Genomic DNA, 72089 nt, shown 5'->3' with positions numbered 1-72089 from the left:
CTATTAACATGTTCAGTGAAAGCATGACATTTCATTCTGAATATAATAATACATTTAGATTTGGTCCTCCGTATAAGCACATACACCCAGGGTTGGAGGTCAGGGGATGGGGGCTCTTGATAACGAGCCATGCAAATAGACTCATAGAAATGACCACTAGCCATTGTTGCAGAGTTCTCTGTAGTCACCCTCATTCTTCTGAGCAAATTCAACTCACCTGTCAAGTCTTGAGTACTTTGCCATTGTTGGAGATAGAATCAAAAATGCGACATTTATGCCTTGATTTGAAGCATTTTTGACTTTGCGGGGGAAAACCGAGACTGTCTTGGCTTCTCTCCTGTCCTCATTCTTTATCTCCTGAGGTCTTGTGTTGGTGTACAGACTAACTGCCATTTTATAGATTATAGAACATTCCAGGTTTGCTTTTGTTGTTGTTAGGATGTGATAAGGAGATCAATCGAGCCCCTTCTCCCTTTAAAAAACATTGTTTCTGATCACCTCTGAAAAGTCACGAGTTCATTCAAATCACGATGCCATCTAATCGCAAAGATGACGCTGTTTGTCAAAATGTACATTTTAAGCACAACCAGTGTGAAAGACCCCGAACATTTTCTCGACGTGATGAAAATGTTGGAAATCTCACACTCAATCACCATTTTCAATCATACTGTGTATCCCTTTGTAAGAAATGCCTTTTTAGTACCTCTCCTCCCAGACTTACAGTATGTTTGTCTCTTATAAATATGTTTCGGAGGGTGTTATGCATGTCACAAAGTATGTATGTACATTTATGAAAACTGAGAGTACAACGTGTGAGAAGCATTTGTGGACATCGATTACTCTGGCTTAAGTCACCGTGATATTTCAACAACAGAGAGTGCTTTTAATCTGCTTTTAATAGCAGTGATACCCTGAATAAGGTTGATGAACCTTACAACACTCTTCTTAGAGCACACTCCACAGGATCCTCCATTGACTTAAATCATACTTACATGTGAAAGAAAAGCAGGTAGTCAAAAAAAAAAAAAAAAAAAGTACACAAAAAGCCTACACTTTTAGTTTTGATGGTTTCTGTGCAGGCACAAACTGTGTTAAGTGTGTAAGAGGTGACAGATAAACTATAATCTACTTATTTGTGTGAACTGAATGTTTATATTAATGTGAGCGTGCTTCTTAGTGCAATATTGAACCTCTGTGCAATATTGAGATTAATTCTTTCTTTCTTTTTTTCACCATTTCACATTTGGCAAACACTTTTCTGATATGTGAAAGGTTGTTGGGTAGCTGTCTTATGTTGATAACTGGACATGGTGTGATAACATAGTGGACCTGTTTTTTTTTTTTTTTTGCGCTTGGATAAAGACAGCCTGAAGAGTTTAGCATCAATATTGTTGGAAAATACTAGATTACAAGCAAAGTTGTTCTATTTTAATTTTTCCTAATTTGGGGTGTGTATGACTCTGGGGCACATAACATGTCGAACAGTGAGGACTGATTGCAGTTTTAAAAGATTATTCTGCGATTGAGCGAATGGATTTGGAGTGCACTGGGACCTTGTGTTTACTTGTGCTTTATTATACAAATGTAGCTAGATATAACATGAGCTTCACCGTAGAGAACTCACTGCCAAGGGCTGATTGTCATATACCCCACATTGGTAACAGCACAGAGTGTCGGCGAAAATTAAGGCCACATTCCCCCTGAGCTTGAAAAGCAAGGGTGATATGTTCACAATTGCATGGTAAAAAAAACCCAAAACAATCATTAACATGTCGGATTAACAAAAAAAAAAAAAGTTTTCGTCCAAACTGCCATTTTGTAGGATAGCAGCCATACGTAGACTCAAAGACAGTTGAATAAATAGACAACCCATTGCACTAAATGTACACTGTAGTACATGCACAATTGTGAATGCCTTGAGCTCTTCAAGACAAATTCTGATGCAGCCTTGCTAGAGATTTAATGAAGACCAAGGTTTAGCAAGAGCACAAAGACCAAAACCTACCAAATGACAAGATTGTGAACACGAGTGCAGTTGTGAACATAGGTGCTTGGAGCTTTGATGACCTGCCCCTTACGTTTCCCTTCCTCCGTCTCACACCGACTCCAAATTTGACATCTGACCCATGATCTATGAGTGTGCCATCTCTCATTAATTATTGCCAAATATTTTGTATGGCCTGAGTTTACACATTACACCATCAATTCTCTGTTATAGATATGAATATATGTAAATAAAAGTACTTATAATGTATCTAATAAGATAGTTCTTCAAACCTTTTGACCCCTGGAAATTTGCAGTCAGTCGTTGTAGGTTTTCAGCCATCGATCGTGTGAAACCAGAGCAACTGGACTTGTTATGTCAGTGAAGACTTTTTCACAACTCACCTGAGAACCTGTCTTTAAGAGCCCGGGTGCTCTTGTTTAAATCACTGCAAGAAATAATGGCTTCAGAAGCCAAAATGGCCAGCAAGCCAGAAAAGCAAAATTTGCCCAGATTCTCTCATAAAAGCACATTGATAGTATATAAATGCACATTAACTGTACAAATATAAAAGCTAAGCGTCAGCAGTCCTATTCTCTGTATGTTGTCCTGTATCACCCATGAAATTAAGAACAACGATGTCAAGATAACTGTTGTATTTGTCCAACATGGAATGCTGTTAAAGCGCTAACCTGTCTCAGTGACTCAGTTCAGGCTACGTCCAAGTCAAAAGTGTCTCACGTAGATACATATCTATAAGCTTATGTTACAGGGTTTTTTTGTATAAACAAGTTGCCTGAGCAACAGTCAATCGTGAGTGCAAAAAGTTAACAAAGCAATAAGTGTTTGGGTATTTGCCTCTTATTCTCTTCTCTGAAGCTATTGGGAATTGGAGCACATTACTATATGCTGGCCATGTCCACTAAAAATGCTGAGTGTTGGCTTAATAATGACACTGGACTTTTAAACAGCTGACATTCGTGTGTACTCTCTAAAACAACCCTAAGTCTTGAAGCTTTTGTCAATAAGATTGCATTGCCATTAATTAAATGTAACAAAGAATTTATCACCTTTGTCATTGTACTGTGCTGTAGAAACTGTAGTTGATTGTTTGTAAGTATAGCAACTGTTTGTGGAACCATGAATAGAAAACAAAAGTTATTAAAAAAAAGAAAAAAAAAGAAGAAGTGTAAATGAACAATGATGTATGTCGTCTTTGATTTTGTGTATTTTGTAAATGAGAATGAAATATAAGTAAATACATCAATGTTAAATACCGGTTATGAATCATAGTTAGCCTAAATGTGACAACATCAGTTCTGTTTAAAGGTGTGTGAGATTTTTTCTTATATTTTCTCATTGTTGATTTCTGATTGGGTTTGCACCGCACTGTGCAACTGACCCTCCGGAATCACAATGGATAACAAAGAACCATGACGAATAAACAAGTGGAAAAAATACGAAAAGTCACTTTTTGTCATTTATTTCTGTCTATCAATATTGTTTCACGTTTATAAAGGACATGAGAGTCATAAGTTAAAAGAGAAATAAGTTAAAAGCCTGCAGCTGTCAGGGATGCTGCGACAGGACTACAAAACGTCCAAAAACTACAATACCCATGCTCTGCTAGCACTTCCGGTGAGCTTTGCGTAACGGTGACAGGGACGTAACTTCACTTCGTTCGCAAGGTGAGGAGCTAGTTAGCAAAAATCCACTAAACACGTTAGTTTCACCGCCTGTTATTAAGCACAGACTAGTGTTTTATGTTAGCTTTTAGCTTTTCTGTCTAGAAACTCCGTTAAATTGTCTGTTTTTTTACACACTGCGTGACGTTTATTATGAAAGCTAACCGCTAATGCTAGCAAACAAGCAGAGAATTAGCTAAAGTTTAGCTTAAATGTTTAGTTAGCTATGACAGCTATCAACAAAACTGACCCCGTGAAGGCATCACCGTGAGTGGACTTACATGCAGCTGTAATAGTTACTGAAAACGTGAGCATCTCCATGGACCTGCTCCAACTGGGGCCAGTTAGCTACTAGGTTAAATACTTGTGCGTGTGGCAGGTTAAAGTTACAGCTGTAATGTATTTGATAACTTTAGAGGCTTTGCAGTGGCATCAACATCCTTCCACAGACACATCTGTCTCCATCATGGAGGTCCAGTTGTGAACCTCTCAGTGGTGATGTCTTGCTGATACTGTCCCTGATCCACTTAACTAAACATTTTGGTGTGAAGAATCCCTACTAGTACTCTAACTTGCTGACATCATGACATGAAAACTATGCTGTCATACTAAATCGGGATAGGGAGAGATGAACTCATCACTTATTCAAAAGACAAGTTGTACCCAGCTAACATTAGAAATACAACCAGCTGTTAATTGCTGCTGTTGTGTAACAGTTGAGTAACTCCAATATAGTCCTTGGAGACTGTGTTAAAACACCTCAAAGCTTGTTATTAAATAAAAATGCTGACTAGAACATGAATATCTCTTGCATCATTAAATACCACGTCACCTGTATTTTTACCCCTCTGACTTTCATAGGTGGTCTCCTGCCACAACCTCTGATGCTTCCCAGTGTCCTCCGCTGTGCTCGGCCCATCACTACCAGTCTTGCCTTAAGCCGGCCTCTGGCCCACTTCAGACCACACATGGACCCAGACCCGAGCCGGCCCGTTGAGAGGGCTATCAGAACCAAACTGACCGACTCACTTAAGCCGGACCACTTGGAGGTCCACAATGAAAGCCACATGCATGCTGTGCCCCCCGGCTCAGAATCCCATTTCCGTGTCCTGGTTGTCAGCTCCCTGTTTGAGGGTCTGCCGTTGATAAAGCGCCACCGCCTGGTTAATGAGGCTCTGAAGGAGGAGTTGAGTAGCTGTGTTCATGCACTGGCCATCCAGGCAAAGACTCCTGAGCAGTGGGGGAGCAACCCCACCCTGGTTAAGAGTCCACCCTGCATGGGAGGCTCCAAGGGAGATCACACGATGGAGGAGAAACTGAAGGCCGGGCGAGAGTAAAGTGTTGGACTATGAAGCAGTTGTACTTCTACTGTTGGACTGAAATGTGAACAATGCAGGTGAATTCTGGAGATCAATGTTTCCTGTATAATTTTACATAGCTGTGGTGGAGCTATTTTGATTTTTATTTATGCATTCTTGGTTTAATAAAACATTAATTGTAAACATTTAATCAGCAGTGTGTTTTAGAGGTACATTTTGTGCAGTTACACAGATATAATATCCTTTTCAGGACAGGTGGTTGCAGGTATTTTGCACTGGTGCCACACTGCTGTTCAGTGAATACAATACAGAAGAAAAACTGCAATCCCATCAGCTGAAGTAAGGACTTTTGTCAGTTATTGTCGGTAAAACTCCTGTCCTTGTCTCTTGGGTTTGAAATGATCAAGAATTAAATAATCAAAATCAAAACACTCTCTGAGAGTTAATATGAACAGCTGGAATAATCAACCAAGTGACAACATACATAGATTGATGTAGGTATAAAGGAATTCTGTAAACTTTATTTTTCTCAATTGCATTTATAGTAACACTTTAGATGTGATGAGTCTAAAATTGTTGGTTTAGGTGCCTTGAAAGTGCTTAAAAAGTGCTTGAATTTTACTCTTAAAAGCTGTACATTTAGTAAAATCCCTTCTTGGTGTCTTCAAGTAACCCTGAACAAGTCTTGTATGTATTCTACAGGCCTGTCATACTGTTGGTTAAATGTCTCAAATATAATTTCACCAACATCCATCTATAAGGCCCAAATATTCACTTAACATCATTATGCTAGTATAGAATAGCATTTTAAGTTGTGCTTCATGTCAGAATCGATTTTAGTGATGTTCGACAGTGATCTCTAATGTAATTGACAGGAGATGCCTGTGCTAGACAGGATGATGTCAGTTCCTCTGGCTGAACACACGAGGGCAGCATGTGCACAAATTACATGACAAACTGAACTCAGATGTCTTCATTATTCTCCTTTAAGTCCAACATCAAGTTTCCAGTCAGTTTGTATTTTCTCCTCATGATTGTAAATGCAATCTTTCTAAAAAACAAATTAATGGAAAAAATAATGTACATCGGTGCATCTCGGGATTAATTTGAGAGAAATTGAACCAGCCAATATATTTAATCAACTCAAAAATCTAAACATAAATCCAGTATCTAATGTTTTAATTAAAAACACAGAGGACACACAAATAGGTGTACAAGTAGAGTCTGTAATCAACTGTAACAAAAAATCTTTGATACAATTATCCTGTGATTCTGTTATTGCTCAATTATAGTTATTAGATGATAGTAATTTCAGCTTCTCAGTTGAGCAAACCAGAGGACAAAAGTACAAAATGTTCAGTAGTTTGCGCCTGTTCTCAGCGTGACACACTCTTTACTGTGTGTACATGTACGTGTATGTGGGTGGGCGTGTGTCTATTTTTGTCTTGGGGTTGTATGTGTCACTGTGAAGGTCTTCTTGCCCTACCCTCAACCCTGATGACGGCCAAAAATCACTCCTCAAGCCTGTGAGAGCGATAAGACAACATGTATACATCAAAACTGTATGTGGGAGTCTTCACAAACAACGATCCTTTACCCCAATTATCATTCATCTGCCAGATGAATCTGCTCCAGACATTATTTTGCGAGATACGTCCAGATTCGATGCAACAAACCAAACACACACCGCAGAGCCGCAGCAAACTTTTAATGCTGTGCTGCAAAGCTATTCAAAGTTATTGTTAGCTCATAAAGACAGGCCTTCAGCGGAGTGTGGTGTCAGCTCAAGGTAATGCGTTTCGTCTCCTACAACTCTCCTCCGCCTCGAACTGACAGCTTGTCAGGCCTCACAAAAGGCCCCGGTGAGGAGGGTGAACAACTGGTGTCACTGGTTTGGGAAAAGGAAAACAGTAACACAAGCACTTTATGACCCCTGCTCGCCCATTAGAGCCAGGCCTAAGGGGGCAAGCAGCAAGGTCGGGGCTGTGGGAGAAGGCAATAAGCCGGGCTGTTCTGCCCGGGGACCCGCAGACTGTCTCTGCTGATAAGATTTACGTGTCACAATTCCAGGTGCTGTTATGATGGAGAGGGAAAAGACGTCAAAGTCGTCAAGGGTGATGAGGTGGAGTGCAGAGACTTGTCTTGCACTTTAAAGGTTGGACTGTTTTACATGTGTGAGTAGTACATCAACTATTTAGTATGTGGCAGTTATACAGCAAAATAACAGGGTCGGTCAGGTCACCTTAATAGATCGTGACTTGTTTTAGCCAGAGGTGGAATTGCCAGTGCTCTAATTAACCAGATTTTTCTTTTTTAAGATCAGTAATTTTACTTTCACTTAAATATATGTCAACAAAGCAATCTACTCAACTCCTTCTGGCAATAAAAGCAAGAATTCGAATGTAGCCCATAGCTGTGCAATTACAGCCTAATCAGGAGGAGACACCGCTTAAGTTTGGTTTGAACCCTTTGAGAAAAGTTATTATAAACATGGAGTGCACAAACTTGTTTCCCCTGAATTTTAATGGTGGGCCATGGGCCAAAAGCAAACACCCATTTTATTGTTAATGTGCAAAATGGTACAAGGATCACAAGTTCCCATATTTGACACTGTCCCTCTGTCCTCAGATTATAAAAATACTTCATAATAAGGGATCCTACATATTTAAAGAACATCTTACCTCACAAAAATAAAACAGCGTAATCAGCGATATATATTATTTCAACCAATAGAAATGCTTACATGAGTACTCTACAAGTAATCTTCCACTTTTGTAGTACTTATGTCAAACAACAGTACTGCTACAATATGGAATATTGGGAAATTTTAAACAGTTTTAAATGAAACTATCTGAGAAGTTTAGAGGAAGGATCAGTATTTTTTGAAGTCGCTCACAACCTACAGACAACTAACTAAAACATAGCACAGGGCCGCAACCAGAACAATGTATTCTACATCATTATCATATGTTTTTTGTAAAATATTAATCTAAAAAGTAACCAGTACACTATCAGGTAAATATATTGGAGTAAATATGACAATATTTCCTGCTGAATTGTAGTGGAGTAGAGGTATAAAGTAGCATGAAATACTCAGGTGTAGTGAAATACAGTAGAGTACATACATCCTACTTACCAGGCCGCCCTAATGGATGGCCAATCATCCAATGAATAATGCAGTTTGATGTAATAGTTGCAAATGAATATTAGTTTTGGCTTAATATTGACTTACATATAGCAGTTATTATAGGCATTGTGTCCGAAATGTGATGATCCTTCTTGCTGTTAGTGCACTTGTGGTGTTGATGTAATGGATTGCATTTTACTAATTAAAAATTATCATTTTAAAATTAATTATCTCAACTTTAATTACATTTTTCCACCTTTAAAATAATTTGTCCACCTTTAATTTGTCCCCTGTATCAGCTCATTCAGAGTAGATTTACAGTGGATGTCCACCGAGCCTGTTCTACTGTGTCCAGACTCCAGTATGATGGATCTGTCTCCGGTCCCAGGTCTGGCCCATATGGCCCGGAGGGTGCAGCAGGTCAGTGGGAACCCACCTTGGCAGCGCTGCTCCTGCGTCAGAGCCCGGGGACAGATGGTGCCAGGCTGGGCTGAGACCCCGGGCAGGGCAGGGTTCCCGCGATGAAACAGCCGCTGATTTACGCTGCGGCTCCGGACCGAGGGCCTGGGGTGCGGGGGGGCTCCTTCTGCGCAGCTGACCCCTGCTGGTTGCAGGGTCATCCATCGGGAGGGAGGAGGGGGTGGGTACGACAAATGGGTGTCTGAGAAAGGGTGGTTTGGTCATCCCTGGGGACTGGCTTCGTCTTCAGGCCCCCTGGTCAGCTGCAGGATCTGTGCAGCATGTGTGCAGGGAAGGCAGCCTGTTAAACACATTTAATTTTAACCCCCACTAAAACAACAGTCATTACTTTTTACTGTCTTTAATGCTAAAACTGATGTCATTGCACAATAGAAATAAATTGTCATGAAGGGAATTTTCACCCAGTAATATTGGAACTTTATGTTGCAAACTACTACAGAAGCTCAAAATCATCAGTCCTAATTAAAGTTTATTAATCACAGAATGGCTTTTAAAAGCTCCCACGCTGGTCTGGTGATTAATCTTTAGCTGGTTTCATGTTGTTAAAAAAAACAGAGTTGAACTTAAGGTGATGGTAATAGGCTATTAAGGCCTTTTAATTGGAAAGCCCCCCCCCTCCTTCGCCAACTCTCTCACACCACACCGCCAACTAATGAAATCAGTGAATAGCCAGCTTGAAAGGGAAGGACAAAAGCAGAGATAGGGAGAAGACAATATCCTTGTGTGGGAGAATTAGTTACACTCAGTAGTCTAAGTATTCAAAGCGCACAGCTAAAAAAAAAAGAAAGGGGGGGATGCTGGAGGGGGATTAAGAGAAAAGTCCACACAGGTGGGTTGCTGGGAGGGAGGAGGGGTCACATGACAGGACGTTACCTCGTTTGATAAACAACAGCCGGGGCCCACAGGAAGAAGGAAGGGAGTTATTTTATAGGCGGAATTAACTGCTTCACCACATCAGGTATTCATTAGGGTAAATCTCCCAGGTGTGCCGTACATGCAAGTAAAGTCAAAAACATCTTAGGAGGTTGGATTTGATGCAGAGCAACTCGGACTGATTGATATTCGCCGTGGACACTAAAAGGCCTCACAAACTGACTCCAAGTCACAGCTGAAATGTTATTCTGAGAAATGCAATTTTAAGTTAGATTTGTGTGTGTGTGTGTGTGTGAGTGTGTGTGTGTGTGTGTGTGTGTGTGTGTGTGTGGCAGAAACAGGCTGAAAATCTAATGATTTTTTGTGCACTGTCAGGAAACAAGATAGAGAACCAGAGGTAAATCTTAACTGTATTTGAAGCGTAACAGATAACACAACTCTTTGATCAACACACATATAAACATGCCGACAATTTGTTTTAGAGTCGAATTATTTTCACAATCATGAAATTAATTATTTTTTCATTAGTGTACATTCACCTGAAACTACGAGTTGTCGCGTTGCTGTCACCTTAGAATGAGCCTTTTATATCCACAGAGGGAGCGGGTGCTCTTCCAAGGTGGCAGCCATGTTGCACCACCATGTTTCTACAGCAGCCCAGAGAGGACAAACCACACACTGGCTCTGAAGATCTGTAGATGCCACTAAATCTGACACAGTGGACCTTTCAGCGGATCAGTCTGTCAACTACTGAGCGTCAAGAGGTTAATTCCACTCTGGAGAAATAAGTGATAGATGAAATATTAATTCTAACTGATCGGTCAATCATTTTACTCTCCTAAGGAAGGAGGAAGGATTTCCAACAACTGCTGAAAAAGGTGATTTGAAAATGACTTTTAGGAGCTTCAAGTGTCAGCAAAACGTGTCAGCAACTGTAGGTAGCAGGTTGTAATTCCCTTCCCCTCCCTTGCATCTAATGAAGTTCGTAACAAGTGCCTTAAAGTCATACTTGAGTAAAAGTAAAGATATCATGTTAAATATTACTTTGGCAAAAGTGAAAGTCACCCATATGAATTGTATTTCATCTCAAACATCCGTTTGCAAGTCAGAAAAGTCCCTGAACACACACGAGGTCATCAGACTGGCCTGTTGCAGTTCAGCTGACTTTCCTGTGTCTTTCCCCAAAATGACCAAAAAGAAAGGAGACGCTGCTGAAGGTGTGACAAACTCAGCTGACAGCCACGGTGAAAAATTGAATTGTCAAAGAAAGTAACATCTGTATCTTCACTGATGTGTGACAGCCCTTTTTTTGTTAATGTGTTTTTTTGTTCTCCCTGCACCGCTCAGTCAATCACATGATCCCGGCAGTAAGTCATGATGTTTTTCCTGGGGGTGTTAAAGCATGGGGCTGGTTAGGCTGGTTTTTGGGCCAGAGTGCACAGGCCAAGGCCTTAGCCCTAAGCCCTGCGCACTCAGTTACTGACACGCATGCAGCTCCCCTTCCCTTCCCTTCCCTCCCCTCCAGGGCACTAACCAGAGGAGTGTGCATGTCAAGACAGATGGGTCACAGATAAGGCTCTTTCAAGGCCTTCTCTCTGGGCTCCCTCTCTCAACTCCCTCTCAACCCCTTTTTTGCTCAACCTCTGTGATCTTCCCAGTCCTGCTCGCTAGCTTTGAACCTGTTCCTCATTCTTATAGCACCCCCCTCCGTCTCCACTGAGCTGTCAATCACTTCATTTTCTGTGCAAGCTATTACCCAGCTAGTTACCCTTTACCTTGAGCCCCCTTCCCATAAACTTCTTTTGACCTCTTATCAACTTTCATTCAACACTTTAAACAGCCCGTCTGGTGTGTAGCTGAGCTGAACTTGCTCCGTGTTCCCTCTCTTGGCGTAATGATTCCCCCAAATCTCCCATCAGCCTCTCCAGGGCTCCCAGTTGCTCATGGCTGAACCCTGACACATGACTTTCTCTGCCTCCCTTTTCGCTCCTTCTATAGCACTGTGTCTCAATGAGGATTACATTCACTTAACCCCCTATAGCCTGTATGATCATGTTTATATCTCACACACAGCCTGAAGCTATTATCATATCACCATATTATGTTATTGCTTCTCCCCCTGGGTATTACTCAGTGCTGATGTTTTCAGTCAAGAGGTTGTAAGTTATTCAAACACCAGCCTTAAGAATATTTGGTGGGATTTGAATGACAGACAGCACACAGGGGCCGTGCAGCCGACACATGAAGCATATGATATTCACATAGCTGCTTTTATAGTTGCTGCAGAAGAGACCCAGCCCCGCTCGTAAACCTCCACTCCGACATGTTTATCATCATAAAACCGAAGGCAGAGTTAACAGAGATTGAGCACCTTTATGGCCCAGCTTCGAATATCATAAAAAAGAATTGATTGGCACCAGGTTTTCTCCCGCGGCTACGGTGTCACTTTGCACCTGCTGTACCCAGATTCAGATGACACACATAAACGTTTGTGTTAGTTATTGTTTCTCAGTTTTCAGTGATGCCAGCGGCACGTCAGGGTGGCAGTGTCAGTCAGTCCACTACTGTGGTCCAGTCTGAAATATCTCAACAGCTACAAGACGGATCACCATGAAGTTTTGCACAGACATTCATGATCCCCAGAGGATGAATCCTATGAAATCCTACTGACTTTTCTTCCAGCGCCACCATGGAGTTGACATTTTTGGCTTTCAGATTAATTTCTTGAGCACTATTCAATAACTGTGAATCAATTCGGGCCCTGCATTTGAAACAGAATGCGGCGCAACAAGTCCGTCCCATTTCAAATGCGGCCTTCCTGTCCCGTGCCATGAAAGATCCAACTGTTATACTGTATCCTTTGCGGCCCACTATATCCCAAGATTCAATGCACACTGGTGACGGCTGGATTTGTTTGCCCAAAAGACAGTTTTGGTGGATACATGGAGGAAAACAGCAGCTGAATACACTTATAAATGTAAGTATGGGGTTTCAAGTCACTGGAACAGCTAACGATACAAGTATTTAAAAAGCAACTGACCCCAATACTGTCAAGGTTGCGAGGCGATGGTAGTGGCGCCTCGTGGTGCAAGGAAATTTCTCATTTAACAATGCTCAGTTTGAATTTCTGAATAGAGACACAGCTATTGTATGCTGAATATGACATATTTTGATGCTATATGGGACATCATGGACCCGAGGCAACAATGTTGGCTGGTAACGCGTTAGATGACACTGTAAATGTAATAATACTACTGAATTCTTATCAGTAATGCATTAGAGTACTTTATTATTGCTAAAAGTAATACAGAAGAAACGTGAACTTTGAGCTAGCCCTTGTCAAGTATGAACTTAGGCGAATCTTTTGGTCATTGCTAGGGAATTTTAACTATTCACACATGCAGATACATTCAGGGACATTTTCTTTTTTGGGTCTGAAGAAGAAGAAGAAGAAGAAGAAGAAGAAGACTGCCTGTATGAAAGGGGCTTCAGTCTTGTTTCATTTTCTATGAAACAAGACGAATGAAAAAAGTCAGTCGTTTGTAATCTTCCAACAACACGAACCACTTTTGTGTTGATTGTATCCCATGCGTTTCTAAGAGGATGATTCACTGACGTCCCCTCCATAGGGCGTCTTTGAGTCCTATATTAACCCATAAGCGATATTGTTGAAGCTGCAGCTCGGGTCAGAGGGGTCGGCCATACGCGACGCCAGTAAACGCAGGGTTAATCTGGGCTCTTCCAGATGTACCAGCCGACTCAAAGGAGCTGCGAAGGCTCCACTCGGACTTCCACAAAACGTGATCTATTGTTCATCTGTCAGCAGCGCCGTGATATATTCTATCCTATGCTCGTGGACAAAACGTACCCCGGCGATTATACAAGAGGGGCCATTCGCTCTGCAACAACGCCAGCCCGGTGACTGTGGACACCAGGCAGCTTGACCCCGGGGTCTCACGCTCCTTTGTTTCCACTGACCTCTGTTTCTTTTACCCCCCTCTGAACCTAAAACCTCTGTCCTTCCAGCTCCCCCCCTCCTTTCCCTGCCTCCCTCTCCCACACACTCTTCACACACATACAAATAAAGAAATGGGCCCCCTTCAGTTTATTTTATTAGCGCTTTGAAACCCAGGCCTTTTACAGGGGAGTAGAGGGAAAAAATAATAGGAAGGGGCTTTAATTAGGAGAGTTATTAGGGCTCAAATAAAACAACAGGGTCAGGGGGAAGAGCTGGGTCAACTGGGAGTGTGTGGGCTTTGATATGAAGACTTTGTCATCTTTGGGTTCGACCCTCGTATCCTCAGAATAGGGCGAGGCTCGGGGTAACACTGAAGAGCTTAAGAAGGGTCATTAAGGGACGTGCACACTTTCTCTGGAGTGTGTTTGTGACGGCAGGAGCGATGCCCTCATGAATGCTGAGTGTGTCTGATGGTTTACATTGTATGTTCAGGAGGATGCATACGTGAGCACCATGTACATGAGGCTAAAAGGGTTTTTTTCTGGGGAGTTTTTCCTCGCGTGAATTGAGGGTGTAAGGACCGAGGATGTGGTTCACTGTACAGATTGTAAAGGCAATGTTGTGATTTTGCGCCATATAAACATCTTGACTGACTGACTTAGTTCAAGCTGTGTGTCTGTGTATACATATGTGTTTGTTCAGTGCCAGGTGTGCCGCCCCTTTCCTTTGAGATCAGCCTATCTGCGGATTGTGACATGGAAGCCCCTGCAATTTCCTTTACTCCACTCGTTACCGGCTTCCGACTCAGTCATACCTCAGTGTACGGTTCCCTTCTGTCCCCCTTCTCGTGTTCCCTCTCCTCCACTTCCCCTTCCCCTCTTCCTCTCCTCCCGAGTAGCCGCTCCCTGCGGCTCTCTCGCTGTTTACCAAACACACCAACGGCCTCCTCCTCCTCCTCCTCCTCCTCCTCCTCCTCCTGCCTGCCTCTTCCCTCGGTCCTGCACATGCATGTCTTTGTTTGCGCTCATCTGAGTAGAAAATGGTTCCCAACTACCGGCGGGGCTGCAGTGTGAGACAGGAGGCCTTAAGTGGTGCTCGATGGGGGGAGATACAGGGGGATGCTGCTGTGTGCTGCCGGCGCTCCATCCACCTCCTCTGGGAGGGTGAGGGAGGGTGAGAGTGGATGAGGAAGAGGAGGGGAATCCCCAAAGCTTTACAAAAAACGTGAACAGTGGAGTCTCAGCGGCAGAGCACATGTTGAATCATCTATCACACTTTGTGCTTATTTAGTGTAAATGTTCTAGTTGATCATGGCGCCCACCCAGTTATCACCACAGACAAAAGGTCCTTACATTTCAAATGCAGCACTGAATACAGGGACAGCATGTGTTTACAAAGGAAGTCATCCCCATATAAGTTGATGTGAACGTTGCAGCCCTCCGCCCATGTGAAAACAAACCAGAGATCCTGAGAGATTTGGATTTAAAAAACAAACAAAGGGATTGGAGAAGCCACAGCGATGCATTTCCCAGAATTCAAAGAGAGGTCAAATTCAATATTTGACACTAAAGGATTAAACCTTTATCTCTAAACTTTTGCAGCAGTCACAGTCAGAGGCCACCGCCAAAGAGCCGTGCAGAGGGAGAAACCCTCCGACAGATGTGTGAGACAGATGTGTATTTGTGTGTATGAGAGAGAGAGAGAGAGAGAGAGAGAGAGACAGAGCGTGCTACTGGGTGAGATGTAGGTATTATAAGTGGCTTGCTCCGGGATGACCAAGTAGGTCAAGAGAATCAAGGCGGTAGTGAGGGCTCACAAAGCTGTGAGGGGAAGGTCAAGCGTGAAATCCCTCCCTCCTTTGCCTCTGTGACCCCCCAGGGAGGAGCACTGGACAAGCAGTGAGGCGTGCGTGTGTGTAGTTGTAGGCGAGTCGGGTGGAGACGTGGGTATAAAACGTGGCAGTGGTGCCATGCAGCTACAGTATATGAACCTCCATGACCCACAAGTATAAGCACCTGAAAGGCCTTTTTATTAGTACAGCTGCCAGATGAGTGTCACCTGTATAATTATACCAAGCATACTTACCCCACAGGTTGTGTTGAGCTCATCAACCTACAGGAGCTCCGTATGTATTTGTGCATTAATACATTAACAGATACTGTATTGACTCTTTGGAAGTTGTTCCTTGTATTACAGCATTCGTCTGAACATGTGAACGCTAACCTTGGTAATCAGTCTAACCTCCGGCTCAGCGACAAAACTGTCAAATGCTATAGAGAACGGTTCAGTGAACCCGCTGACACCCTGGGGAAGGTTTTGATGTCCAAGCCGAAGCCGTTTCAGCGCTCTCAGTGTCGGCAGGTGGATTCAAACGCAGAAATCAGATGTTTCTGATGAGAAAACGATCACACTGATCTCATGTTGAGGCGGAGGTGTATTTATGTGCAGCAGGTATTTGTAATGGAGCACAGATGCTCCAGGTGGTAGAAATCCAGCTTTATACAGGAGTGTGCATGCTTGTGTCTGTCACTAAAAAAAATGTTGATACTGATACCAAAACCTTGACTTCGATAACGGTTCCTGAACGATACCACTTTTACAAAATCCGTTTTAACAAGAAATTATATTACACATACGTGTGACGAGCTCGGTCTCTGGGTGTATGCTACTGTAGGGTTTTTCCTGCATGCCTCCAGACAGCCAGTCACCAGCACTATTAGATCGTGGCACAACAGGCGTGTTGCATGCTTATTGACTCACTGACACTGATGAGATTAACTCCTTGGGTATTGAAATTGCCATTTTACGATATTCGGTAGTATCGAGGCAATTCGGTTGGTGTAATAAAAGTCTAATAAGTCCAATTGTGCTCAGGTTTGCATGAAAAATGTGTATGTGTTATATCTTTCACTAAACTATTTATGTTAGCTTGTACACATGCCTTCCACTGTATGACATGTAAATCTAGAATGGCGCTCAGTAGAGCGCATACCTCCACCATGGCCCAACCGTCCTTACACACTATAAGCCATTAACAAGACCATCCTTTGTGTTGCCAGGTTGTGACTGATCCCCTTGACTGATTGCTCCATATGACCACTTGCTGTCTGCACAATGGCTTCACATGGTCTGGAGCAAAATCTTAAGCAACACTCATAACTACATGATCTCAAAACAGAAAGGATGGACATCATTAGAGGGGATTATTTGCAACCTTGTAAGCCTGATGGCTGATAACTGATCTATTAACCACGATTAAAGCCAATAAGTTACAGCTTATAAACTCTTTCTAAAGGGCGACTTATGAGAAGGTGGTTCTGACCTCTGATCTGTCTGATTGGTGTATATGTGTGTGTGAGAAAGTGAAAGATTGCTACTTGTGCGCCCTGCAGTCTGATGGCTCATCCTGTCACACCCTGTCGCCTTCACGTCACCGCTGCACAGTGGCTGCTTTTCTCGCCCTCTCTCCAGCTCAGCGCCCGGCAGCAGCGACACTCCCGCCGCCACTCACTCGCCTCTTCTCTCCCTTTAAAGTGTTTCTCTGTCAACAACGACTAAAAGTCTCGGGTTCATTTAGGCTTCGGAGGCAATAATTTAGGTTCTTGATGAGCAGGTTGAACACTCGTTTCTTGGTTTGATGCCTTTTTAAAAAGAGAGGTTTGTTCGACGCATACTGGCGCTATGAGCTGAGATAAACATAAAGAAAAAATGTTCATACTTATTTGTAAGTCCAGTCTTTAGTTAAGTCTTTGTCCAGTCATCTGATGAGTTTCCCTGATCCTGCGGTTGTGATTGCCTGTTACTTGTGTTTCCTTGATCCTGCCGTCTACTGCAGTTGTGTCCACCTTATCTGCTCCAGCGTGACAAGTTAAAATATTCTCGTTCCAAACCTACTTGCAGGTTGTGCTGCCCAGTGCAACTACAGTCCTCACATATTGGCCAGTGAGCACCCATTTCTTTTGAATGAAAGGTTATACTTACTGTATTTATCATCTGACAGTTATTTTATTAACAGCAGCTGTCTCTGTATGGAATCATGATGTATAGTAATCTGCTCCGTACAAATTCACTTTGACATCTACAAGCTCTGCCTATTGTATGTAGGCCCACACATGTTCCCATGAGTAGAGGCTCTGTAATGCTGAACAAAGGAAATAATTACTCAGGATTAAAATGGGGTCATGATTTAAAGTCATGGGACCGGGATGAGTAAGGAAGTATACATCAGGAATGGACTGGACAGGAAGAAAGTTTCCCTCTCGCGTCTCCGTCTAGATTACAGCTGAATGAAAATGACCGACTCCTTCTCGGTCATTAATCCACTACAGAAAGTCCTCTTCCCTGGCTCGAGTAATTAAGCTTCCACACGCTTAATTGCTAGACTAGCCAGTACATGCTGGACTCTTTGACAGTGATATATCATCATCACAAAGAGAGACGTTACATAAGAGCAGAGAGATTGATTTCCCCTGTGTGGAAAGGTGTTGCGCTGCTCCGGGCTGAGATAATGAATGGCCACTAACGTCTTTTACCCTGAGAGTGACAACTTGTAAGTGATGACTTAGAGGTTTCCTTTAACACGCAGTCCGAGAGAATAAAGCAGCTGTCGAGGAGGAATGTCCAACTGAATTTTAAGTGTTTTTACTGACTTGAATTTGGAGTTTGCGAGGCTGTGGATGTGCTGAGTATGTTTCATGAAGCCCTGGGTGTTTGGAAGGCATGGGGTCATTTGAGAAAAACAGGTAGAAGAGAGGAGGTGGTTTTCATCTGTCAGCAGCTATAAGCTGTGTGTGAGGGGGGTTAAATGAGGTGAACAGGCTGCTGTGTGTTCCTATGTGAAACTTCAGCAGACTCACATTGCATCTGTCAAATGGGAAACAACAACCGCTACGTCAGTCTTACAATTGCTGTAATCTGCGGTGTGCGCTTCATGCAGAAATGTGAGTGTGTGGAGTGCACATGCCCCCAAAGATTAAAGGGTTAGTCTGGATTTTAAGTGGGGTTGTATGAGGTCAGACAGGAGTGCTGGCATGCAAGCTAAGTGATGTACTGCTGTGGATGAGGGCAGCAGCAAATCATAATTTAGCCATCTACTGAGCAGGCAGTTAATGGGTTAAATGTACGTTATATTTAGAATACTATCACTTTACCACTTTACCTTGCTATCACAGCCCTTATTTACAGCTGCAGCGCTCTCTTCAAAAACCTTGCTGGAAATGGAAGTTGCTGGTCTTTCTGCTGCCTCGACGGGTTCGTTTGTTTGTGTTATTTTGTGATTTTGGTGTTTTACCCCGACCTGTCGCCAGGAGGAAATGTCTGGAGTTAATGTTTCTGCAAACCACTGATTCATCCACATTTCTACGTGTCATAGGCTACTGCTTGATTTCTATAAAACGTGACATTGTGTTGTTTTGTATTTTATCTATATTTTTTTATGTAAACGTTTATTTATGTAAATTAACCAGTTGCATAAAAATTATGGAGGATAAACTACAATATATACCTCTGAAATGTATAACAAAATGGAAATACTTCAGTAAAATTGTACTTAAGACTACTGTAGTTGAGTAAATGTACTTAGTTACTTGCCATCACTGCTCCTTCCGTGCATACAGTCCGTGTGAGAGAGTGAAAGTGTGTGTATGTGTATTAGTGAGCGGGAGGCGGGCCTGTTGGCGGAGCAGGTCAGCGGGCAGAAAGGCGGTGGGCCGGGCCGGGAGCCGCAGCCCCTCCTGGGGGTCAGGGCAGAGAGGATGAAACCTGTCATTAGGGAGGTGAGGGGAAGAAAGCTCTCAGTGGGGGTGGGCATTGTCCTGGGGGCGGGCGGGTGGGATGGCTCTTTAGTGCCTCAAATAACACGGCCCCCGGCAGCCATTGTCGCGGAGTGAAAGGGCCCAATGGGGGGGTCACAGGGGTGAGGGGGCAATCCTGAACAGTGGTCAGTGGGAGAAAGGAGTCCGTGGGTTCGGGGGGGAGGGGTGCTTTTATACAGTTGTTTCCCTCTTCTTTGTTGACAGCTCATCCAGAACTGGGTTCCTGTCCTGAAATTTCAATGCATTCATGAAGTGTGTGCAGAAGAATCAATCCTCAAATCTATATCTCGTGCATATCATGAGTGTTTCTGTCTCTGTTTCTGTTTTTGTGTGTTTGCAGGTTTCTGTGTGTGTTTGTGCTTCCTCTTCCTACAGTGGGTGGGGGGGTGGGGAGGGGGTGCATGAGCGTGCAGGTTGAATAGCAAAGTTTGACATCTACGGCAGAGCTCAGTGCAGAGTCAGGACCTTTCACTCGTCCAAAGTGTTTTAAGGGGACGGGTCACACAGATAATGGGGAACCGGAGAGAAAAGACCAAAGACCAAAGCTTTCCTCTTTACTGGAGGTCGTGGACGGAGCCTTTGACGGCCTGTCACTCCTCCGAGCACCAGACAACAAATAGGACACAATATATCTCGATGACAGCTTAAGTTGGTGATTTCATTTGCAGGTTTAAGAAAAGTGGCAAAGAGTCGTGTGCACGGACAACAAATTGATTAATAAGGAAAATGATAACTAAAAAAAAACAAGATGTGTCAGGAGTTTTATTTCATGTGATTTTCTGAAATTAAATAGTTGATGTCCGACTGTTTTTATTGGTTCCTGGATTGTTTTATACCTAAACTGAGATGCAACATTTTTAAAAAAGATAAAAACCTTCGAAAAATATTTCTTCACAAACCGTTTTCCCAAACGACATGTTGCTAATTCTGCGTTGCCACTCCTTTGCTAATGATGTATACTTTACTTTATACGTCAAAGCTGTTCCCACAGCCAGAGCACCTAATAAACTGATAAACTGGACCAATTACCGACTCCATTAGAGGGCTTTCATCCAATCCCAATGCACTGATGACTTTAGAGGGCCAATAAAACTGCTAGGTTGTGACCTTAACGTTAAGGGACCTTAACAGAACGAGAGGGGGGACAGACAGGGGTCAACAACATCTCACACTTGTCACACCCCGGTGTGAAAGTGTGTTTACATCTCATTTCTGTATCAACGCTGCTCACGCCGCTGGAGATGAAGCAGATTGAATTGTTGGGATGTTAGAAATAGAAACTAGGTGTATTTTTAATCCACTTAGTTGTGGATTCATTCAGTTGTTTTACATTTGGGGGATTTAAAAGATTAAACTCTTGCTTAATATGATGGCATATCATTTATTATTCATTTTACAATATCATTTATTTGACTCTGATCTAATATTTTACCTTTTAGGACTCATTCAGGTACTTACAGCTTATATTTGTTGGGTTAAATTAATACACATTCAGTGAGGGCATTCTTGAATAACGTATATTAAAATAAAATAAAAAAAAATAATAATAATAATTATGCCCCTATATGCTTTCAATCCTATTGTTTGGATGAAAAAAATAAATCCACTTTATTAGCTACACCTGTACACTCAAATGCCATCCAGTGCAGCTGTTGGATGTCCCTGCAATGCTCTGTTAATGATTAAACTGTTTTTACATTTTTCATTACATTTTAGCTTCATTACTTTCACTGTAATCGTGACAAAATCATTACATGTTCAACACAATACAATTGGCAGAGTTCTTATGCATTTCTAAATCGCCATTAGTACTATGTGTAATATCCTTTATACTTGCAGATTGTGTATGAATCTCAGCTTTTCTGACAGATGTTTTAATGGAAAAATGTAGTCCTATATTACGAGCATGTGTGTTTGCTCAACGAGTTGGACTTATTTCTGTGGTCCTCTGGATAATCAAAGCAGCATCGATGTTTACTGTGTATACTGAGCTGTTGTGATGCTTGTCCATATACCTGATGGAGGTTGAACGGATGGAAATTGTTGTGAGTGTGCAAGTACATTCTGCGATTAATCATGGAAGTGATTTTCTGAATCAAGCAAAACATGTTGATGTAACCCAACAATTAGAAAAGTCAAATCAAACACACATTTAAACATTTTATTTTGGTGGTGACATGACAGGAAGGAGAGAGAGAGGGGTGAGTGGTTTGTTACATTGTGTTTTGCAGGTGTATCAGCTGTGTATTGAGTAAAGAAAGCGTGCATCAGAAGTACATTAGTGAGGTGAAGAAATCAGCTGCTGGCCTCATGGAGAGGCCCAAAACTGTTACAATCTGCATCAGAGGGAAAAATGGAGGGAAGGAGGCTGAGAAGGAGGAGGAGGAGGAGGAGAGAGGCAGGCCTAATCACTTTCCCTGCTGACTTCACAGGAGGGAGGGAGGTAAAGATCACAGCTCCACCAGCACATTGCAGCCGTCCTCCTCTCCTCCCTCCTCTCCTCCCGGCCTTTTGAAGGAGGGCCCGGGGTGCCTGCTGCCCTCCCTCTGCCCACTGGGCTATTGAAGGAGTGATGGATGGCTTCATAAGGAGACAAGATCCATCTCTCATTCACAAAATCTCTCCCTCCTTAAATGACTCTTTCATTTTCTCCACGTCTCCTTTCAAATTCTCTCTGTCAGCGATAACAGCCCTCACTTTTTCCTTTTTCTTTTCTTTTCTTTCTCTTTTTTCTGTTGGTCACCTGCTTCTGTCTGTCTGTCTTTCTTTCTTTCTTTCTTTCTTTCTTTCTTTCTTTCTTTCTTTCTTTCTTTCTTTCTTTCTTTCTTTCTGTTTCTTTCTTTCTTTCTGCTTTCTTGCTTTCTCCCTGTCTTTCTCGCGGATGCAGGAATGTTTCTGTCCGTCTCTTTCCCTCTGTCTCTCTCCCCGAGGCTTTGGACAGATGTGGAGGCCTTCCTTTCCCAGCATTCCCTGGGGAGGGTAGGGACAGGTCTTAACACCCTTCTGGAGCAGGGAGGGAGGGGGGGAGGGAGTGCGGAGGCCAGTTTGTTGTCCGAAGGGTCACGTATTGGGAGTCAAGTGATGCATAAGTAATGCTTTGTTTGGACTGATCTGGGGGAAGGAATTTACTGGATTTGGCTGTAATTGGGTTATTTTCCTTTGAAACGGCTTATGAAACAAAGATTGGGGAGGTGAGAAAGGTCAGCGCATTGTGAGAACCATTATAAAAGTCGGTGAAATTGTCAAAAACATCAGAGTTCATAATGGTGCCTTAATCAAAGCAATACTATAAAATTATGCAAAACTAAAGTCTTTTAATCCTCCACCCACGAGTTAGGGTTTGAAAAAAACAACATCCCTTTGATACTATTCATAGTGTTCTTTTTGAAAATCTATCCGTATTCATCCAGCACTCCAGGTCAGTCATCAGATTTCTCTCTTACCACAGCAGTATTTACTGTAGAAACCATGGCTAAAACCATGGATAATGTAGTGGTGACATAAGCATTTTTATTTTATTTTATTTCTGGACTGAAAGCACAGTAGAAATGGATCTGCAAGCCAGTCGTTGCACTCCAAGGATATGTTGCAACTTTATGTTTTTTAGGTTCAAATTTCAATTTCATGTTGTAACACTGTGCTTATGGTCTGGTTAAGTTCAGGCACAATAACCACTTGATTAGGGCGAGGAAAAGATCTGGTTTTGGCTCAAAGTACCTGGTTTTCTTGCCACAAACACAGTAAGAAATGTCCCATTGTCTTGTAAAAAATATATCCGGTTTTGGCATTTTGTCAGAATTATCAGTTTTTTGGTGCCACAAACATGGCTGCAGACTTTCTAATAGCCAGTGCTGTCACACTTACAAATGTTGAAACACAGTCACACTGATATGGCAGTCAGGTCATAAACATGGCCTTTGACATAAATATGAACGTGTCTGTGTTTTGCAGGCAAACATTTTATTCTGGTGACTGTGGGTCTGAATTTAGAAGCTCCTTGTATACTTACTTACATTGTCAGTTTTTAGTACTAGCTTGTATCGCTATGATCTCTCCTTTCATCCTGTAATCCTGATAATGAAATGTCATCACGCTCCCACCAGAGCGTGAGCTTGATGAGTGGAGTGTAGAGGTGAGAACTTCCTCTCCTTGCTAACGGAGCTGTTTCGTTCCCTCTGCTCCTCTGCAGGCTGCTCGGCTCAGTATCGTGCCGCGCTCACCTCAACTTAAATCGCTCCCTGCTCGCTCTAAAAAAAGAAAAAAGGCTCCATTATATTTTAATTTTAGCTTCAACCCTAACTAATTCAGTGATAAAACATGAGCTCTGCAGATTTGCCTGGTTCCCTCGCAGGCTACTTAAAACACATGAAAAAAGAAAAAAACAACCCAACTCAACTCCAACTTCAGGTATTTGATTCTTTTGAGGCAGTACGGACTCATATTTTGATCTGTTCTGGAGCAAACTTACAGCCACACTTGATTCTGTGGAGAAAACATGTGACCCACAGTCCACACTGCACACAGTCTGAAAATATCTGGACACTAGTATCTAACCATATACCTTCCTCTGTTCAGCTCTGTTCAGCCTGCTGGTGATCTTCTCTTTCCTCCTCAGGCTGTTGGAGTGACAGCACACTGTGGTCGCGCTGTGAGGAGCCATTCAGGCCTCACGGCCTCCACAGCACAGGCGTGAAAATCGGCTACATTTAATCAGCCATGGTGGAGGATTTAAAGAAAGGGATCAAGAGATCTTTGTCTTAATGGATTGGCTACAGTTCAGGGGTCCAGCACACTGAGTTATACCTAGTTAAAAGCACATCACTCGCTAACAATATGACTCAAACCACATGGCGATTTCCTGAGACGTACTCGCCTGGATCTCTCTTCCACATTTAGAAATAGAAAATATGTTAGTTCTAATTTTTTTCTGGATAAATTGAGAGTCGACTGAATTTGTGCAGTTAGACCCAAAGATCATTTTGATTGATTGTCCAGTCAATCATTTCATCCAAGTTCACAAAACAGAAAATTAAAGAATAAGTCAGCTTTTGTGTATTGGAAGTACATCAAATGGCTCACACACACAGTGGGCCGATTCTTTCGGACTGTCTGTACATTAGAATTTCAAGCTTACGGCCATGGCAATTTTTACCAATACAGTAAGGCCATACAAGACGGAGGCGACATTCAGAAAAGGGCCAGTGCAGTCAAACAAAGAAGTAAATCAAGTGGCTTGACACATGCTCACCAGACAGTTTGCCGTTTGTCACAGAGCCTGAATGGAACTAAAAGCAAAGTTGTGGACGCATCGGGGTGATCGGCATTGCTCAGATACTGCACAAGAGGCCTTTTCAGACAGCTGCAACACTGATTACATTGTGTGAAGGCCAATCAAAGGGGAAAATGACGAGAGCAGTCATGCCGGACACACACAATGCACAAATGGCAGCGGTCAGATGGTGGAGGAGAGAGGTGTTTTTTTCCGGGGGATCTTAAAGACGCATTTTGGGATACAGGCTCAGACGTATGGGAAACTCTTCTGCACCCTATATAAAGACTGTATGTCACAAAGAGGCACATTTATAACATCTGACTGAGTCTGATTCCATACGTGAGGGAAAATATCACAACTTTTGCTAAATGGTTCTCAGCTTCCAAGTATGGTTTATATTTCTTAGTCAAGCGGCTAATTTCATGTACAATCTATAGATTATGATAACCTTCTTGACATTATGTAAGATTTTAATGTTCTTACAATCTTAAGTCTCAAGTCTCAGACAAAATATATCCAGATTGTTCTAAACACCAGATTGGAGGTCATTTAAAGGTGCTATTTGTAAGAAAAGTAGATTTTTGAGTCTCATTACATACTCATCAAAAAAGGACGCTTTGGGATTGTATGTCGGCCGCCATCCCAAAGAGTCAGTGTGTTATGTTGTCGACATTTGCACAATTAATTGCGTTTTATAAACCCAATAGCCAGAATAAGTGTTACCAGTACAATATGTTGAAATGTTACGTTTCCTATGTTGAAACTTTACGCGTCTTTATGTCCAATTTTCAAATTCATGTTGTGACAATGCTGTGCTTATGGTCTGGTTAGCTTTTGGCACCAAAACTACTCAGTGAGTGTTATTTGGGAATGATCATGTTTCGGCGTACCTTGTTCTGCCGCCACAAACACAGCTGAAAATGTCCCACGTCTTTGGAAGTAGCCAGTGGTTTGACGAATATTGTCATCTTAAACATTGGCACCACCATCATCTCCTCCTTGTGACACGAAACTCAGCTCATATAAATGTAATCTGAACATGATATGAAATGTATTGTATAAAAATGTTGATGAAACATACAAATTGACCACATCTGTGGTTTGTAGAAAACAAAGAACAGTACCAACATTTTCTGAGCTGGTCTTGATCCTCTTTATAATGGCAGACTTTGCAGCCAGCTTTCAACTTTGGCCTTTTAGAACAGGTATGAGTTTCCATCACCAGTTTTACCGCGCCGAGTTGAGCAGAGCCGCCCGTCTCCCCCTCGAACAAGTGTGTGTTGCAGATCGATAGTCGACTCATGTCTGTGCAGGAAACCTGAGAGCGCTCAGTACTTTTTTTGGCAGCTTCTGACAGAATCTCTTTGGTTTTTCTCATCCTGTTTGCACATTCAAACATCTGCTGTGTTTTACTGTCTCGTCGTGTGCACTTTCATGTGTTTTGGGAGTCATGTTTAGTTCCTGCTGGTGAAAATGCAATGTTTCCTGTAATGCTGCTTCACAATAAAAGCTTTAAATGACTGAATAATGGGGGGGCTTTCATTGTGAAGAAGTTATAGGAAATTAAACATGTTTGTAACTGAATTAGTGGAGCCACTTTGTTAGCTGTGATTCTTCGGGACTAGAGCGTCACTGGTTAAAGACACACCTACAGGCAGGTAGTCCAGCTGTGGTGGGAATGCAAATCCCTGCCACGCCGGGCTGGTTTAGATGAAATGGAAAAAACGGCGACACTTTGTACAATCTTGTTTGTTTCAGGCACGCCCTGACCTGAGATTTCTGCCAACACTCAAATAAAATGAAGAAAAATTAAATTTGAAAGTTTGTGGTGCTCAAAGCGTTAAAACAAATTGAACTGGATTGTGAGGAAAACATCTCTGTGAGTATGGTTGACATTGTGTTCTGTGGATAGATGCAAAAAGTGATTCTGGAGAAAACAGTCATCAAATACTGACGCTTTGGTTGGTAGACGGCCTGATCTACCAACCCAGAGTGTCAGTATTTGATGATGTAGATGAGGCAATGAGATAAACAATAAACTATCTTACATATTACACCTTTAGAATTGCACTCAACTCCATTTTATTTGGGTTAAAGATCTCAAAACCTGGGCAACTAAAACCAAAACTAAATACACAACAAAAGTGAGAAAAGTTAAAGCCTTTCACTTAATCAGTCTCCGTTTTTATCCCAAATCTGGAGGCAGTGATTAAATGTGTAGAGCCCTGAGTCATCATGAAATCTGGGCCAACACTTAATTATAGAAATGTGCATGTGTAGAGCTCACACTGTCACATTTACAGATTAAACAGCCTTCGGTGCCACTAATGAGGAAGTTACATCAGTTTAAACCAGATCAATGGAAAATACTTTTTTTTTTTTTTATCTCAGCCATTTGGGGAGGTAGTCTGGATGAAGACTTTGAGGCAGGTGAGACTCCAAACACACGAGAAATGTTATTTACAGACACACAAAACACACACTGACGCCACATAAACACAGAGTCAGGGGGCAAACGACAGAAACACACGGCTGTGACAAACTGTCTCTTTGAGTCTGTCCTCAGTCTCTTCCACTCTGTTGATGTGGACAATGACGATGATTGTGATGACGATGATTGTGACGACGATGATGATGATGGCAATGATAACAAGTACTGGCTGTTGCGTTGTCCTCTCACTTAAAAGCCTCAAAGCTTCAACAGTGCTGTCGTGTCTTTGCTATGTGAACGATGCACTGAAGGGATTTTAAAAGTCAAAGTTTCTCTCTCATCACACACACACACACACACACACACACACACACACACACACACACACACACACTCGCTCATATCTGCTACCTACACATCAAGAATCATTGTGATCATGTGCCTCACGGGTACCGGGGAGATTGTTTGGCCTCAAGTCGTCCCAAATGGGAATCAGTGTGTGTGTGTGTGTGTGTGTGTCTGCCATGTTTGTGTGTGTGCGTGCCCGTTCATGTGTGGGAGGGCTGCTAGAACAGGGGATTTTTTGTGTTGGGGAAGAGAGAGGCTTGGGCACTTCATCTTCTCTTGTGTGCACTGCCAAAAAGGGCAAAGGTCAAAAGTCAGGGCGATTGGAGAATTCCGCGCTGCATGCCGACAGATCGGGTTTCAAGGGTGGGGGAGGGTCGTGGATCGCCCTAGAGGGATAGGTGCCTGCGTGTATGTGTGAGTACATATATATAAGTATGTGCGTGTGCTGGGATACGTGTTTATGTGTGAGCTTGTTCGGGCAGCCCCCTTTTTTTTTTTTTAAAAAAGCTCTCGTCGTAGCTTTAGTGCTCAGAGCATTTGGAACTTTCTCTTGATGTTTACTGCTTTGTGGGAGTCGTTTGCAGGAGACTCACCCATCATAAGGCAACACCTTAACTCCCTGACCTCGATGTCACATCGTCCGCAGCTGAAAGACATCTATTCCAAAAATGCTTTAGATCCATTTTTGGGTCGTTTGTCAGTCAGGAGCTCAGAAACCTGTCGCGATTTGTAAAAAACAGAATCGTTTTTCTTACCATGTGATGGTCTGAGTTTACTTTCATGCTATGAGTCAACGTATTTGTAATGTTGTTTAATTTTGTTTTATTAACGGATCATTCTTCTTCGGGTGAATTACCTTGGTTGTTCAGATAATACCGTGTATTGTGGCTGAAAACCTCGGCGACAAAGTAAGTTATAACGGAGTGAGTTATAACAGTACTTCAGCATTCTCCTAAATGGCTGAAGTACATGGGGACTTGTTTTAAAACATTAAAACACACCCAATAACAAGCACAAAATCACTCCTTACAGCCCTGAGATCGCAAATTGATTTGAAAGGACGTTATTTACACCCTTTTCAGAGCTGAAACCTTCACTGTAGCTGCTAAGCTATAAGTGTTAGCGTGCATCCTGTCTGACATGGATGCACAAGCTTTACCGCATGTCAAGGGTGTAAATTATGTCTTTACAAATCAATTTGGGATCTCAGGGCTTCCTGAGACTTGGATTACCTCCCACAAACTGTATGGATCCATTTTACAGCTTTCTAGATTATATTGTTTTACATTTTAAAACAAGTCCCCATCTACTTCAGTTGTTCAGGAGAATGCTGCTAGGCTGTTGAAGCATCAGAAATGGTTTGTGGACTGCAAAACTTCACCTGACTTTCCATCAGCATGCGAATGAGTAGATAATGTGTGAATTTGTCCCTTTAAGTCCAATATCCACTCTCTTTCAGCTCTTGTTTTTGGTCTCTACCAACTCCTGAGGGAAATATCTGGCTCTTTAGTTGCTATATGCTTCGCTGTGTTCACCAGCTAACAAAATGACGCTTTGAGATCAGTCAAAATGAACCAGAACAGCAGCTTTCGGAGACTAGAACTGTGCCTGACCTGCAGTATGGAGCCGTTAAAAGTCTTTTTTCAGTTGTTTTTTTAATGTTTTAAAACAAGTCCCCATCTACTTCAGTCTTTTAGGAGAATGCTGCAACACTGTTTTGCTGTGAAGCTCCAGAAATGTTTTGTGGACTATGAAACTTCACCCAACTTTCCATCGGCATGAGGGTAAGTAGATGATTATTGAAGTTTCATTTTTGGGTGAACTGTTTCTTTAACTGAGCATGACAAGGGAAAGCTTTTAACTTTTTAACTTCAGTGGCTGACGAAGTCTCTTTACAAACAAAAAAAAACATTTAACACGTCACTCAGTAAGTTCAAACTGTCGACTCAACCGCAATCAATCCAGGGAGACACATCCTGGGTTTAAACATTTAGCAGAAGGTGCAGTCATTCAAATGGTTTCAGATGCAAAGGAGTACAGACCTCAGCGACTAGCAGCTCCCATTGTGGCCTTTGTAACTGATCATTAACGAACATGTGCTCCGGGCCTCCGGTGGCTCCCGGGGAGCCCGGACTGATCACCACAGCTGTGTTTCTATTGTGCTTACCCGCGGTGCCGAAAAATAACACAACACCCCAGCTCTGGCTACGTGCTGGAATTTATTGTATTTACTTTCCAAAGCGTAAAGAAGCAAAGGTTGAAGAAAAAGCTGCAGTGGTCCAGCACATAGGAAACATTAAGGAAGATAATGAGAGCGCCTTTATGAAACAGAAAAACAAGGAGTGATTTATGTTGGTGTGGAGTGAAAGAGTTTCTTTAGGGATGATAATGTTACATGAAAACTGAAGAGAGGGAGTGAAGGGAAGGAGCGTCAACTCCAGGGAATAACTTCACTAAGTGTTTCACTGTGGAGACACTAAAATCAAAAGACAGATCTTCAATGTTCTTGGGTTAGGACCTCATTGAGACTTTAGAAACATTTATGAATGATGTAAAGGTAAAGACATCATGCTCAGATATTACTTTGGGACCAGTGAAAGTCACCCATCCAAATAAAACCTGAGTAAAAGTCTTAAAGTATCTGATATTAAATGTAATTGAGTATCCAAACTACAAATGACAATTATACATATATGTACAGGTATGTATATACTGTACACTCAGTAAGTAATGGAATGCATGTAATGGGATTACATAACCAGGATACAAAAACAGCTCTTTGCAGGAGATCAGTGAACTGCAAAGCAAGGAAAAAATTCACTGTTTGCTCTGTAATCCAATGTATATCATAAAATGTGTCGGGTGCTCTTGAAAAATTGAGGAAAAAAGTATTTAAAAACAAGAAGACAATCCAGATATAATAAACTGCAACAAACAAGGAAGGAAATGTAAGATAAAGTGTCTAAAGCCCACATGTTTTGACCACTAGGTCTCCATCAAGGCTCCAAAAAACTGCAAAACAGTAAAACATGTCTGACAAATGCGAAACAAGCATCACAATAAAAGCTCTTTGTCAGCTGTTTTAATGTGACAAAGAAAACTGCCCAGCTCCCCTCATGACACTTGCTCTGCCTTATATTCTGCTTCACAATATGTGAATTGTAGATTTATGCCTTTGGCTCTTTGCGGTTTTTCGTGGTTTTTGTGGTGAGCAGAGGAAGTAGCACACTTTGACTGTGCACTGACAGCGGCTCACAGAACAAGTAGTCCTCTCTCTGGCTCGTTCATTGTTTTCAGGGGAGAAACCAGGGTCAGAGAGTCAGCTAAATCACACAGAACAAATATTGTATGCAAGTAGTGTATGTAAATTAATTTAACCCCCTAACAACCCAGCCGGTGGGCACTGGTCAGTACAAACTACCAATACTTCCCAAAGATACCAACTTTATCCGGCTGAAATTAGGGAAAATGTGTAGAAAATGATGCACGAGAGATCAAGAATATTTCCATTTGATTCAATGATGCAGCCTTTAAAAACATAACTTGAGTCTAAACATCTTAAAACCTCAATGAAGAGGTTGTAAAGTGGTACAGAATATATAACACTCTGACAGTATGGACAGAGAGGAATTAAACCCCATTAACTCTTCTCGAAGTTTGTTCATACTTCTGTTGACATGACTTGCACTCAGTTCTACACATATTACAGTCATGTGTGCAGATGTTTGCTCTAGAAAACAAGACGGTGACCTTAACAAGAAGAAGAAGAAGAAGAGCTGCTGATTGTTTTATTTGGCTGCGCAACAAGAAAAAGTCAGAAACAGAAAATGGAGACATCCTGACTGCAAGTCAAGTTTAAAAAAATGTTTGATCCTACTTTTCCCATAATGCAACTCAATAAGGTCGTTCATTATGATGTCATAATCTTTCAAACTCCACAGTTCATAACTCAGGTTTTCTGTCAAATATTTGTCTCAGGCCGAATTCCAGATGTCCCTGATGACAACATCAAGAGCCACAGAGGACAAAATATATCTATTTTCACAGACAAAAATCTTGTAACAGCTTTAAAGCGGATAAGGGGACAACTACATTAAATTTTCTTGAGAGTAGTTCCTGAGGGCGACACCAAAAGCCTTGCTGAAAGCCCAACGATCACTCTCGCCAGCTTAGGAGAACTACTCTTCTACACTTCCTCCTTCATGGTGCTGTGGCTCGCTAGCAGATGTCAGCTAACCACAAGCTAACAGTGACAGAAGAGTGACCTGTAATTAAGTGCAGATAAAAAGATGGAACATAATATATCCTTTGTTTAAACTACTAACTGAAGGTCAGCCTCCAACAACATCCCCACACATGTAGCCACTGTATCTGCACCATGTACCACTGCTGAGGCAACAGGGGCACAATTACTTTTATTAATATTGTTAAAATTACAAAGTTGTGTTTACAGTGATATATTTTTCTGGGGGACAAATCACATTTTTCCCAGGATGGGGGGGTCGTGTCCCCCCTGTTCCCCCCTTGATTTACGCCCATGAGACAGAGTAGTAATCACCAACGCGAGCTAAATGACCCTTTACGTGTAAACGGGTGAAATGCCCCTTTAAAGGGAAACAAAAAGAGAAAACAGTTTGTTCAGGGGTTAAAGAGTCTTTACACAGCAGACTTTTTAAGTTTCTGACATGACATGTTGGAAGGTTTTGCCTCGTGTAGAATAAGATATTATCAGTGAATGTAACTAAGTACATTTACTCAAGTACTGTTCTACTTATATAATTTTGAAGTACTTGAACTTTACTTGAGTATTTTCATTTTCTGCTACTTTATACTTCCACGACACTACATTTTGGGGGCAAATATTGTACTTTTACTCCACTACATCTATTTGATAACTTTAGTTACAAGTTACTTTACAGATTACAAGCTGCATCAGAGCCAAATTAGAAAATTGGATGACTTTTACCGAAATATCTCAACACAGTATTTTTACTTTTACTCTGGTATGTCTTTAAGGTACTTTTTATAACACTGGATATTACAACAAACAAACAAAAATAAATGCGTCACACACTGTGGCCTGTCCCTGTGTGTGTGCATGATGTGCTGTGCATGTGTGGATGTATATTTAGGACTTCCACAGTCACAACCTCCATCAGTTTTACACTTCTAAAACTAGCCGGGCTTTTGTTTCACAGTTACTCCTGCACTGTTGCACATGCCCTCTCACACCAGCACCTGCACTCATGTTCAAAAGGGTGAACACGTTATCCACTTACACACTCACACACGCTCCGCTTCCTTTACTTCTTCTCCTACATGGCAAGTTGTCACTTTAAAAAAAGGCCTGTGCACTCAAGTCTTTTTACAGTATCAGATCCTTTACTGACCCTCTCATGCTTCGCTGTCGTTTTTTTTTTTTTTTTTTTTGACATGGCCAGGGATCATGAAAGAGTGCAAACGAGCCATTGATGGATCGGATGGAGCAGTCTAAACGTGGGGCTTGACCTCCCTGCCCCTCCCCTTCTTCCACTCCCCGGGCTGTTTGAGCAGTGTGTTCGGATCAGGACCGACTCTCAGGCCCTAATGGAGGCAGCTCATTTCGAGGGGGCTCGTATCTTTGATGCCGAACCCGTTAACAATGCGTCCTTTCTGTGACTGGGTAAGAATTGGCCAGCAGGGTTCCTCCGAGAGGGGAAAATGTAAACGGGGGATTAGCCGGACTAATGGCCCCAACTTGTCGTTGATGTTAATTAGCGTTAATTAGGACCCCCTTCATTTAGCAGGTCGGACTGAAAGGCAGAGGCGAGCTGCTGGTGTTTTTGCAAGGCTCATGTTTGTGCTTTTTCACACTTGCACACACAAGCCAGAGCGCTTTCTCCTTAATTTCAGCATCTCGCTGGTGCTAGCACTCGTACGCTGACGGCCTCCTTCTGTTTGCTCTCTGCTCGTTGTCGGAGGCCGTTTGCTCTCGCTACAATGACTCCCTTTCACTGGGTTTGATCTTTGCAGCCATTCAGCCTCCTCTTTTTTAGTGGTCAGGAGAAGAAACCACCATTCCACCTCGACTCTTTGCACAGCCCTAAAGCCAACCGTACCCCCTCCCCCTCCCCGTGTGTTTGTGTGTCCACTGATCCAGGGGAATGACAGTGGTAGGATTTGGGATCTTTTTTGCTTCCAAGGTTCCTCCACTGAGACATAATCGTCCACTTTGTTGGGTCGGTTAACCCCGTATTGTCCCGGAGGCCCCTTAGAGCTCCGATGCCATTCAGCATGCTCGTATCTCCCCCCTCTGCTTGCGGTGGCAGCTTTGTGCAACACGTACATGTGCAAACACCCATTCAGGAAACGGGTGACACTTACACATGCACACAAACACAGAAAGGGCATGTCCTGAACGCTACCTGAGGCTTGTTTTTACTTTGACATGCACGGCCACCCCTTCCAACGGGCTCGCTCTCAGGCTCGACGTCCCAGCAGGATTCAGTGGTGTGAAATGGGGGGCCCACAGTTTGCTGCTGGTGGGAGTTAAGAGAGAAGAAGGGAGGGGGAAAAAAACGCTTCTCTCTGGCCAACACCTGGTATCACTTTATTAACCCTCGGCTGTCTTGACCCCTGAGAGCCAAGGAACAGCAGGGCCAAAGGGGGCCGCAAGGGAGTGAGAGGTGGGGGGTGGAAGAAGAGAAGGGGTGCAAGGGGTGTATGGACGTCACCGCGCAGCCTTTGAAGGGGGAAGAGATGCCCCTGCAGCGGAGCCCCTGCGATGACTTTACCAGTACTGTGACCCCCCTTGACCCTGACACCCCCCTCTGTCCAACCCAAAACCCCAACCCTCTCTGCCCGCAGCTGCTGGTTCCCATTGGCCCGCCGAGTGCCGCTGTGGCGGAGGGGAAGAAGGACTGGACAGAGAGAAGGAGAGCGAAGGAAAGAAGGGAAAGAACGGGGGGGCAGCGAGAAGGGGGCCATGCAAAAGGTCAACTGTTGGTCAGAGGTTTTTATTGGGAGTGCAGGAGGGAGGGAGCGGGAGTGGGAGTATGCGTTAAAGACCACCGTCTGAGATTTTAACTGCAGGGAGGGGAATTTGGCCTTTTTCCACCCCTACACACGTTTAGCAGTCAGAGGACAGGCTCTGAGCAAACCTGTGCGCTAGCGGCCGAACGTTGAAGTGCAGAGAAGTCAGGTGAAGCGGCGCCCCTGGGCGCTGCAGGGTCGTTTCAACTTCAACTCATGATTTTGGGGACTGTATACCGCATGTTGACTGGCGCTGCACGGCAACCGGACAGAGAAGTCGAGAGAATATCCTCACGTCACATGCATCGCTTATTCAGGGTATTGAAGATCTCTTGGGTCATGTAATTACCGTCGGATGGTAGGCCTGTGGAAATTCCACCAGAGGGACGTCATACTGGAGGATTAGTGCTGATCCAATCAGAGGTTACAATCGGTTCGAGGCAAGTCTGAAAACCCTATATGAGCCTCTGATTAGTTGCTGGCACAGTCTATAGGGATTCATGATCTACAAATAGAACCCGTAAGAACAAGTTAGCTCCTCTGACCTTTCATTGAAAAACACCATCAAGATGCTTTCTGACCAGTTGTCAATCTCACCTGTACTCCAGGCAACTGATGCAATTTACAGTCAAAGATAAAAGAGTAGGGCTGCAGCTTCAAATGATTTTCAATCTTTGTTATTTATTTTCTGATTAATAGACAGACAATAATTTTATTTTACTGAAGTTAAAGTAGCAATACTACAGTGTAAAAATACTCTGTTACAAGTTAAAGTCCTGCATTCAAATACTTTAAGTGCCCAAAGGAAAAAGTACTCATGCTGAACGGACCATTTCAGAATATTACCAGACTTTAATTAGTGGTGCATCAATGTGTTCATCACTTTAATGTTCCAGCTGCTAAAGTTGGAGCTAATTTTAACTGCTTTATCCACCTTATTCCTCACCTCCATGATACCTTATGTGAATTATTGGCATGACTTTGGTGCCTCCAGGCACTTAACCAAAAGTGAATGCTAATCCTCGTTCTTAGAGCGATCAGTTTGGCGTATCATTCATTCATGAAGATCTAGGTTAACAACTTCATCAAGTGTATACTACTACCACGGTTATTATTGCTCAGCTCCCATAGCTAGGGCTTCTAACGCCTTGAAAGTGCCGGCAGTGCCTCAGTTACTATGATACTTTGTTATTTCCGCTGGTTCCACCGAGCACCGGAAGTACCACAGATCATCGTTTCGCTAGTAACCTCCCCAGTGTCCTCAGGAACCTCATGGATGTACTGCTGGGTAGCTTAATATATCATAATACATCATAAGTTATTAGTGGATTTATATTTAGTATAAATAATCTGAATCTGTAAAGTAATTTAAGGTCTCAAATACATTTAGTGAAGTAAAGAGTACTATATTTGCTTCCAAAAGTTTTCAGAGGCACAAAATGGAAATACTCAAGTAAAATACAAGTACCTACTTGACCTACCCAGTACCTGGGTACATACCCACTTAAGAGCCACTTGAGGATGAATCAAAATGCCCTCTCTATCTCCAGTGTCTGTGCACTGATCTCTCTTGTTGCCTAATTCTTACTGGTCTCCTTATCACATCCTGAGCAAAGATGACATCTGTGTGAGGACACGAGTTCTCTCAGATACACAGCAGTCGCCATGTCGAGCCTCTCTCTGCAGGGGAACAGATTACAGGCTTTCTCTGGGTCGTGTTGGGCACTCATCCAGACTTCACTCCGCGTCCAGGAAGACATTGTGAAAAACAAGGTTATCTCCTGACTCAACCCCTGCAGTGCAGCGTCAACACTGTTCTGCTCGCAGCTCGCCTCGGCCGGCGAGTCACAAGGGCTCAGCCTTCAGCCGGGGTCCAGAGGTTAATTTATTGCCTGATCGCATGACCGCAGTTTGGAGTAAAAATGGCAGTAAACGTTGCATTATGAAGGTGGAGGAAGGGTGGAGAATCAGTGTCTGCCTGCAGAGCATGCTGCTTGGTTAAGTGCATTGGTCACAGTCTGAGCGCCTGACCAACTGACCAGACTGGATAGATAGATAGATAGATAGATAGATAGATAGATAGATAGATAGATAGATAGATAGATAGATAGATAGATAGATAGGTAGATAGATAGATAGATCTTTCTCTCTGTCTACCTCTTCCTCTCTGTCTTCTTTCTTTCTTTCTGTCTCTTTCTCTCTGTAGGCATCTTTTTATGGAACTGACATTCCTGGAGTGGTCGAAACAGAAGCCCTTGTTTAGAGGCGAAACCCTCCCACCCTATCCCCTTTTTTCATCTTCCTAGTTTTGGAGCCCTGGGTCAAAGGTCGAGACCCCCTCCAGCTTCAGAGACATGTCAGGTCATGCAAGCCACATAGCATTCCCTGTATAGCCCCCACCCTGCCTCCCCTTCACCCCCTTCAGCAAAAAGGCCCGCTGCCTCTTAACAGTGACAAACCCCCTTACACAAGAGGTGTGAGAGTATGTGCGGTTCAATAAGCGTGTGTGTGACATTTTGAGAGATAGTGAGTACTCGCGATCACTTGAGGATTTTACGTTGCTGAAGGTGGGTTTGGACAGGGTTGGGAAAGTAGAGTACCTGGAGTCATACTTGAGTAGAAGTAAAGATATCGTTTTCAAATATTACTTTGGTAAAAGTAAAAGCCACCAGTAGGAATAGCACTTGAGTAAAACATGTAAAGGATATCAAATAAGTAGCAAAAGACAGCTGATGAAATAAATTAATTTATAAATGCACTACTTTGGCTCTGATGCAGCGTGTAATCTGCAAAGTAACTAGTAACTAAAGTTATCAAATAAATGAAGTTAGTAAAAAGTTAAATATTTGCCTCCAACATGTAGAAGGGTCAAAGTATAAAGAAGAGCAGAAAAAAGTAAAATACCTCAAAATTGTACACTACTTGAGTAAATGTACTCAGTTCTTGAATTTATCCAAGTTTTATCTTTATCTATATTAATACATAACAATCTGTTATGACTATGTTTAGTATTTTTAATCTGAGTCTGCAATATAACTAAAGGTATCAAATAAATGTAGTGCAGTAAAAAGTACAATATTTCTCTCTATAAAGTAGAGCAGATGAAATAAATACTTAAGTAATGCACCTCAAAGTTGTACTAATGCAAATAACTTGAGTAAATGTACCTTCCACCATTGTATAAAGTCAACGTATATGTTGCCTATTATGTTAAGATAGAAGAAATACTCAAGTAGAGCACCTCAAAATATTACTGAAGCATGGTACTTGAGTAAATGTACTCAGTTACATCAATGGTAACTTGTGAATTTGACCGAGGGAACGTGTAAGTTTTGTGTTTATCCATAATAATACATAATAATCTATTTGTTGACTATATTTTGTAATTTCAATCTGAATCTGCAAAGTAACTAAAGGCATCAAATAAAAGTAGTGGAGTAAAAAGTACAATATTTCCCTCTAAGATGCAGTGGAGCAGATTAAAGAAATACTTCAGTAAAATACCTCAAATTGTACTTAAGTACAGTACTTGAGGAAATCTTCTCAGTTACGTTCACTCACTGGTTTGTTGAGATGTTGTGAAAGACTGGCTGATGGATTTCTTACAGTAAAACTGTTCTAAATTGAAATAAATAAATATATTTCACTTCTGGGAAATTGTTTTCGGTGTTTTGACACTGTGATGAATCTAAATAGAGAAAGCAAATAACACAAGATGCTGGGTCGCAGTGATAAATCGGCGATGTGTATTGATGATGTTTTTAAAATAAATCCGGGGAGGTTATACATTTTCCTGTGTGAAATGATAAACTAAAGTCTCATCTGTCAGGGTTGTAAGCAATGGTCCTCTGCCTTTGTGTAACGTACGCAGGAATGCCAATGAAATAATGCAAAAATAGGAAATAAAAGACCATAAATTAAAGAGGAGCTGAATTAAAACTGTCAGGAAGCAATTAGGAAAACACCATAATTCCTTCCAGTGGGGGCCAAAGTTGAACAGATAGCAAAATACGTGTTAAATGAAAATAAGCAATTTTGGGAGCGTATCGCTGCCAAATGTTAAAGGTCACGAGACTCGGCGGGGCCTTCGCTCGTGTCCTCTTCGCTTAGTCAGCAAATGGAACCAGCGCCATGATCCCACAAGGAACGGGATGAAAAATGGGCTTGAGATGCACAAACAGGGCTGGGATGTAGTGCAGAGAAAAGGGTGACCCTTTTCCAACAGATAAACAAATAACTAAATAAATCCTGGGGACACTGGGGGTGAGGGAAGCTACCCCCGAGGGGTCAGAGCAGGAACAGATAAATCTCCCTTAAAGACGCCATGCCTCTCCGCAGTTAACCTCTTAATCAACCCCAATCGGCCAAAAGGAAACAGCGCTGACTCTCAAAACTATCAGCTCTGAGTCTCTGCAGTGAGTAAACACCCTCACACATTTGCACAGTGTAGAGAAATGCGGGGGCCATTCGCTCCTGCGTGATGAGAGTTTAATTACAGTGTGCTTTAGCAAAGAGGAAGTTCCCTGAAGACCTTCGTCAGTGTCTCTGAGGGAGATTCAGATGCTTTAATTTACGTTACACACCATTCACCTTCACAGACACTTTTTTTTTTGTGAACTGCAGTTGATTTCTTCCTTGTTCGTCCATCAGCGAGCCTTTTGTAGCCCAGCGCATCAGCGGTTAACCTCCTGCGAGCACAAGAGCATCCAGATAGTATCTGTTCACGGGTCACGCAAGGCAGACGTAAACCCCCCTAACAAACATGTCATTCTTAGCTTTGAATTTCTATTTTGGTAACGCGCTCAGGTTACATACCTGGTCGCTTGATGGCTCCTTTCCTCAATGGGATCATATTTAGCACTGGCTGGAGCGGAGCGATGCATTGTGGGCTCTGGTGTTGTCAGGCTGTCCATAAATTAACAAGAAAAGCGGTGGCCTCTGCATTTCCTAGGCCATCCGGTGCGGTCATGTTTACCACCCCTTGCCCCCGTCCTGACACCCTCGTGTGTCAGAGCCTCCCGCACCAGTTGGTCCAGCCATCCGTCACTGAGCATCAAATACCAGTGGCAAACGGCTCTGTGCATTTGTTTAAGATTCTTTAAGGTATGATAGTGAAAAGGTTACTACGACAGCTCAGTGGTTTCAATCTGCGTACAAATAATGCAACTTTACACTTTGAAATTGCGTGCAGTACATATGCTTGAAGGAAAACTTAACCCAAAAATGAATTTTCAGCCAAGACGTTATTGACACCCCTTTTTACGCTACAATCTTCTCTGTGGCTGCTACGCTAAAAGCGTTAGCACGCACCCTGCATGACGAGCTCGATCGCTCGTTGAGGCTGTAAATAACGTCTTTTCAAATCAATTTGAGATCTCAGAGCTTCCGGACACTTGTGTAGGAGAACGCTGCAGTGCTGTTTTGCTGTGAAGCTCCAGAAATGTTTTGTAGACTATGAAACTTCACCCAACTTTCTATCGGTAGGAAGGTGAGTAGATGACTGAATTTTCATTTTTGGGTGAACTGTTCCTTCAAAGTCCAATTTTGTGTGCAGTGATATGTCAATCCTTCAGATTAAGTTTTTCTGGAAAAATAATGTCAGGTGAAGTTGTTTGAAGAGGGAGAAAGTCCAAGTAGGGTTGAAAACGAACACAGGACTTTCACCTTAGAGACCAGAGTTTGTGTCCCGTGTGAAACCAAAAGCCAGCAGTGACTTGTTTTTACTTACATCCGTCATCTTTTCCTGAACCAACCAAGTAGTTTTGTCTCCTAAATCAAACCAAACTGTCACCATTATGTCTTCAGTTTATTACCATGGCGACAAGGGTCACCTGACTATGGATCTGCTCTCCACAGAACCTAATGACAAGATTGGTATATCACCTGCATGCATGAATGGACTTTAGTGTATTTACTTCACAGAGTTTTTAAAATGTTAAGTTGTGTTTTTTGTTGACTGATTAGCAACACAGTCAGCAGACTAAAAGTCGGCTGTGTGCGTTTCTGCAGACTATAAGTATGTTGCACCTTTGCATTTTCAAGTTAAATGTTTCATTTTATATCGTGAGAATTCTGTGATTATGCTCTGGTTAGGTTTAGGCACAAAAACACTTGGTTAGGGTTGGGAAAAGACCTTGTTATGGCTTAAAATCCCTGATTTTGTTGCCATAAACACAGCTGGTAATTGTCCTGACATCAGCTTACAAATGTTGAATCGCCGTCTCAAACTGCGGTCACTAGTTGTAACTCCACCACCATCCACTCCAGTAGAAAAGAGAAAGTCAATACTTTCATATGACGTGTACAAATTTCAATGAGTCTGTATTTTTCCAAAACCAACATTTTATGCTGGCGGCTGGACTACGATGAGACCAGGTTGAATATGATTCAGAAAAGACGTAAATGTCCACATTCTTCTTGATTTCTGAACTTCCCGGAGCATTTTAGCGGAGCTATGTGACCTTGGAGCACCATGTAAGCCTTGACGATGAGTGCTGCTTGACCCACGTCTGCCCACGCTGTGATCATCAGTTTGAAACATTTACATCTTCAAATATATTTGATTACAAAACTCCTCAAAGGATAGGATCACATATTCTTTTTGAACAACCTACAAACAGTATTCACATGCACATTATGTACGTCGAACCAGCGACCGGTCACTGTAATTGTTCCTCATGTTCACACTTGCAAAGAAGAAATCCCTTCCTGAGTATATTTACTCAAGTACTGCAATGACACTTGTGCTGTACTTGAGTATTTCCATTTTTAGCTACTTTATATTTCCACATAACTACATTTTGGTAGCAAATATTGTACTTTTACTCCCTTATATGTTTCATAACTTTATTTAATAGTGACTTGTGCAGATTGCATGATACATCAGAGCCAACGTGATGCATTTTTAAATTAATTTACCAACAGTACCTGCAGTATATTCATACATGTAAATGTATGTATTAAGTACATTTATTGCCAGAAAATTACTTTTGATTCTTGAGTGATCCAAACTAACTAAAGGGATGTTTGCAAAGCAGATAAAGTGTGTTTTATATGCATATGTGCTTTCTTCTGTTTGTTAAGTCATATTTTAATTATGAAGTCTTTGAGGAAAAGTACAGAATAAAGAATAATTGTGCAGTTCTGATAATCTCTCTAAACTTTTTCTTCACTTTTTTGTAAGAATTGTGACAAAAAAACAAAACATTTTGTCCTAAACAAAGACCGACCACAAACATGTCAGCGTGCTCATTGTCTTCACTGAGAGGTGAATGTGTTGGACATCACACACAATACTAAACCTGAAGTTGATCCTCATTTAATTAACCTCCTCTTTCTTTAGGTGAAATCCTGCTCAGATTCATCATAGGCCTCAGCTGTATAGAGTTACACTCTAATTATTAGGCCCCCTAAAAAACCCTGAGGTGCCCTTAGTGACTGGGCCTGCAGCTCATGCAATCTCCCAATAGCGAGTCACAGGGCTAATTGGGAGACAGGTAAGGTTACATGTGACAGCAATTAAGCCGAGCGCAGGGCCAGCTTCGTGGCCTCATGGCCTCCGGCGAGCCCGGCGCTGCAGCCAGGACCCCGGAGTGAGATCTGGGATTTCTTTTCTATTGGGAGAAGGAAAGTTGGGGATTACAGATCCCATTTTTTAATGTATAGACGGACAAGATTATGTAAGTAGCCTTTGAGTTCCTTTGGTTCTGTCTTCAGCTGCTTTTATAGACAATGTAATGATTTATTAATGAGCTGCTTTTACTTTTATTTGACTTAATTTACTCCCTACTTATTATTATTGTCGTTGTTATTATTATTATTATTATTATTATTATTATTATTATTATTATTATTATTATTATTACATATGTGGGTGCACGTTAATGGCAAAAAAGCACCAACAAAATGCGTCAACAGGTTTGTTTATATGCCAAGCTGCACATCAGATGCGTCAAACTGAAAAAACACATCATGAATTTTAGATTTGAGATGGATTCCAGAGTCGTGGTGAGTCCTCCACTTTATAATAGATTCATATCACCGAGGGTGGAAGTGTGAGAGCGTGTCTAAACACATTATCAGTGCGCAGACCCCGGTCCCATGCAGCACGGGGCGGTGGGACGCTCGCCTCCCCCTGGCTGCGGTGTTGTCGGAATTACCTTCACATGACAAATCAAGAGCCGATCTGGGGAAATAATCAGGTCCCCGCTGCTCTCGGCGTGGAAAAAACCCCATTAGAGAACAACACTGTCACTGTTAATTACCGCAATGGCCTTTTGTGCGCTGCCAGGGACTGTGTAACACAACAAACCGACAGAATCAACACTTTCTCGGCTGGTAAACGATTCAGGGAGTTTGTTTGGCTCGGTGAGAAGTTTGGCACCTTTTGGTGTTATTGTTAACTTTGTGCAAGCTGGGAGCCGTGTTCCCCCACGTGATGCGTGACCTTTTCGTTTCATCCATTTATTATTCTGCGCGATCTTTCATTTGGTTCCTTTTTTTGGCACAGTTTAAGCTGAAGCTCTTGTTGGGTTTTTTTAGTCTATCAGACAGCATGAGTGGGATTACATGCAGCAGACAGCTGACCTGAGATTGATTACAAGGCAGTGCAGCATGGTAGATAAAACGGCTGGTAAACTGTGACCTCCAGGCGGTGATCAGAGGGCAAAACAATAAACAACATGACATTATATTTTCAGAATGAACATTAATGTTTATGGCATGTCATCAAACAGTCTGGGTTTAAATCTCAAAAGCCCCCTACAGACATGTTTTAAGATATTAAAAGTCACAGCACAACAACTAAAGTTCTCTATAGATCTCTGTAAAAATATTGCTTGTTCTTTATTAATAAATAATATAAATATTGATCATTTCAGAAGCTTAACTGCTGCACACAAGGTGCATCCTATTCACTGAAAAGTCCATTATCAAAGTGAATAGTCAGTGATGAAATTTAACTAAATCCATTTACTTAAGTACAAATTTAAGGTACTTGTACTTTACTTGAGTATTTCCAGTTTTATCTACTTCATACTTTAGATTTTAGAGACACATAAAGCATTTTTTTTAAACATTTATTTGATGTATTCACTAGTTACTCTGCAGATTACATGCTGCATCAGTGCCAAAGTGGTGAATATTCAAATTAATTCATTTTATCTGCAATCTGATAAAAGTAGCACTGATTCAGATAATGCGAAAAATGTTGAATATCTGATCTGATACACAGTCTACATGTCATATACTGTATAAACATACATGTAAACATATGCATAATCTACTTTTACTTATCCTTTTTATACATTTACTGCCAGAAAAGTACTTTTACTTCAATCAAAGTATTTTTTTAACATGATATCTTTACTTTTACTTTTGGGTACTTGATACTCATATCATCATAATTTGCTTCAAAATTAGGTGTGATGTGGCAAAATCATGCTCATATGTTCAAACTCAGATGAAAGGTGAGCACACTTTCAGAACATGGATGTGGAAACAGCCTCCATCATTCTGCACACTGAAGGTTCAAACATCCGCATTAAATAAACAACAGCAAAACACATATTTGTGTGAAGAAGAGCTTAATATTCCCTCCATCCTCCTCATCGCCATCATAAAGATGTATCCTTTAAAAGTTGATTAAAAAGATAAAACTGGTTGATCCTCCTCTGGAGATAATGCAGCCAAACTCAGAGTTTATTTAATGTTTAACTAAGTTATGACTAATTTCATAAAAGCAACATGTTTATAATCCCTGCTGTGGACGTAGAAGATGCACAATGTTTAATTTTCTGATGTAAAACACTTAAAAGTATCACAACAACCGCTCCTGTCAGTCAAACCCATCCTAATCAACCGCCGTCCAATCACAACGCTCCTTACTTTTTAACAGACTTTTGGGACCAATCACGGCCGGCCCTTCTTCCTTCACCGCTCCCGCTGAGGGGAGGGGTTACGACCTTATTTGGCGGTTGTGACCTTATATGGAGCGCCGCCAGGGGGGCAGCCGCCGTACGAGGCAGCCTGCTTGTGACACTTTCCCCAAATTGTAGCTTTGACTCTCGGAGGTGGGACGGACAGTCGGAGGGAGAAGCGAAAACACTCGAGCGGGCAAAGATTTGCTCTCTCTGTTTTAATCTCTCCTCCACAGACGGTCACTGAAGGATAATATCGAGGCTGTGTGGCGGGTAAATAAATATCGCGCACGCTGACGTCGCGATCCAGAAGCTTCACCGCTGCGCGCAAAGAACAAGAGGAACAAGGATCTCCGACTCCTCGGGACTGCGCCTTGCACTGATTCCGAGAGCTTTTCTGGGGACTAAATAAATGATCCACTGAGTGACACGAAATGTGGTCAGTATTAAATCAAGCTTGACATTCAAGAGGCAGAATTCATCTTGAGTGAATTTAAATGCAGCGTTGAGCGTGGGGCAGAGCGGACTGAGAGGCGAAACACTGCTGTCTGTTGATATTCCGTGTAAATTTGCCCCCTTTTTCAGAATCTTAAAGGCAGCTCAGAAGTAAGATCTCGTCGTGTTTCCACAGCCTGCACGCTGACTTACTGGACTGACTTTTCCAAGAGGTTACACTCTGAGGAACAACGTGTTTATGGATTGCTGCGCAGCGAGGAACACCGGGAGTTGTAGGCTACGCGCTTCTGCATCGATCATGTTGATACCTCGCTGTTGCTGTAAACTTTGATAGATGTTTACAGTCAGAACTCACTAATACAGATCAGCGATTTAAACACATCAGCTCAGATACGCTCAGATTGACCTCTGGAGGAAGTGGGAAGCGCCTTTTCGCCCTCCCTCGGTTTTTCTCCCCAAGACGTCAGGACGGATCTGTATCAGTGAGTCGGACTCTCCTTCTGTGATTTAAACAAAGACCAAAGTGTTTGGGGATAGCATGGCAATGGTAGTAAGCCAGTGGCCAGAGAACATTTCGGCAGATCCGGGGTCTCAGCTCCAGATTTGCAGCCAGGAGCCCGGCGGGGCACCGGGGACTCCCAACGGTTCCACACCGGGGAACGATGCACTTTCCGGGGACAAGATCCCCAACGTGGACTGCATGGTGTGCGGGGACAAGTCCAGTGGGAAGCATTACGGTCAGTTCACCTGCGAGGGATGCAAAAGCTTCTTTAAGCGCTCGGTGAGGCGGAACCTCTCGTACACCTGCCGGGGGAACCGAGACTGTCCCATCGACCAGCACCACCGGAACCAGTGTCAGTACTGTCGGCTGAAGAAGTGCCTCAAAGTCGGCATGAGGAGAGAAGGTAAGGCCACGGAGCTGTGCTCTGTAGATGTCTGATGGATGTCAGTGTCACAGACATTTGTTTATTAATCGTATTTCTGTGCGTAAAGTTGTGCGTAATGTTGTTCCGTCTGAAATATCAATCTTAACAGGCCGTTAAGTCTGGAGCTCAGCCGTAAAAGATTTTACTGTTTTTTTTAAACAAGTGACTAACTCTTCACATTGGCTGGGGCTCTTGTTCCCGAAGCCGTTTCTCTTATTTTATTGCTTTTCTTCAGATGTTTTCAGCAAAGTCTAAAAAGTCAGATCTCATTTGTGGCAAAAGAGAATTAAATGTGAGGTGGAAATATATTTCACAACTGACAGATCTTCTCTTTAAAATAAAACCAAACATGACCCTCTTGTGTCAAACTTTAAAAAAAAAAGTACCAGTGAGGGATTCTGCGCGTAAAATCCATTCCGTGCTGCCTGTTGATCCATCAGTTGTGTTATTCGCCACATTCACTGTTGTTATGGGTAAATAATCAGTCACCACCTGCGGCTACACAATCCTTATTTCACATTCATTTACCAAATCTAAACCATTCACCCTGGTGCGCTCTGTTCAGTGAAATCCCTCCTTTGTCCCTCTGCTTTAATTATGCTGTTTGCTCACCGACACCCAGAGCCGCCATAAGAGGATGCCGCTACATTTGTTGTATTGTGTTGGATTAACAACGGGTCAGTTAGTGCCAAAGAGGAGCGGTGGAAACGTGTTGGAGAGCGCTTCCCTCAGCGGCGACATCCCATTCATGGGCGCAGCGATGGCGCATATTTTAAAATGTGAACCGAACGCATCCAAAAGTTTCTTTCTCTGAACATCTGTGTTGGCAGCGTCACTCACAGGTTCAGTTTTTGTGTGTGTGTTTGTGCACTTTTCCCTCCAGCCATTAACTCATCATTTATGGAACATTCTTGATTTAAAAGGCGACAGTTTTTTACGATTCACTGTTTAATTTAGGAAAATTAATGGAAACCAATTAACTATGAGACGCGCGTAAAATGCTTTAATTGTCTTGTGAGTGCAAAAAAAAAGTGCGTTTCTGAGCCTTCTATGAAGATGTCACACGTCGCTTCTTTTATTTCCCCTCTCAGAGGACAGAATAGGGTCAACAGCATCATCCCAGAGAGTCTTGCTCATGGACACTTCGGCAGGGGATGTTTAAGGACATACAGTCTCCACAACGACCCCGCCGCCCTTTGTTCTCAGGCTGAGCCAAATGTAAATACACAGACGGTGGAAATACCCGTCCTCCTCAGAGCCTGAGATGAGATGATCCCTGAAGGGTTCCCGTTAGTGCGCTACTATGCCTGTCTGAGTGTGTGTGTGTGTGTGTGTGTGTGTGTGTGTGTGTGTGTGCACTGTAGACACAGTCTTACCTCATGTAAAACACCCGCAAGCCACAGTGACTCGGCCGCGCTCCTTTCCGATTGAATGAACGCGAGGAAATCGCCTGACGCGTCTTTACTGCAAAAAATGTCCATCTGACTTAAGATGTAAACTAAAATTTTCACACTCAAACAGGCGAAAATGTAAAAAATATCTCATTCCATTTGTCTTATTTAGACTCAAACACCTGAAAAGTTATTTTACAACTTTACACTTTGACTTTTTTTGATGGTAAAGTTCCTGTCTACTAATAAATGTTTAGTTAAATAATAAAAATGTATTTCGGTGCTCATCTCACAGAGGGATGTTCATGAGACATAAAACAGATGTCTGCCTTTAGAATGACAAGGAATTAATCCTGTTATTTATATTATATAACATCATGGTGCACTGATGAGCTGCAGAGAAGTCTCCACTGCAAAAATATTATTCGTAAAAAGCAATTCCATCTCCTGATGTGATCAAAAATAAGTAAATAATTGTTGAACTTTGTTTCAGATTAATTTCAGATTCCAGAAGTTTCTTAATTATTTTAATAAATCCAGAAAATATCAGCTGACTGAAGGAAATTCTCCAGAATGAAGTGAGATTAAAGAGTAAATTATGTCAAATTATTTTAAAAGAAAATCATATTTCACCCCTGAAGTTGACATTTTTTGCAGTGCTGGCTTATAGTTGTGTTAAAGGCTTAAATGTGGAGCAGGTCAACTTACACTGGCTGAGCTCATCTGCTGGTGCATTTGAGGTCGGCGGGATTAAACGGTGTCCTCAAATCCTCTTTGTCGCTGACTTCTGTTTATCTGATCATTTGTCTACTTAAGACCATTTTTGTAAAGGCACATGCGCCGTCCGAAAACCTATGTGACCATTTGGGAAAAGTGGAGAATTAGAGACCAGAGAGAAGTGCCATAAATAATTAAATAGTGTTTAAATGAGCGGCTGACAAACATGTGAGCATAATTAATTATAAATAATATGCATCCGCATCTTAAAGTTAGGAACCACAGACTTCGTTTTCAGTTTAATTAATCGCAACTCTCGTTGATTTTTACGAGACAGAAATCACAACACAGAAATATTTGAATCATGAATATTTCAAACAAATCCCGCCATCATTATTTTATTCCAACATCGTCAGTAAATTCAACAGCGCCGCATTCTTGGATGCAAAGATAGAGGGTGTCAACCGAAAAGTGGCCCTGCTGTTAGAGCACACAGCCGCTATCGTCCTCCCCAGAGGTCATACATAAGTCATGCTTTACTCTGCATTATTCAACAGGTTCACCTAAGGTTGTCAAGGGGACGCATTTTCTCAGTTATGATCCCGGTGAAATATGCATTCGATATTTCCTTTCTCCGTGTCTTACGATATTCAAAAAAGTTACTGAGATGATGCTGTCAACAAAAAGCAGATCCAGATGACTCACAAGTGAAAATGGAGTTTGTGGAGCTGGAAGAGTTTGGCATGCTTTTTAATTATTTAGAGGCCTTTTTGCTTACTTTAAAATGTTCTCCATGAAGCATGTGGGTCATAATGTAATTCCCTTTTTGACAAAGTCAGAGGGAAAGTGTTGGATGGAACAGGTTGTCGTCATAATTGTATGCGTGTCAACCGGTTTTGGTCACAAATGACTTAAAGATTATGTTTTTGGAAAATCAGAGCGCTGTTAGTGATTAACTTCGTGTGATTCAACTGTAGCTCCAACATTTCCTCAAAGAGAAAACCAGCTCGAGAAAATTTTTGTTTCACTGATAAAATAATTAGAGCGTTGTTTAATATCACCAACGCCGCTGCCTGACTTCTGTTTAGACTAAATTAATATTTAGCTTCCTGAGACGACACGCTGAAACTTTCATGAGTACACTGTGTCATTTTCAGAACTTATTTCAAGTGAGTGTTTCTTTTTTTTGCCCCCCCTAAGGGGACGTTTGACCTCTTTCTGCAGACTGCTGTCTAGAACATAATATCATTTGTAGAGGAGACTTTTATCCAGAGCACCTTTCAGCGCCATGACAGCAAACCTTTCTGCGCTGGCCTCAGTGGGAGTCAAACCCCTGAAACCTTGGCAGCGTTGGTGTCATTGTCTCACCACGCAGCTACACAGAACCTCCGCTTGTTTCTCTGTCAGCGCCGTTTCTGGGCTGAATGGGAAAGCGGGGCGGCAGAGAGAATCAGCCTGACAGCTCCTTTTGAGCTGGAGTGAATGTTTTAATTTTGAATCAGCCCACAAGGACGAGCCAGCCGACTTCTCTGAGAAACACACGTTTGCTGTGCCGATGAATGCATGCATACACGATGTAATGTCGTCTTGTCTGTTGAGTGTGTCTTGAGTCACACACCTGGGCAGCTGTGAATCCACGCAGACAAGTAGAGCGGAGCGATAGCAAATAGTCTCAACATCCATGGGATGTGTAATACTCACATTCAACACGCGTAGTGGGAAGGCTGCTGCCTCCTCTGACCCATATTGCTCTCTGACAAATACCAACAGCAGCTGAAAATATAGGTCAACCAAAACTAAAACATTAATAACAGACAGGCTCAAGTCAAAGTCCAAATGTGTGAACCTCAGTGAGTAAATATCCTCACCGGTGCACTAAAGTCTAACAGACGGCGTGTATTGACTAATCCATACTCCGCAGTGGGCTTGTAACAGCCAGCAATTTAGCACCAAAACACAGCAGTCTGGCCTCCTTCGGCTCTGAAAACCTTTACTTATCCCTGTAATTTAGCTATTGACAATTTCAAACACTTAACCCCTGTCACCACACTCATAGGCTGAGTCATTATCCGAGGAAAATGGCTCCCATTGACATATCGCTCAGTAGTGGCCAGCCTCCATTAAAGCGCTCTGAGGCTAACTTTAATATTACATGAAGGCATGTGGATGAATGAGGCGTTTTTTTAAAGCATTTGGACACATGAGGAAGCTGGATGTCACAATATACCACATGATGACCTCTTTCCTATACAGGCTATGCGTCTTTTCTACACATCCCACTAATGTGACAAAAGTAAACCTAACGTGACCTTCTCAGGTGCCTACCGACTGACTCTGGACTGTTTTGCTTGTGACTCAAGTGGCTCAACCTGTTTTTTTTGTGTCACTCGGGTCACTTGTGACGACACGCAGAATTTGTCAGGAACATTTAACCCCCCTAACAAGGCTCCTCCTTCAGTCTGCCACACATGCACTCTCTGACATAGCACTGTGGGGAAGCCGTGCACATTTATATTTTAAGGGATTTAGCTGATGATCTTATCTGTGGTCTCTTGAGTGGAGTTAGTTGTGACTGTAGTGGATGAAGAAGAGGCAGAAGAAGCCACGATGCATCAGAAACAGCTGCGACAAACATGCTTTTTGTCTCCAATAGTTTTGTATTCACATTTTTTATAAATATAGGAGGTTTTCCTCTTGTAATATGATGAACGTTCCTCTCTGACCACTGTTATTTAATTATTGAAGAGTCATTTCCCCCCTAAAACAAAAATCACATTTCCCCTCTTGAATCCTTGTAGCTTCCAGCCACATGCAGTGGTTTTGGTTTTATTCGATTTAGGGCCGCGACTAATGATTATTTTCATTTTCAATCAATCTGCAGATTATTTTCAGTTAAATGATTCATATTTTAGTCTAGTTTAGTCTTCAAATTGCTTCTTTTGTCCAACCAACATTCAAAACCCAAAGACTCTTCATTTACTGTCATAAGTGATAAAGAAACGCAGAAAATCTTTACAGTTTAGAAGCTGGAACCAGCAAATGTTTGACGTTTTTTCTTAAACAAATGATTGAAACAATTAATTAATTGTCATATAATATGCAACATTTCTGCCTTAAAGTCTCCAAAAATGACTCGACCTTTATTGTATATTTTGTTGAGTTGAGCACTTACATTGTGCCAAATGTTAGCACCAATTTTCAAAGAAAAGAAGACGAACAGGACTGAACGTAACGTCAATAAAAACATCAAACTTTAAAACTTTATCTTTACCTCACATGGTGGTTGTTTTAATAATGAAGACATCAACTCCCATGATCCCACGCTACTCACGTCTTTTGTTTTGCTTTGATTGAGAGACCCCTAGCGGCAGAAACTACATAGAGAGAGAATTTGTTCTTGTCAGATGGAAACACCTTGAAATAGCATCACGTCAGAGGCAGATATTTTCCATTTTTCAATTTTCTATGAGTGCATGGCTAGATAGCACTACTGGGAAAAGTGGGAATACATGTTTTGGGTGACCTGGCCCTTTTTAACTGTATTGCCAGTCTTACCAGAAAAAAACACTGGGTAAAGAGAAGGTAACTCCAGCACTAAAACTGGTTTAAAAAGCTCATATCATTCAAATAATAGTCCCCATTTTTACTGCATGATGATTGTATCACAAGCTGACAAGTTACAAATGAAGACAGGCAGCTGAGAGCTGTTTAAAAGAGCACACACGCACAGCGTGACACATAAATGACATGGACTTACTCCTGCTGTGACCCACTGTGTGGTAAATAAAGAGGAGGCGGGGGGGGTGCAAGTGTAAATAAGGACGGAGTGAATCAGAGTCCCTGAGTTGAATTAGGATTACTAATTAATGCAGGAACTGCTTCATCAAAGTCCTGAGTGAGAGAGCGACTGAGGCATCCACACGGCAAAGCCACCGAACCTCCTCACGCAAACCTCCCCTGCCCTCCACGTCTCTGTCTCTCTCTGTCTGTGTCACTGTTCTCCCTCCCCAGCTCCAGCACTGCCTCCGGTTTTTCTTGCTGCACTCTCGTTCTGTTGTGTATCTGGCGTCGGCTGCGTACCTCTGTGCTTTCATGTTCGACAGACACTCGACTGGGGACACAGTCAGTCCTCTTTCATATGTTTGCAGATGGCTTGTTCTCAATAATTTCTAAGTAGATGTGAAGAGAGGGAGTAAATAACCTTTCTGCTGTGCGCCATCTTTTTTTAATGGTGGTGTTTCTCTTCAGTAGGGTGCAACAGTTACATTCTAGCCGCCCGACAAATATTCATTACTTCACCCTGCGTTTAAAACGAGCAATTAAAGGACATATTCTGCTCATTTTCAGGGTTCATAATTTTATTTCGGGCCACTACTAGAATAGGTTTACATGCTTTAATCCTCAAACAACACATGAGTTTTCTCATACTATCTGAAACGCTCTGTTTTAGCTCCCGTCTCTTTAAGCCCCGCCTCCCGAATACCTAGTCTCCTTTGATTGGTCAGCTCACACATGCCTGAGACAGCATTGCTAACAACAACAGAGCAGCTGTGCTAATTCAATTCTTGCATGCCAAACTAGCCGCTAGGGATGAATTTAGACAAATATGTGACACGGTGACAGTAGTGTGATGTCACAAAGTTAAAGAATTTCGAGGCGGGGCTACTGACGAGGCGTTTCAGGAGCACTGTTTTCTGTGGGAAAGAAGAGCTCTCATTGGTGTGGACTTTTTACGTGCACAAGAACCTATAAAACACTGAAGGAAAGAAAAAAAGTGAAAAAGCACATTAGGTCTCCTTTAATGCTACATTTACAAGCTAGTGCTAACACATTACAACAGCATTGTATTTTTTGACCACTTGGCGGCAGCAGGAACAGCTGTAGATGCCACACTGACATAGTATCCCCTTAAAAAGTTGCTGTGGTGAACCTCTTGGCTGTTAACACATCCAGCTTTTGTTTTGACCCCACTCCTGTGGGAAATCTCTGACTCTTTAGCTGCTAAATGCTCCAATATGTTCACCAGCTTGAGTTGGATGATAGTTGTCTTGTCATGTGATCCATTGTGAATGTAAAACATATTGATTATAGCAGCTTTAATGGAAAAAATGTGTTGAAGTGATGGACTGGATGTGAGAACGTTATAGATTTTATTTTATCTGGCAGCACAAAGTGTTTCTGTAGAGTAAACAGAAGAAGAACATTGTTTGCTCTTGCACAATAGCCCACAATGAAATGATGGACCATGGACTTCCTCTTGTGTCTTTTTCATATCAAAAAGTACACTTAACATTCAGACAACAAACGCTTCTTTGTTATTTGACAAAAGCAGAAACCAATCTAGCGTTGGAGAAAAAAGGGGTTGTCAGTTTGATATTAAAACGTGTATTTTTCAGTGTGATGACCCCTAAAGCAGTGTTAACCAACCACAAGAAAGCATCACAGGAACTGATTGTTGTTTTCTTAAACATGAGAATTTCAGAATAAAAGCATACCAGCAAAATGAGCGTAGCACCAAGTAATCACCCGGTATTCAGACGACACATCACTGTGTTTGTCAGTCTCTTTCTCTCTTTATCTCCAACTCTCTCCTGGTTTACACATTAGCTCCTCACCCCTCCTATCTGACTCTCTTTGGGAGCTTTGACCTGCTGCAGAGCACTGACCTGCAAGTCAAAGTTCAGGGCCAAAATAAAACCACGACAGCCACATGGAGGCACTCTGCCACAGTGACCTCTGAGCAGGATTACACCCATGTACATTGACCCACACAGACACAGACTGTATACGAGACTGTATGTGTCATGTCATGTTCACATTACACTTAAAGTATATACATTATATTACAACATTTGTAATCGTGAATACACTGGATGTTTAAGAGCGGTCAGTACATTTCCAGCTGTCTTTGTGGCGACTAAATTAGGTGTTTTAAGTCAAAATATGATCTTTTCCGAACACTAACCAAGTGTTGTTTGTGCCTCAACCCAACCAGACCTCAAGCACAGAGTTGTCATGACATAAAATTGAAAACTAAACATAAAGAAACACAAAGTGGCAACTTTAAAGAAATGTATACTGTGGTTTGCAGAAGCATATATTGCCAAAAATTAAGATTAAACTGCTTTTTTCAGCTGTACAATCATGCGTCTGATTGCAGAATTTGTTAATTAATGCACTCTCTCTCTCTCTCTCTCATACACAAACACACACTTACACACTCACACACAAGTCCACGCTCAGCTCTGGCAAGATGTGACGTGAAGACGCGGGTTCACGCGAGGTAACGTGTTTATATTTTTCGCTCGCCAGTGGAAGCTTTGGAAAATGGAAAAGCTACTTAATAAACGCAACTGTTGGATTGAGCCGAATCTATAATGCGTCTGTGTTGCCCTGGCACCGTGACCTTTTAGTCCAAATGTTGATAGGCCTTAATTGTATTTAGCTGCTGTAATTCCACTAACAGTCTGACCCAGAGGCTAATCCAGGGCAGCCAGGCAGCGAACTGTGCACTCTGCCAGCTGCCATTTGCTGAAGTGGCATTTCGAAAGTCGCAGCTGAAATGTCCCGTGGTACCTCTGTTCGCATGCACTTCTCCCCATCTGCCTCGTTCTTGTGCCGTCGTTTAATGCTACACAGGATGCCGTTTTGTTGTCTTTTTTTAGTGCTCTTAATTTGGTATCAGAGTCGCTTAGAATTAAGTTTTTAAGCTTTGATTCTCATCTTCCTGTCGGATGATAAACTGTCATTTACATTAAGCTAAGCCACCAATTAAAAAGCAGGAAACAGCTTATGGCAGGGACTCGAATCTGACTTTATACTCCCATCCCCCCTTTTATTCTCCATCTCTGTCCCTGACCCGCGCTTCCCTTTTTCATCCTCAGGCATCTGTTTCTCTCTAATGTCATTTCTGTCTCTCTGGCTCTCTCGCTGCCCTTCTCTATGTCAAGATCCCACATCTCTCTGTCTCTACACTTGTCTGTCTTTCCCTCTATTCCTTTGGACCTTTCCACAATCATCACTCTCCCTCCCCTTTTCGTCTTTCTCTCCGCTCCTCTGTCTCGTCAGCCAGCTGTAGGCGAGGAAAAACAGAGAGCGATGTGTCTCCGTCAGAGGCACTCAAGTGCTCTGCCTCTCAGCCACGAGTGACCCCCCACAATGAGGCTTTTGAAAAGTCAAGGGGATCAAGTAGATTCTCCACCATCCGCAGGATTAAACACTAATCGATGTGAGGGCAAATTAATAGCCATGAGTTTCACGTATCAGAGACATGAAAGGCAGCAGAGTGGTGGAATTTGTGAAGCTTCGTCGAATTTGATAAATTCTGGAACAAAGTGTTTCACAACTTGTTCAGTGCATTAGTGAAAAGCCCAAAAGAAGGAGAAACCAGGTTGTTCATCCGTGTAGCCAGGAACAGATTTTTATTTATTTATTTTTTTTTTCCCTTTTTAAGATGAAATGCAGGGCAGAGTGACAGTTTTAGGTTGCCGGTGTGCTCTGACTTAGATATGGACAGTCAGGGAAGTGGCTTTCGAGACTGTCCTCTGAGGAACGGTCAGAATCAGCCCTTTCAGGAAGCGGCAGTACAAATTATGACTTTTGTACAACGTGAGCAAAGAAGGAATTTAGGTGCTGTCATAACAAAGAGGAGGAGGTCAGGGGGGACTCTCTCAGAAAGGACCCTCCCCATGCCCACTCCGTAATGGAGTGTAGCACAGGGCAACAGCAACCTTTGCAACGAACTCCAGCAGAAACAGGAACTGTTGTACCTTTTCGTAACCATGGCTCATACCTGCCAACCTCAAAAATATTTCCAAACCAATGCGGGGTTGTGGGGGTCCAACCCCATCAAAATGTGAGATCAGGGACTGTGTTTCCTGCATTCTGGTGGCATTTAAAGAATGAAAATGGCAAAATAATACGTAAAATGCAACAATGTTTTAACTTGAACTTGCAAAATCTGGCATAAAGTGATATTTATAATTTTTCATTTGTTCCGCTGTCCTACAGCCTCATGATGGGGCTTGATACAGTGCGACCCCTGTGATGGACAGTTATTCACTCTGATGTTTATGAGCTGCATGTTTTTGCAACAGTCCCTGTGAATATGCAACACTTTACAGTAAACTGAACACATCTTCCATTTTCCTGACTGGAGAAGTATTTTTTGAATCTTAAGTAGAGGTATTCGCACAGAACTTACACTTTGTAAGAAGTGGCTTTCATGTGGTCAGTAAATCAGTAAGTCCGCCTTGGTTGGAGGGTTTTATAACTCTTCCAGTTCAGGCTAATTGGTTTGAGGGGGGCACTAAGTGTGACGATCCCTCAACGTGGATGTGGAAATGGGAGTGGAAGTGGAAAGGGAATAGGGGCTGGTTAAAGCAAGTCCCAGCGAGTCCTCCCAACAGAACAGGGGAGACAGTGGTTCATTTCAAGGATAATCATGACCATGACTGCTCTGTAACCTTAACCACAAGATTATTATTGAAACCACAACAACAAAGGTCCCTGAAACCTCAACTAGGTACTTATTTTAACCCAAACCACAATGTTTTCATGAACCCTGACCGAGACATTTCTGCGCCTCAAGTTATGCAAACCTGTTCTAAATGGCAGCAAACAACACACTATGCTGTTTAATTTGGAGGACCTGTTGAGTTTCACAAACTTGCACCACTGTATGTTTATTCAGTCTTCCAGTTCACACTCAAAGCGACCAAAAAAACATGTCTGACCAGGTAATCTTTGTGTAAGATTGCACTGCCGAGCTCTGGGACTACTTTCACCCCCGCTGCTCAAAGCGGTGTTTTATTTTCTTCGGTTTGTGAAATCCAGCAGCGACAGACACGTGTGGCTAATCTGACAGCCGTCCTTTCGCAAAAGCAAGACAAGAGCGCGAGTGACGAGGAATGTCCCATTGTGCAACGTCTTTGTGACATGCAACACCTCTTCATAGCTCAGCCGAGCGAGACTGCGCTGTTTGCCAAAGGAGACCGCATTCTTTTCCGGGAACACGGGTTGACACAAGTTCGCAGGGAGAACTAATAGTTTGAGGTCAACACCTTTTGTGCGGAGGTATTTTTTTCTGCTCAGAGGACTGGCTAGAATTAAAGGCATTTTTATAACGCTCGTGAGTGATTTGACCTCTCGTTTTTCAGACGTGCCACGGTGCGTTCAATTGACACAGCTGCTGTGTGTGTGTGAGGCGACAGGTGATGCACAGTTGAAAAGCATTTTCCGAACCCCTCCTTCTCCCTTTTCTCCTCCCCCCTCCTCTCTCCACCTGTCTCTTTATGTAAACCACCACTCTCTATCTGAAGCCTCATCTCAGGCTACATTCAAACATATTGAACTCTGCACCTTTCCCGTCCTCTCCCCTTCCCCCCTGCCCTCAATCTCCCTGCTCTCAACTTATCACCTCTCACTCTCTCCTCCTTCACCTTATCTCACCGTTTCGCCCTTTTACCTAATTTTTTCCCTCACACGTGGCCCCCCTCTGCATTTCCATTGCCTCTCTCTCCTCTCTGTGTAACAGTAGATGGAGTTATTAGTCAGACAGTGGGGATGACTGAACAGGTGTTTTCCAAATGGGCCTTTGAGCGCTCGCCGCATCATCATCGCTCCACGGGGGGGGGGTTGGGCATTTGTGTGTGTGTGTGTGTGTACCAGCGCTTGGCCTCTGCGTGCCCTTTTCGCCTCAGGCTGAGCCATTTGCCAGTGGAGGGAGGGGGGGGGGGGGATGTTACCGTATGTATTCATGTGTGGTGTGTGCATGTGTCCACGCCTATGCGGGTGCATAACATATGTAGGTGTGAAGAAGTGTTATATCTCTACCAGCTGCTGCTTGTCATTACTCATTGATGCACAACAGCAGTGCAGAATGGCCTTGGCCTGGCCACTTTCCACCCGCTCCGCTGAAAAGACGAGCGCTGCTGACATATTTAAGAGTCGGAGAAATGTTCCCGTCTCCACACTTTTCGCCCCCTTTGACCCCATTCTGCAAAACCCCCCGCCCGACACATTTGACATGCCCAATTTCACTCTTTTTATTCTGTCTTCGTCTCCTCTCCCTTCTGCAAATCTTTTAGGTTTCACTTCACTTTACACGCAGGCTGTGCCGAGGCTGTTTGGATGCAGACCAGCTTTAGGTGTTTATGCCTCCTAAATCATGAACATGTACTAACAACCTGATGACAGATCTTTACCGTCTGCTAAAAGTAGTCGGCTGGACTGAGATGAAGACATCCGCAAAGAGGAAAAAATAAATGTTGTGTATGAGTGGATTAAAAGATTTGTGGGCTGAATTCTCATCTTCATCTGTTTTGTTTTCCTTCAGCTGTACAACGAGGACGTACATCGAACTCTCAGAGCAGCCCGGGACAGTACCTGACCAATGGCACCGACCCGTACAACGGCCAGCCCTACCTGTCTGGCTTCATTTCTCTGTTGCTGCGTGCCGAGCCCTACCCCACATCTCGCTACGGGGCCCAGTGCATGCAGGGAAACAACCTGATGGGCATCGAGAACATCTGCGAGCTGGCGGCCAGGCTGCTCTTCAGTGCGGTGGAGTGGGCCAAGAACATCCCTTTCTTCCCTGACCTGCAGCTCATGGATCAGGTGAGTCCGACATTTTTATGACTGACTAGAGCTTAAGAACGTAGAAGGGAACTTAAGTGCATTATGATGCTGTTGCAACGATGTGCTTCTAGGAGACTCAGTACTCGGTACTCAATCAGTGTAAGCTTAAAGAAACTTAAAGGTTTAAAGCTAATTGATAAATAAAACGACTTCCTGGAGTCTCCACATCAAAGACAGAGCCAGGCTTGGTGTTTCCCCATGTCTCCATTCGTTGTGCTAAGCTAAGCTAATTAGCTGCTGCCTGTCGCTTCATATTGAGCATACAGCCTTGAATGGTATCGACTTTATCTCCTAATGGTACGTACCCACAGGATCAATGGTTCCTACACTTCCCATTTATTGTCCATGTGAGCAGCCTTGCAATGCATTCTGGGGCTTTGTGTTGCCTGCTCCCCATTTGCATAAAGTTAAGGATAAGGCTACTTTATGCAAATCAGAGGTGCCCAGTGCCACTCGCTAAAGTGAAGACAAATTCTGCAGCTTACTCCTCACCTAAAATGTCTACAGAAACACATTTCAGTGAACTGTTTTTGGTAACATAGGTGAAGGTTTCTAAACAAGCCGCCATGTTGGTCCAGTTTGAAATCCCAGAGCAGATCGGGTATAGCCAGGGAGTGTTTGCAAGGGTGATAGTCAAGCATCCAATGCTGGGAACCAAATGCCCAAAAACACTCGCGTGGATTTAAAAAAAGAAATAATCAAATTGTACTGAATATACTTAGAGAGAGAGAATTGGCTTTGACCTAAAATGTACAAACTTTCATCAGCATAATATACCGACCCAAACATTTGCATCATGTTAACATTTTTTGCCATTTTATTATTTCTTTATATCACGTCTGCTTTTATTGGAAATATAAAAAATACAGAGCCAGTAAAAAAAAAAGATTTGAGCCATAAACACACTGTTGCACTTAATAAAAACCAAAGTAAAGCTGTAATCCAATGAAAGACGGCAGAATAAACAGATTCTTTATGACATCTCACCCACTGCTTGCACTTTGAAAAAAGAAAAAGTAGTTTTTTTCTTTTCCTTTCTTCATATTTGTTAAGGATCACTCAGTGGCATATAAAAAGAAATCCGCTCTGTTATTATTCAGTGAAGGCAGAAACAGGCGCTCGGGACATTCAATATGAACAGACCTGACATCAATCCTGCACGTGTAGATTTATACCAGCTGTAAAGTCTTGGCACGGAGTAAGTCTGACCTATAAATATTCACATGCACCTTGGGCAGGCATATTCATCACAAACATGTCGAGCGGCACCATATCATTAATATATCATTAATGTCATGTCAACATGTGGAATATATCTGTCCTCTCTCTCTCTCAGTAAGTGCTCCAGTATCGTACCGTTAGCTCCATGTTTTCTATAAACTCACTTTTGGTGTCTTTTACGATTCTTTTCAGCCGGCTATAAAAAGACTCGTCTTACGTCTCGTATCAACACGTGTCTTGTAACTTTACTGCATCTAAATCTGACAGTATGCGTCGAGGTTATGGGCGGACAAAATAATGTAAACACTTTAAAGAAGAGAACTTGTCACTTGTAGTAAATAACTTTTATTGTAAACACTGCTAGTAGGCAGCGTTCGGTGTCATGCCGGGCCATGTCGGCCACCTGTGTGTATCCGTATCCTTGTTGAATAGCTTCAGCTTGTGCCTGCTGCTCCTCGAATATAAAAATCATGATTTTTTTAACAGTTGTTTCTCTTGAAACATTCAATTATTTTGCAGTTCTTTGACGTACGATCTGTAATTTTTGCACAGATGGTTTTGGAGCTCCTTTTATTCCGTGTAAGAAAATACATAATGCTAATTGTCTTTGAAGTCATTATGACCCTGTTTACCTGTGAAATTGTTAATTCCTTCAACTCCTTTTCTATGATGTTTTATTACATTATTTTGTCAAACTATACTGGATATTAAAGGAAAAGTTCACCCAAAAATGAAAAGGCAGACATTAACTACTCACACTCGTGCTGATGGAGTTTCGTAGTCCACAAAACATTTCTGGAGCTTCACAGCAAAACAGCGTTGCATCATTCTCCTAAACAACTGAAGTAGATAGGGACTTATATTAAAATGTAAAAAAAAAATTTTAAAAATAAAAAGAACATGGTGATATTAAAACTGATATCTTCATCATAGCTGCTGAGCTAAAAGTGTTAGCGCTCACCCCGTCTGACAAGTTAGACCACGTTTCCATTTCCGTCGGCGTGAGAGTGAGTAGATCGTGTCTGAATTTTCACTTTTGGGTGAATTTTTCCTTTATGATCACTGTTTCCACATCACATATTAAAAACATATTTCTACCTTTCATAACACAGCTTGTCACATCCTCTAGTAAACTTTATGACCTTTTAAAAGTAACAATAAACACTTATCACGTTGATTCGTCCTTACAATCGGTTTCTGACAGGCGCTCTCTGTGAACTTTATGTGCCTGCTTCCTCCTGTGGGGAGGAGGGGTGGATGATGCATCGATGAATGAATATATCACTTGTTGGGATGAATTTGTGTATGAATGACGCTCCTGTCCTGTGTGTACACTGGTTTGTTCCTGATAATGTGACCTAATTCCGACCATCTCCAAAGGTGGCTTGGATTACTCGATGTTCAAAACATCTCATGTCCTTTTTACACTTTGAAATTAATTTGTATTTGTGCTATTTAATTACAATTTGACTCACGTTAATGAACCGTGGAAGTCTGCTGTACTGTAACTAGAAAGCACTTGAAGAGCTGCAACGATAAGTCGATCAAAACTAATTGAATTTCCCAGTTGTGATAATTGATTAATCGCTTGTGTTATTTTTCAAGCGAAAATGTCAAACATTTGCTGGTTTCTTAAATATATAGGACAGTAAATCTGTCTTTGGGTTCTGGACTGTTGGTTGGACAAGCAAACAATTTTAAGATGTTACTTTGGGAAATTGTGATGACCATTTTTCACAATTTCTGTGCACAAAACGATTAATCGATATGAAAATAATTGTCTGCTGCAGCTCGAACTGGAAGTGTGCAAACCTTGAATGATTCTCAAACATTTTTAAACATCATTCCTATTAGATGCATTGTAAGTAAATTGATTTGACCCGAAGCACAGATATTCTGCTGAGTGACCATAACTTCCTTCCCTTAATAACCACTCTGTGCTATCTGCTTTCCAGGTGGCTTTGTTGCGCATGTCATGGAGCGAGCTCTTCGTCCTCAACGCCGCCCAGTGCTCCATGCCGCTTCACGTGGCCCCTCTGTTGGCGGCGGCCGGCCTGCACGCGTCGCCCATGTCGGCGGAGCGAGTGGTGGCCTTCATGGACCACATCCGCGTCTTCCAGGAGCAGGTGGAGAAGCTGAAAGCGCTGCAGGTCGACACGGCCGAATACTCCTGCCTCAAGTCCATCGTGCTCTTCACTTCCGGTGAGTTTGAATTAAGCAGGTGTGCCATATAAACAGCGGGGGAAACTGCGTGAGATACCGATGGTGTCAGAAACAGCATGTTGAAGAAGGATTTAACTGGCTGAAAGTGGTGGAAAGTTTAAAAATTATTTGAAATTCACGACCCCAAAAATGTCAAATCTGTGGTATCAGGGGTTTGGATCTTCATGCAAATCTACCCATACAGCCATTCTTATGAATTGTATATGTTATGGATACATTTGCAGATTGAATGTTAGATAACTCAGGTTTACAGTAATATTACGACCAAATATCACAATATCATTGGCAATAGTCAAAGCTCCTTTAAAAAAGAAAAAAACAAGAACAAAATCTCAGGATTTTGTGGAGAATTTAAGGATGCAAATGATGTCACAGGAGAAAATGTAGTTAGAAAAAACTGCAAAGGCAAATGAGACAGTTCGTAGTAAAATTAAGTTTAAGACCAGCATTATTATGAGTCGAATTTTGGTATAATAAATCAAATATGGTTCCAAACAAGAGATCGAACATCAAAGTTCTTCAATAGCATAAAGCTCCTTTCACTCGATCTTTCCACTCTACACAAACTCAAGCCCAAAGAGGATTATGGGTAGATCCTTGTCAACCAAAACATCACCTTTCTCCTGTAAGTAACTTTACTATTGCTTAGGCAGACGGGGAGGTATTAGCGGGCGTGTGAGCTGACTTCCACTGGCACAGGAACATTTTGTTAATTGGTTTATTCATGTCAGGGACACTTAATCGCAGGGTATCAACGTACATGTAAACAGCTTAACCTGAGTAAGAGTACTAGCCAAAGGCTGGGTTATTCTGTGACCTGACGAGACCTGGTGGTAGATACATGTCGGCTTCTATTTAGCCACTGGAATAAAGACTTTTGGATATGTATTGAAATACATTTTGAAATAGACAGTGAAAGCATACAGCCAATCAAACAAATGTAAAAACTCAAACTCTCTCGAACACTACTCGGAGTATTAGTTACTTTTTAACTGTTGATGTTTAATGCATCATCAATAGCAGGCGTTCAATCAAAGAACGCTTTGATTGAACGCCAAAAACTGACTTAATTACAGTAATTAGAGTAGATGTACTTGGCTTCTTCCACCCCTGCAATCAGAGTTTCCACTTTGTCATTCTATGCTTGTGCACTATTGAACATTATAACATAGGCAGCAGAAATCTCTAAATAAATTTGTTAGAGCTGAAGTAGACAGTTGTAGAGAAAGATATTTGATTATTGAGTCTCATTCCCAGCCAGGTGGCCAACCCACAGCGTAGGTGTTTGACAGCCTGAGACTCAATCATCAACTATCTTCCTCCAGGAGTGTCTGCTTCTGCTTTAATAAGGCTTTAATGCAAAAAATAAGTTTTAAAATCCATCAGTACTGCAGCCTGTGAGAAAACATAAAGAACATTTACATTTAACACACAGATGAAACCAGCTATGTTGCATAACAATGTGTAAAAATCGAGCTAATTATTCTGTAAATAAGCCGCTAGAGCTTCATTTCTGAAAGTGTCTGACTACAGTAGGACACACAGACCAAGAGAAACTTGATGGTTAACTTTAAAAAAGGAAGCACTCAGATGTTCTCACTGCCAAGAAACATTTCTTCATTCTGCTGTGTTGCAATCCAGTTCGCAGCTGACAGACAAATGAACCCGGCTTCAGTTGTACTTAACCCGCAACCTTTTCACCTCCGCTGAGCCTGACCGAGACGTGACCTCTAATGCTGCAGCAGATATTGTCTCATTGGCTCCATATGTAAATGCTGCAGCTCCAGTCCTCCCCGGTAGTCAGTCATGGTCTCTGCCCTCCATGAATTTGACTGTAATGTGATCGCTCTCTCATACTGTAAAAGGTCGCCGTTGACCCCGTGAGTACCTGCCTGTGCCTCACATGAATCATTTTTTCGTTGTATTTAACCGTAAGCTTTTACCTACTTATTTGTCTTTATGCTGTTTGCTGAGCTGTATTTTAATTTCCTCCCTTTGTTTACAACACTTTGGAGGAAAACTTACAGATAAGTACATTACTGCTCCATGTACATCACATCTATCAAAAAAACATAGTTTAAATAGAGAGAGATACATTATTTCTATAGATGCAACTCTTTCTTTGTCACATTTAATCATGATCTCTTGGGCCACTCTCTTGGCTCAGTAGAAAATACTCAGCGGGATTTTTTTCTAACATAAATTTGTCTTTTTTTATGACTCGTCCAAAGCTCTTTAAAAAAAAAACTAGAGGCCTAACACCCTGAATGCGTTGAACTCCCCACGAAGCTGCAGACGAGATTAAATCAAAATATAATGGTTTTACATCTTGAGGAAACCCATGGGAAGAGGCATTGTTTTGATACCCCTTGTGTACAAACCCCGTTGAGGTTTATCCCAACAGTCACCGGGCTCCAGTGCCAGCCAAAATACTGTCACATCTGGGATACTTCACGGAGAGATCATGCTTTGTGACCCAGGGGGAAACGGATGGCGAAGAAGCCAACACTGAGATGTCTCTTGTCTGTGTTTTTTTTCTTGCATTTTCCCTCTTTTCTCCCTTGCACGGCCTGTCAGATTCACTCTGCGTGTACCCGGCGTCTCGCTTCCATGTATGTGGGTGGCTGTGGATCCACCTCTCCCCTTCTCTTCCTCGCTTTCATCAGCCATCTCTCCTTCATGATCCCATCTATTATTGAAACCAGTCATCCACCCCTCCTCCCTATACGCTCCCCAAACCCAACCCCAGGCCCAGCCCAGGCCCCGGGACCCCTGCCCCCACCGCGGGAGCTGAATTATGTATGGTGGGATCCAGTGAGACGGAGGATTCGCCACAGCCCCGACCATGACCTACATAACCCCTGTAGCCCTGAGCATCCCATGTGACTTCCCAGTGTGCGGGCAGATGTACCCACATGTATACACACACAAAAAAAACTGCAAGTCTTGGCCAAAAAGAAGACAATACAGTTAGTGAAACGTGCAGACATTAGCGCAGAAGTTTGAATTTAATAGAGGGGGACATGCACACACGCACACACTCGATAGACCCGTTAATAAACCTGACTCCTGCAGACCTGGTACGATGAGCTAACAAACTCAGACAAACACCAATCGTCTCTCACCTCCCTCTGAGTCCCCTCCCCTGTGAAGCCCAGTCCCATCAAGCCACATCAGAGAACGGGCATCACAGTCCTGCCACCCTGATCCCTCACCCCCACTAACCCGGTGTGTGCCCAAGGATCAGACAAAAGAACATGGCGCTTGGCGTGGAAGGGCGCCCACAGAGCTGTCGCTTCGGCACGCGAAGTGGTCTCAGTCACATAGACAGCTTTGCTAATCCTGAACAGGCAGTGAGTGCCTTGTCACGCAGGACCCAAAATGGCGGCCAGACAAAAAAAAAAGTCCATCTGCCCCCCAGAGTGGAGGAAAATACAGCCAGAGTGGGAGCAATTACTCACTCAGAATGATGAGAATAGTGGCCGCTGGGGGTGGGGAGCGGTTGACACACTCAATTAAAATATGAGGTGAATTACATTTTTTTGTTGTGTGGCGCTGAGGCCCAGCAGGGCAGGGTTTACACAGGGGACAGATCAAAGTGTGAGGTGACAAAGGGGACCTACAATGCAAGGTGACAGGTTAAAACGTACGGGCCAGTGCTTTTAGACTAAAAGACTGTGCTGGAGAAGAAATTGCCCTCATCGAAAACCTGTCCTCCAAATGAGGGTTCATTCAGGGGGCAGAGTCCCAGCGCTCTCCCCCCGCATGTACAGTACGTGGCATAGTAAAGTAAAATGTGTCTTTGTTTTCAGTTCACACATCTCTGACCTCCTTTGCTAAATCCCCCGTGCTCTCCCCTGCACACGGAGGGTGTGAAAAGTATCGCGCGCAGTGTTACACACTCTCTCTCGGCTGTGCGAGACTCTCGCCAAGGCGGGGGCCGACAGGAGGGGAGGTGTGAGGAGGCGGGAGGCTGAACATGACCTCCAGCTGCGGGGAAAGGGAACGCTGTAGTGTGCTGTGAACACAGACCACAGGGGTGAAGCCGATACATATCTCCACAGTGACAACCTCGATTTCCTCAAGTTTGAGCAAGATTTCTCTGGCTTGAGGAATTTGAGACGGGGGAAGAAAAAAAAACTGTCAGCGCTTGATTCCATTTTATTTCCCCCCTGTGTCATCTTCTCATTTATCTCTTTCGATCAGCTCGTGCAGCATCAGGTCAAGGATTCGCATCGAGCCACCCACTCTGAGGTTAAATTCTTGCACAATCTGAGCTATCAGACTACACAATATCAACCTAATCACGGGTCACTGGGAACAAAAATAAACGTCAGACAATTAAAGTTTGTCATACGTCCCATGCAGTGTGTCAGAGTGTATGACGCTTCACAGGGCCTCAATGGAAAGATTACCAAATGTTTTTTCTCTCTCTCGGCAAATTTGACGACATCTTTAATGCGCTCTGTGAGTCGGTTGTTGACATTATTGATCCCACAAGTCGGCCTCTTCTGGTGCCATTTTCACAATCATGTGCATCATGAAGGACCACAAGCTGTGACTCCTCAAAATGATGTCTTCACTGTAACTTTGGTTGACTAACTAAAATCTGTTTGTGGTTCAATCATCTGAATGTAAAGACGAGCTGAAATGAAGTCTTGTGTCTCAGTGCTCTTATCTCTTGTTACACGCTAAATATGTTTATAAAATTATAGTTTTTGTAAATTTTTATAACAAAATCTCTATTTTCTCTTCCTGTAAAGCATAAAACAGAAGCAGCTACATAAATTTATCCCAGTGTGATTTGCGATTACTAGCTAACCCACCCATCATACAAAACCACACTTGCCCAGGGGTCTTATTCATAAAGATGTTCTTAGACTTAAACTCAAACTTGAAGATAATTTCAGACCGTGGTTTGGGTTAACCCTAACCTTAACCCTGCCTGTGTTATACTTAAGATCAAACTTTATAAACGAGGCCCCAGAGCAATATCTGTGTTTCAGCTGGCAAAAACTTTGTTTACATTCCCAAAGAAAGTCATGAAGAGATTAGTTTTTGTTCGTATTTTGCAGATTCTCTTTACTGTCTTGCAGGGATAATATATGTTCAACTGATTAAACCTCTTTATATTCTCTTCTTTCCGTCTAGATGCTATGGGTCTGTCAGACGTTGCCCACGTGGAGAGCATCCAGGAGAAGTCCCAATGCGCCCTGGAGGAGTACGTAAGGAACCAGTACCCCAGCCAGCCGAACCGCTTCGGACGTCTCCTCCTCCGCCTGCCCTCCCTGCGCATCGTCTCCTCCCCGGTCATTGAGCAGCTGTTTTTCGTTCGCCTGGTGGGAAAGACGCCCATCGAGACACTGCTGCGCGACATGCTGCTCTCGGGCTCCAGCTACAACTGGCCTTACATGCCCGCCGTGCAGCGCGAGCGGCCCATCTCCCTCCACTACAACGAGAACGGGCCCTGAGGCGGAGAGAAGCTGCGGGACAAAATTCAGGCTGAACGTCCATCTGACCAGTCGTCCATCCCTCCCTCTATCCCTTCATTCTCTGCGTCAGAGGAAGCTCACCATTCCACTTAAAAACTCAAACTCGACAATATCATCCGTTACCGTCCCGGTTACACAAGCCAGCCAATCATTCACCACGAGACTCGGTGGCCCCTCGGCCGATGGTTCAGTCTACATTTGAGATGCGGCACGAGATGGACAGGTTGGTAGAACGGGTTATTGCGCAGTTCACCAGCAGGTCTGTTGGACTCACTTCAGATGTCAAGTCTCAAACCCCATGAAAACGGGGGCAGCAAAAGACAAAACAGTCGCTTTATTGGTGGTGCTACGCCTACATTTACAGAGGCCGTGTACAAGCATCCCAGTATGGTGAATACTGAGCAAGGGCTTTGCCTATGGGACTCTACAATCAGGAGCACAAGGCCCGCTGTATATTTACCAATTTTTGAAAAAGAACGCCAGAAGCCATTAAAAAAGAAAAAAGAAAAGACAAATGCCAAAATGTCTTGGACTTTTGCAGATGACATGTTTTAATGTGTGTGTTTGTATTAGCACTGTTTATATGGAGAGAAAACTCATGATTGTGTCCATATGTACAGTATATTGTTGATTCATAGGCATCTATAGCATATTAGGGTTCAATGGGAAAAGCTCAGGTTCAACGGGTGGGAAGACAGACGGACGGACGGACAGACAGACAGACAGACAGACAGACAGACAGACAGACATGCCAATATCAGTACAAGAGCAAGAAGACAAACCCAGCAAAATCTACACTTATCAGCAGCCTGTGCCAAAGCTGAAAAATGCATATTGTTTGGATATTTTTGTGGTAGTGTTGGTGATGAAAATTTAATGTTTGGTTTGTCCTTAATTTGACTATATACTTGTTTTTGGGTCTCAGGGGGAGAACAGGAGTTTGTAAAAAAAAAAAGAAAAAAGAAAATACAAATGAAAGCTTAGGCACTTGCATTGTGAACCTGTCAGATCCTACACTTATTCACTCCTGTAAAATCACAGCACTGGTAGATTCTTGCTACCCTTACGCCATTCGATCGATCTACCTTTTTACTTATTCAAAAGGGCCGATTAAAACTCCAAACATGTTGGTATCACAGGAGTGACACGACTCATCCGTTATTGTTTTATAGTCATGATTGTCAATTTTGGACCTTTTGAACTGGGGGGGGATCATTTTGCAAAACTAGCTGTACTTGCCTTAGAACAAAGATTTTGTCACTGAGCATTTATCCTATGACTGTGCCATAATCTCTCGTTACCTGTTATAACAGGTATTATGTCCTGTCAGGGGAGGAAATGAACTCGCATGATGTAAAAATGATAAAGGTTGCTTAGAAAAGTGATGCAAAATCGAGATTTTTAATGCTTTAACATCATCAGCACCTTCATTTTTTTAGACCTCATGCGAGCTTTTTTCCTCTTCCTGATGATATTGTCGTGTAGGGAAAACCCCCTCGACTCATGTCATTTGAGCTTATCGTACCGATACCGTAGAGAAAAGTATCACTAACCTCTGAAAACCTCAGTCTATGTTACAATATTATCCCAGTTGGACTTATGACTGTGACTTAGCTTAGGACTATTTTAAGTTGTTTTTTTTGTTTTTTTTCTTCCACTCGGTGGAAGTAAGTTTGTTTTGACGACCTGTCTCACATTTTCCAACATGGCACTGTGGTATCAACATCGAGTATTGGTATTGGAAAAGCCATCTGGGACCTTAGAAATCTGCCTGTTGATAAAGGAATTCACAGAAAGTTTCTATGAGTTTGTTTTTATCCCCTCTACTTTTGTTTGGAAATATGGATTATCCATTAATTGAAATAAAATTCTGTTGTTCACAGAAAGTTTTCTGCTGTCTTTTACTGTCGTATAATTAGAACAGTACAGAAGTGTGTCACGCAATGTGTAAACATCTTTAGTTTGGTTATTGGCTCAAACTATTCTTAATATTTTTAACATTTATACAGTTTAAGCAAAACAAGAAATATGTTGGAGTAGAGTCATTTTATTTGATCAAAAAAAATATTTTACTTAAAGCAACATTATGTAGAATTTGTGCAATTTGGTGCCCCCCACAGTTTCTGAGTGCAACGACACTGTCGTAAATACAATTTCCAGGTCTGTAACAATTTGTCAGACGTAATGTAGGTGCTGACTACAAACAAAACTCATTACATCATAACAATGTTATGTGTTGAAGTAAACATGTATGTAACGCTGTGATCCTGCCCTCTCACTGAAGTTACATAGTGCAGAAACAAGTGACAGAGACACCATTCACCCCATTACAAGACCCTACCAAAATAACTGCTGTTATTTAACGGTAAATAAGTTGCATAATGTTTCTTTAGATAATAAGATCCTTTTTTGTAACCAGAAACGCGTCTCGCTCTGAAATCTCATTGCTTCATCTAGATTATCAAAATCAGTTAAATATCCGGCCATGACTTTAGAAATAAATTCTTGATTGCAGTTCCTCCAACTCCTCTCTCCAACTCTGACTCCTGTTTCCACCCTCGTCTTCCTGCAACAACTCACAGCTCAAGAGTCGTTGACTGTCCCAGACGAGATAATCAGCCTTTGGAGCTGATGTTTCTCATCACAGATCTGTTTCCTCTCCGCTGGTGAAGAGGTGTGTAGTTCAGGGAACCTATAAAATCAACTCCTCGGTCGTTACCCCCTCTGTGGATGCCATGGTCACATGGCGAGCTGCAGCAGCTAGTTGAAAAAGTTTAATCATTATAAACTCTGGACGCAGTGGCAAATAGCTGTGTTAAGAGACACCCTGCTGAGGTCAACAGCTGTGTTTACACTGAAAACAATGTCTGAAAGCACCTTCAGGCTACCATAGTGCCCGGTGATGTACAATTACAAGATAGAGAGATAGATTCTTGTCTTTTAAATTATATTTATAAAAACTTTTATAAAGTTCATAGCAATTTTATTCTCCTTCTGATCGGCATGTCGACGGATTCTTTTGAAACCTGTGTTAATTATTGCCCATCTGTCCCTTGTAGCAGCGTATTTTCAAACGTAATCTCCTGACACCAACAAAATACCTCGGATCATTTAGGATAAATAATTCTTCTGCTCGCTTGCAGATTTCAAAAGAGCACTTTGATTCAAGGAGGAAAAGAGGCACATGTGTCAATCAATACCATGAATCAATCAATGATTTAAAACTGAGTGGGGGGTTTCCCCCGCACTCACGCTGGGATGCAGCCAAAATGTTGATACAGGCGTACTCGGTGTGTGACAGAGAGTAAACAAACACCATGACCCGGTGTGTGTGTTTGTGTGTGCGGGAGACACACACAGAGAGAAAGAACACACATGGTCTTTGACCTTTGGGGTTCAAGGTTTGTCACGAGGTGTGTGTGCATGTGTGTGTGTGTGCAAGTTTGGGTAAATCTAGCTGCTGGTAGCGCTCAGTGTTAACAGACGACAAAACAAAGACAGGTACAGGTTTGTGCATTCTCAAAACCTCAAACATGGTGTCAAGATCCCTCAGCGAACACACACACATGCACACACGCAAAAACACACTACCCCCACGGTAACCTTGTGCTCCTTACACCCAACCTCCCCTCCTCCAGCTACCTCCCCCAATCCCTCAATCCCCTCCCTCTATCCTGACCGCCCACCGCCACCCTGCTTCCCGCCCCAATCTCTGTGTGTGTGTGTGTGTGTGTGTGTGTGTGTGTGTGTGTGCGGTATGTATGAAGAGTAGCCGATTGACTTATGCCTTCATTTCAGAGCTGTCACTCCTGGCCAAACACCATGACCCCTCAACCTCCATTTTGGAGGCGCACATTTTTTTTCTTTCCTCCACCACATGAATATAAAAAACACATGTGGCCCAAAGGTGTGTGTGTGTGTGTGTGTGTGTGTGTGTGTGTGTGTGTGTGTGTGTGTGTGTGTGTGCGTGCGTGCGTGTTTATGTGTACAGGTAAATCAAACTGACACAGCTCCTTTGAATGGCAGGAGCTGAATTACTTTTGCACTTCAATTTTGCACACCTGCCGTTTATGGCGAACACCGGGCTCAGCATAAACCATAAAAGCAAAATACGTTGCTCCAAGATACAAATCAGAGCCTGTAAATATCACAACCAGGTGCAGCAATTACAGGTTACTTCTTTGTGGGTACATTACTTAGCATATTACAAATATATGGCTATTACTGTACATTGTATGCTAACGCAGACGTCTTGCATTCTTCTTGAATTCTGAAAAACAATGAAACAGATTCAAAAATCAATAATACCAGAGACTAGGCAACCACAATGACTCTTCTACTTTGAGCATTTCTCGTTTTTGAGTCAGTCAAATTAATTTTAATGTTCTTTACTGTGAGTTTTGTCTCCTTTTTGGCAAATTAACTACAAAATTACACTCAAAATATGCATGTAGGTAGGTGGAGAGACAGTCTGTAACCAGGAGTTTAAAAAATACGCACAAAAATAATATTTACACTGAAAGGTATGCTCAGAATTCAAAAGCACCTCCAAAAAGATAGGGGGCAGCATATCACCGAAAACTGCTGCTTTTTGCTCGCTATCCTTGGCTGGTAAAAAGGTAAAGAGATGAACCGATACACAAAAGATCCACAAGGTCTAACATCTGCACTGGATTATTCACACCATATTATAATGTACGGTAATGTCACGGTTGTCGTAAATACCAGCATATCGCAACACCCCTAAAGATGACCTTGTCCAATTTAGCATAAAATATGGTGAACAGTGTCTCTATGTACCAGGAAA

The 72089-nt window shown here is 42.5% G+C and overlaps 2 protein-coding genes across 3 annotated transcripts; both read left to right on the top strand.

Annotated features, from left to right (window-relative positions):
• The first annotated feature begins 3610 nt into the window (after positions 1–3610).
• bola1 (bolA family member 1) lies at positions 3611–5178 on the top strand. 2 transcript variants are annotated; one of them, XM_073485496.1, is made up of 2 exons: positions 3611–3672; positions 4531–5178. In XM_073485496.1, exon 2 carries the CDS (start codon positions 4554–4556, stop codon positions 5004–5006), a length of 453 nt encoding a protein of 150 aa, XP_073341597.1. In that variant the 5' UTR covers positions 3611–3672; positions 4531–4553; the 3' UTR covers positions 5007–5178. The 2 variants fall into 2 exon arrangements, with proteins under 2 accessions (XP_073341597.1, XP_073341598.1); XM_073485497.1 differs by lacking the exon at positions 3611–3672 and adding an exon at positions 3782–3976.
• Positions 5179–44395: 39217 nt separating this feature from the next.
• On the top strand, positions 44396–69168 carry nr2f5 (nuclear receptor subfamily 2, group F, member 5). The gene is made up of 5 exons (XM_073485062.1): positions 44396–44657; positions 44804–45579; positions 58045–58325; positions 61523–61769; positions 66942–69168. Exons 2-5 carry the CDS (start codon positions 45213–45215, stop codon positions 67259–67261), a joined length of 1215 nt encoding a protein of 404 aa, XP_073341163.1. The 5' UTR covers positions 44396–44657; positions 44804–45212; the 3' UTR covers positions 67262–69168.
• Positions 69169–72089: the final 2921 nt, after the last annotated feature.

The sequence above is a fragment of the Pagrus major genome, chromosome 17 (assembly GCF_040436345.1).
Source record: "Pagrus major chromosome 17, Pma_NU_1.0".
Taxonomy (NCBI): domain Eukaryota; kingdom Metazoa; phylum Chordata; class Actinopteri; order Spariformes; family Sparidae; genus Pagrus; species Pagrus major.
Note: the sequence above shows the minus strand (reverse complement) of the source record. Positions and strands in the feature narration are given on the sequence as shown.

Excerpts from the sequence above, each read along its gene's own strand:
- nr2f5 (XM_073485062.1), top strand. The coding sequence starts at position 45,213 with ATGGCAATGGTAGTAAGCCAGTGGCCAGAGAACATTTCGGCAGATCCG. Across the intron at positions 58,326-61,522 it reads ACCTGCAGCTCATGGATCAG|GTGGCTTTGTTGCGCATGTC; the intron begins GTGAGTCCGACA and ends TCTGCTTTCCAG. Across the intron at positions 61,770-66,941 it reads CATCGTGCTCTTCACTTCCG|ATGCTATGGGTCTGTCAGAC; the intron begins GTGAGTTTGAAT and ends CTTTCCGTCTAG.
- bola1 (XM_073485496.1), top strand. The coding sequence starts at position 4,554 with ATGCTTCCCAGTGTCCTCCGCTGTGCTCGGCCCATCACTACCAGTCTT.